Raw genomic sequence first — 71,213 nt, 5'->3', positions numbered from 1 at the left:
AATCAGAGGGAAACCTGGGCTGGGGTCAGCTGACTAGGCTCAGCCAATCAGGGGCTGCCCTAGCCTCCTGATTGGTGGGTGGTGTCACCTGACCAGGGCTGACCAATCAGAGCGAGGGATTCCTAGGCCGGCTGCTGATTGGTCGCTAGGGTCAGCTGACTAGGCTCAGCCAATCAGGGGCTGCCCCTCAGCCCTAGCCTCCTGATTGCTTTGTATTATTATTTATGAATTATGAATTATGATTTATGAATTATGATTAAATTGTTAAAGGAATCCTTAATAAATGCCGCTTGAATTTACGGGCATCACTGGTGTGGGAACGAGCCGGCAGTAGCCAGAATCAAACTCACGAGCAACGGGGTGGAAGTCGAACACCTTAACCACAACTCTAAGCCAGAGATACTGAGAGGCACCCGTCTCAGTAGCATATTGGTTTAGGTGTTACGTGATTTTAGTTTAGCTTTAGGTGATTCCCTGAGGCTTATTTTTTACGTCACCACGTATACCAAAATTTAAGCCATATTGTCTCTGCCCCTACAAGCTACCATTCTTTAGTTTATTTAGAAGTCAGGCCAGCTGGAGGACTGTATTGTATAAAGGACTGATTTTCCAAGCTTTGCCATCCAGTCTCTGTAGCCTAATGGCTAAGGTGTTGTGCTTGGTACCTTGACGCCCTGAGTTCAATTCCCCTAGGCTTCAACTGTGTCTGTTTTGGTTTTTAAGTAAGCACATAGACCAAAACATAAGCCATTTTGTCTTTGCCCTTGCAAGCCACCCTTCTTTAGTTTATTTAGTACATTTGTTTGGGAGTCAGGCTAGTTAAAGGGCTGTAAAAACTAAAAGATTGAAAACAGGGCCTTATACCTGTTCTCTGTGGTGCAATGGTAGAGATGTTGAATTTAGTTTTTGAGGTTTGGGGTTTAATTCACTCCAATTGATTTATTTGGTGTGTTTGTTTGGGAGGAAGGCACGCTACAAGATTGCAATGAGGTCAAAAACCAATGGATTGTTTGCAGGGGACAGATTTGCTAGTGTCTGTAGTGTATATGCTACCCTTCTTTCGTTTATTAATTGTGTTTGTGAGGGAGACAAGCTAGGTGCCTCTCCCATATGACTATGTAGAGTAATGGTTAAGGAGCTGAACCCCAGTGCTTAAGGTCCAGGGTTCAATTCCCTTGTGCTCCATCTGAACTTTCTCTGAGCTCTCTCCTGCATTTTTTTTGTTTGGTGAGGGAGAAAAAAGCTATTGTTAGCAACCAGGTAGACCAAAACACAAGCCACCCAGTTCATGCATTTAAATTGAATGATTTACTCAAAGGGATTTGGGTCACTCTGTCAGCATTAGCCATTTTCCCCACATTTGAATATTTATATCATCATTCACAGGCCGTACAAAATCATCAACTTAAAAATTACCCCTGCATTGTATAGTTATCCCACCATACATCCCCACATTGTGTATTGATTTATGTGATGACCCTCAGCCACCCCTACATGTAAATGAATGCCCCATTGCCCCCCACACCCTTGTGTATTGTCCTCATCCATTTTCTTTGAGAAATCCAGGTGCTGTGGTTGCAGTGGGATATGTCCGATTGGTTGAATCTGGTCAAGTGACTCCACCAGCCAACCAGGCATTGGGATTGAGACCCGGCGGGGGTTAAGCTTCACTTGCAGCCCTTGGTTCTTTTGATGTTCATTTTCTTTGAGAAATCCAGGTGCTGTGGTTGCAGTGGGATGTGTCCAGGCCAGGGCTTATCTTTGTACAGTATTTCCCCTGTCTCTGTTTTTGCATTGCCATTGTCCCTATTCTTTTGTGTTTTAGTTGTTTTTTTCCTGCTTCCACCTTTGCTGTTACTGAAGGCACAAGGCGTCACAGACCCTATCATCTCCAATAATACTAATGTATTTTCCTTCACTTATCATGAGTAGTTCTTCTTCTTTCCATAGCTTTAACATGTCCTGTTCAATCCCTTTTCTGTTGTGTTGTGTCTTTGAAGCTAACGTTCCCTCGCTTTTAGTCTCTACCGCTTCTGCTGGGAGACTGTTCCATTTCTCTACCACTCTAGGAGTAAAACTCCTTTACATTCCATCTAAGCCTCTAACTCACTAGTTTCAGATTATGACCTTGTTTAACCATATCTCCTCTTTTGAAACAAACATCCCTCCTGTGATTTGTTAAATGCCTTTAAGGATTTCCAGTATTTTCTCCAAGCTTATACATATCGAGATTCCCTAGTCTTTCCTGATCCTGAGCCTGCGTTATTCTTATCTACAATGGTAAATTGAACATTTCCTTTCACTGTAACTCATCTAGTACTCATAGTTTCCTCAGAGAATTCTGTTGCTTCTTTACATGTAGAGATGTAGAGATACTGAGCCAAGACAGGCTTATCTTAGTCAAGCAGCAGCTGCCCCTCAGCCCTAGCATCCTGATTGGTAGGTGGTGTCACCTGACCAGGGCTGACCAATCAGAGCGAGGTGGACCTGGGCCGGCTGCTGATTGGTTGCTGGAGTCAGCTGACTAGGCTCAGCCAATCAGGGGCTGCCTCTCAGCCCTAGCCTCCTGATTGGTAGGTGGTGTCACCTGACCAGGGCTGACCAATCAGAGCGAGGTGAACCTGGGCCGGCTGCTGATTGGTCGCTGGAGTCAGCTGACTAGGCTCAGCCAATCAGGGGCTACCCCTCAGCCCTAGCTTCCTGATTGGTGGGTGGTGTCACCTGACCAGGGCTGACCAATCAGAGCGAGGGAAACCTGGGCTGGCTGCTGATTGGTCGCTGGGGTCAGCTGACTAGGCTCAGCCAATCAGGGGCTGCCCCTCAGCCCTAGCCTCCTGATTGGTGGGTGGTGTCACCTGACCAGGGATGACCAATCAGAGCGAGGGATTCCTAGGCCGGCTGCTGATTGGTCGATGGGGTCAGCTGACTAGGCTCAGCCAATCAGGGGCTGCCCCTCAGCCCTAGCCTGCTGATTGGTGGGTGGTGTCACCTGACCAGGGCTGACCAATCAGAGCGAAGGATTCCTGGGCCGGCTGCTGATTGGTCGCTGGGATCAGCTGACTAGGCTCAGCCAATCAGGGGCTGCCCCTCAGCCCTAGCCTCCTGATTGGTGGGTGGTGTCACCTGACCAGGGCTGACCAATCAGAGCGAGGGATTTCTAGGCCGGCTGCTGATTGGTCGCTGGAGTCAGCTGACTAGGCTCAGCCAATCAGGGGCTGCCCCTCAGCCCTAGCGTCCTGATTGGTGGGTGTAGTCACCTGACCAGGGCTGACCAATCAGAGCGAGGGAAACCTGGGCCGGCTGCTGATTGGTCGCTGGGGTCAGCTGACTAGGCTCAGCCAATCAGGGGCTGCCCCTCAGCCCTAGCCTCCTGATTGGTGGGTGGTGTCACCTGACCAGGGCTGACCAATCAGAGCGAGGGAAACCTGTGCTGGCTGCTGATTGGTCGCTGGGGTCAGCTGACTAGGCTCAGCCAATCAGGGGCTGCCCCTCAGCCCTAGCCTCCTGATTGGTGGGTGGTGTCACCTGACCAGGGCTGACCAATCAGAGCGAGGGATTCCTAGGCCGGCTGCTGATTGGTCGCTGGAGTCAGCTGACTAGGCTCAGCCAATCAGGGGCTGCCCCTCAGCCCTAGCCTCCTGATTGGTGGGTGGTGTCACCTGACCAGGGCTGACCAATCAGAGCGAGGGAAACCTAGGCCGGCTGCTGATTGGTCGCTGGAGTCAGCTGACTAGGCTCAGCCAATCAGGGGCTGCCCCTCAGCCCTAGCCTCCTGATTGGTGGGTGGTGTCACCTGACCAGGGCTGACCAATCAGAGCGAAGGATTCCTGGGCCGGCTGCTGATTGGTCGCTAGGGTCAGCTGACTAGGCTCAGCCAATCAGGGGCTGCCCCTCAGCCCTAGCCTCCTGATTGGTGGGTGGTGTCACCTGACCAGGGCTGACCAATCAGAGCGAGGGATTCCTAGGCCGGCTGCTGATTGGTCGCTGGAGTCAGCTGACTAGGCTCAGCCAATCAGGGGCTGCCCCTCAGCCCTAGCCTCCTGATTGGTGGGTGGTGTCACCTGACCAGGGCTGACCAATCAGAGGGAAACCTGGGCTGGGGTCAGCTGACTAGGCTCAGCCAATCAGGGGCTGCCCTAGCCTCCTGATTGGTGGGTGGTGTCACCTGACCAGGGCTGACCAATCAGAGCGAGGGATTCCTAGGCCGGCTGCTGATTGGTCGCTAGGGTCAGCTGACTAGGCTCAGCCAATCAGGGGCTGCCCCTCAGCCCTAGCCTCCTGATTGCTTTGTATTATTATTTATGAATTATGAATTATGATTTATGAATTATGATTAAATTGTTAAAGGAATCCTTAATAAATGCCGCTTGAATTTACGGGCATCACTGGTGTGGGAACGAGCCGGCAGTAGCCAGAATCAAACTCACGAGCAACGGGGTGGAAGTCGAACACCTTAACCACAACTCTAAGCCAGAGATACTGAGAGGCACCCGTCTCAGTAGCATATTGGTTTAGGTGTTACGTGATTTTAGTTTAGCTTTAGGTGATTCCCTGAGGCTTATTTTTTACGTCACCACGTATACCAAAATTTAAGCCATATTGTCTCTGCCCCTACAAGCTACCATTCTTTAGTTTATTTAGAAGTCAGGCCAGCTGGAGGACTGTATTGTATAAAGGACTGATTTTCCAAGCTGTGCCATCCAGTCTCTGTAGCCTAATGGCTAAGGTGTTGTGCTTGGTACCTTGACGCCCTGAGTTCAATTCCCCTAGGCTTCAACTGTGTCTGTTTTGGTTTTTAAGTAAGCACATAGACCAAAACATAAGCCATTTTGTCTTTGCCCTTGCAAGCCACCCTTCTTTAGTTTATTTAGTACATTTGTTTGGGAGTCAGGCTAGTTAAAGGGCTGTAAAAACTAAAAGATTGAAAACAGGGCCTTATACCTGTTCTCTGTGGTGCAATGGTAGAGATGTTGAATTTAGTTTTTGAGGTTTTGGGTTTAATTCACTCCAATTGATTTATTTGGTGTGTTTGTTTGGGAGGAAGGCACGCTACAAGATTGCAATGAGGTCAAAAACCAATGGATTGTTTGCAGGGGACAGATTTGCTAGTGTCTGTAGTGTATATGCTACCCTTCTTTCGTTTATTAATTGTGTTTGTGAGGGAGACAAGCTAGGTGCCTCTCCCATATGACTATGTAGAGTAATGGTTAAGGAGCTGAACCCCAGTGCTTAAGGTCCAGGGTTCGATTCCCTTGTGCTCCATCTGAACTTTCTCTGAGCTCTCTCCTGCATTTTTTTTGTTTGGTGAGGGAGAAAAAAGCTATTGTTAGCAACCAGGTAGACCAAAACACAAGCCACCCAGTTCATGCATTTAAATTGAATGATTTACTCAAAGGGATTTGGGTCACTCTGTCAGCATTAGCCATTTTCCCCACATTTGAATATTTATATCATCATTCACAGGCCGTACAAAATCATCAACTTAAAAATTACCCCTGCATTGTATAGTTATCCCACCATACATCCCCACATTGTGTATTGATTTATGTGATGACCCTCAGCCACCCCTACATGTAAATGAATGCCCCATTGCCCCCCACACCCTTGTGTATTGTCCTCATCCATTTTCTTTGAGAAATCCAGGTGCTGTGGTTGCAGTGGGATATGTCCGATTGGTTGAATCTGGTCAAGTGACTCCACCAGCCAACCAGGCATTGGGATTGAGACCCGGCGGGGGTTAAGCTTCACTTGCAGCCCTTGGTTCTTTTGATGTTCATTTTCTTTGAGAAATCCAGGTGCTGTGGTTGCAGTGGGATGTGTCCAGGCCAGGGCTTATCTTTGTACAGTATTTCCCCTGTCTCTGTTTTTGCATTGCCATTGTCCCTATTCTTTTGTGTTTTAGTTGTTTTTTTCCTGCTTCCACCTTTGCTGTTACTGAAGGCACAAGGCGTCACAGACCCTATCATCTCCAATAATACTAATGTATTTTCCTTCACTTATCATGAGTAGTTCTTCTTCTTTCCATAGCTTTAACATGTCCTGTTCAATCCCTTTTCTGTTGTGTTGTGTCTTTGAAGCTAACGTTCCCTCGCTTTTAGTCTCTACCGCTTCTGCTGGGAGACTGTTCCATTTCTCTACCACTCTAGGAGTAAAACTCCTTTACATTCCATCTAAGCCTCTAACTCACTAGTTTCAGATTATGACCTTGTTTAACCATATCTCCTCTTTTGAAACAAACATCCCTCCTGTGATTTGTTAAATGCCTTTAAGGATTTCCAGTATTTTCTCCAAGCTTATACATATCGAGATTCCCTAGTCTTTCCTGATCCTGAGCCTGCGTTATTCTTATCTACAATGGTAAATTGAACATTTCCTTTCACTGTAACTCATCTAGTACTCATAGTTTCCTCAGAGAATTCTGTTGCTTCTTTACATGTAGAGATGTAGAGATACTGAGCCAAGACAGGCTTATCTTAGTCAAGCAGCAGCTGCCCCTCAGCCCTAGCATCCTGATTGGTAGGTGGTGTCACCTGACCAGGGCTGACCAATCAGAGCGAGGTGGACCTGGGCCGGCTGCTGATTGGTTGCTGGAGTCAGCTGACTAGGCTCAGCCAATCAGGGGCTGCCTCTCAGCCCTAGCCTCCTGATTGGTAGGTGGTGTCACCTGACCAGGGCTGACCAATCAGAGCGAGGTGAACCTGGGCCGGCTGCTGATTGGTCGCTGGAGTCAGCTGACTAGGCTCAGCCAATCAGGGGCTACCCCTCAGCCCTAGCTTCCTGATTGGTGGGTGGTGTCACCTGACCAGGGCTGACCAATCAGAGCGAGGGAAACCTGGGCTGGCTGCTGATTGGTCGCTGGGGTCAGCTGACTAGGCTCAGCCAATCAGGGGCTGCCCCTCAGCCCTAGCCTCCTGATTGGTGGGTGGTGTCACCTGACCAGGGCTGACCAATCAGAGCGAGGGATTCCTAGGCCGGCTGCTGATTGGTCGATGGGGTCAGCTGACTAGGCTCAGCCAATCAGGGGCTGCCCCTCAGCCCTAGCCTGCTGATTGGTGGGTGGTGTCACCTGACCAGGGCTGACCAATCAGAGCGAAGGATTCCTGGGCCGGCTGCTGATTGGTCGCTGGGATCAGCTGACTAGGCTCAGCCAATCAGGGGCTGCCCCTCAGCCCTAGCCTCCTGATTGGTGGGTGGTGTCACCTGACCAGGGCTGACCAATCAGAGCGAGGGATTTCTAGGCCGGCTGCTGATTGGTCGCTGGAGTCAGCTGACTAGGCTCAGCCAATCAGGGGCTGCCCCTCAGCCCTAGCGTCCTGATTGGTGGGTGTAGTCACCTGACCAGGGCTGACCAATCAGAGCGAGGGAAACCTGGGCCGGCTGCTGATTGGTCGCTGGGGTCAGCTGACTAGGCTCAGCCAATCAGGGGCTGCCCCTCAGCCCTAGCCTCCTGATTGGTGGGTGGTGTCACCTGACCAGGGCTGACCAATCAGAGCGAGGGAAACCTGTGCTGGCTGCTGATTGGTCGCTGGGGTCAGCTGACTAGGCTCAGCCAATCAGGGGCTGCCCCTCAGCCCTAGCCTCCTGATTGGTGGGTGGTGTCACCTGACCAGGGCTGACCAATCAGAGCGAGGGATTCCTAGGCCGGCTGCTGATTGGTCGCTGGAGTCAGCTGACTAGGCTCAGCCAATCAGGGGCTGCCCCTCAGCCCTAGCCTCCTGATTGGTGGGTGGTGTCACCTGACCAGGGCTGACCAATCAGAGCGAGGGAAACCTAGGCCGGCTGCTGATTGGTCGCTGGAGTCAGCTGACTAGGCTCAGCCAATCAGGGGCTGCCCCTCAGCCCTAGCCTCCTGATTGGTGGGTGGTGTCACCTGACCAGGGCTGACCAATCAGAGCGAAGGATTCCTGGGCCGGCTGCTGATTGGTCGCTAGGGTCAGCTGACTAGGCTCAGCCAATCAGGGGCTGCCCCTCAGCCCTAGCCTCCTGATTGGTGGGTGGTGTCACCTGACCAGGGCTGACCAATCAGAGCGAGGGATTCCTAGGCCGGCTGCTGATTGGTCGCTGGAGTCAGCTGACTAGGCTCAGCCAATCAGGGGCTGCCCCTCAGCCCTAGCCTCCTGATTGGTGGGTGGTGTCACCTGACCAGGGCTGACCAATCAGAGGGAAACCTGGGCTGGGGTCAGCTGACTAGGCTCAGCCAATCAGGGGCTGCCCTAGCCTCCTGATTGGTGGGTGGTGTCACCTGACCAGGGCTGACCAATCAGAGCGAGGGATTCCTAGGCCGGCTGCTGATTGGTCGCTAGGGTCAGCTGACTAGGCTCAGCCAATCAGGGGCTGCCCCTCAGCCCTAGCCTCCTGATTGCTTTGTATTATTATTTATGAATTATGAATTATGATTTATGAATTATGATTAAATTGTTAAAGGAATCCTTAATAAATGCCGCTTGAATTTACGGGCATCACTGGTGTGGGAACGAGCCGGCAGTAGCCAGAATCAAACTCACGAGCAACGGGGTGGAAGTCGAACACCTTAACCACAACTCTAAGCCAGAGATACTGAGAGGCACCCGTCTCAGTAGCATATTGGTTTAGGTGTTACGTGATTTTAGTTTAGCTTTAGGTGATTCCCTGAGGCTTATTTTTTACGTCACCACGTATACCAAAATTTAAGCCATATTGTCTCTGCCCCTACAAGCTACCATTCTTTAGTTTATTTAGAAGTCAGGCCAGCTGGAGGACTGTATTGTATAAAGGACTGATTTTCCAAGCTGTGCCATCCAGTCTCTGTAGCCTAATGGCTAAGGTGTTGTGCTTGGTACCTTGACGCCCTGAGTTCAATTCCCCTAGGCTTCAACTGTGTCTGTTTTGGTTTTTAAGTAAGCACATAGACCAAAACATAAGCCATTTTGTCTTTGCCCTTGCAAGCCACCCTTCTTTAGTTTATTTAGTACATTTGTTTGGGAGTCAGGCTAGTTAAAGGGCTGTAAAAACTAAAAGATTGAAAACAGGGCCTTATACCTGTTCTCTGTGGTGCAATGGTAGAGATGTTGAATTTAGTTTTTGAGGTTTTGGGTTTAATTCACTCCAATTGATTTATTTGGTGTGTTTGTTTGGGAGGAAGGCACGCTACAAGATTGCAATGAGGTCAAAAACCAATGGATTGTTTGCAGGGGACAGATTTGCTAGTGTCTGTAGTGTATATGCTACCCTTCTTTCGTTTATTAATTGTGTTTGTGAGGGAGACAAGCTAGGTGCCTCTCCCATATGACTATGTAGAGTAATGGTTAAGGAGCTGAACCCCAGTGCTTAAGGTCCAGGGTTCGATTCCCTTGTGCTCCATCTGAACTTTCTCTGAGCTCTCTCCTGCATTTTTTTTGTTTGGTGAGGGAGAAAAAAGCTATTGTTAGCAACCAGGTAGACCAAAACACAAGCCACCCAGTTCATGCATTTAAATTGAATGATTTACTCAAAGGGATTTGGGTCACTCTGTCAGCATTAGCCATTTTCCCCACATTTGAATATTTATATCATCATTCACAGGCCGTACAAAATCATCAACTTAAAAATTACCCCTGCATTGTATAGTTATCCCACCATACATCCCCACATTGTGTATTGATTTATGTGATGACCCTCAGCCACCCCTACATGTAAATGAATGCCCCATTGCCCCCCACACCCTTGTGTATTGTCCTCATCCATTTTCTTTGAGAAATCCAGGTGCTGTGGTTGCAGTGGGATATGTCCGATTGGTTGAATCTGGTCAAGTGACTCCACCAGCCAACCAGGCATTGGGATTGAGACCCGGCGGGGGTTAAGCTTCACTTGCAGCCCTTGGTTCTTTTGATGTTCATTTTCTTTGAGAAATCCAGGTGCTGTGGTTGCAGTGGGATGTGTCCAGGCCAGGGCTTATCTTTGTACAGTATTTCCCCTGTCTCTGTTTTTGCATTGCCATTGTCCCTATTCTTTTGTGTTTTAGTTGTTTTTTTCCTGCTTCCACCTTTGCTGTTACTGAAGGCACAAGGCGTCACAGACCCTATCATCTCCAATAATACTAATGTATTTTCCTTCACTTATCATGAGTAGTTCTTCTTCTTTCCATAGCTTTAACATGTCCTGTTCAATCCCTTTTCTGTTGTGTTGTGTCTTTGAAGCTAACGTTCCCTCGCTTTTAGTCTCTACCGCTTCTGCTGGGAGACTGTTCCATTTCTCTACCACTCTAGGAGTAAAACTCCTTTACATTCCATCTAAGCCTCTAACTCACTAGTTTCAGATTATGACCTTGTTTAACCATATCTCCTCTTTTGAAACAAACATCCCTCCTGTGATTTGTTAAATGCCTTTAAGGATTTCCAGTATTTTCTCCAAGCTTATACATATCGAGATTCCCTAGTCTTTCCTGATCCTGAGCCTGCGTTATTCTTATCTACAATGGTAAATTGAACATTTCCTTTCACTGTAACTCATCTAGTACTCATAGTTTCCTCAGAGAATTCTGTTGCTTCTTTACATGTAGAGATGTAGAGATACTGAGCCAAGACAGGCTTATCTTAGTCAAGCAGCAGCTGCCCCTCAGCCCTAGCATCCTGATTGGTAGGTGGTGTCACCTGACCAGGGCTGACCAATCAGAGCGAGGTGGACCTGGGCCGGCTGCTGATTGGTTGCTGGAGTCAGCTGACTAGGCTCAGCCAATCAGGGGCTGCCTCTCAGCCCTAGCCTCCTGATTGGTAGGTGGTGTCACCTGACCAGGGCTGACCAATCAGAGCGAGGTGAACCTGGGCCGGCTGCTGATTGGTCGCTGGAGTCAGCTGACTAGGCTCAGCCAATCAGGGGCTACCCCTCAGCCCTAGCTTCCTGATTGGTGGGTGGTGTCACCTGACCAGGGCTGACCAATCAGAGCGAGGGAAACCTGGGCTGGCTGCTGATTGGTCGCTGGGGTCAGCTGACTAGGCTCAGCCAATCAGGGGCTGCCCCTCAGCCCTAGCCTCCTGATTGGTGGGTGGTGTCACCTGACCAGGGCTGACCAATCAGAGCGAGGGATTCCTAGGCCGGCTGCTGATTGGTCGATGGGGTCAGCTGACTAGGCTCAGCCAATCAGGGGCTGCCCCTCAGCCCTAGCCTGCTGATTGGTGGGTGGTGTCACCTGACCAGGGCTGACCAATCAGAGCGAAGGATTCCTGGGCCGGCTGCTGATTGGTCGCTGGGATCAGCTGACTAGGCTCAGCCAATCAGGGGCTGCCCCTCAGCCCTAGCCTTCTGATTGGTGGGTGGTGTCACCTGACCAGGGCTGACCAATCAGAGCGAGGGATTTCTAGGCCGGCTGCTGATTGGTCGCTGGAGTCAGCTGACTAGGCTCAGCCAATCAGGGGCTGCCCCTCAGCCCTAGCGTCCTGATTGGTGGGTGTTGGTCACCTGACCAGGGCTGACCAATCAGAGAGAGGGAAACCTGGGCCGGCTGCTGATTGGTCGCTGGGGTCAGCTGACTAGGCTCAGCCAATCAGGGGCTGCCCCTCAGCCCTAGCCTCCTGATTGGTGGGTGGTGTCACCTGACCAGGGCTGACCAATCAGAGCGAGGGAAACCTGTGCTGGCTGCTGATTGGTCGCTGGGGTCAGCTGACTAGGCTCAGCCAATCAGGGGCTGCCCCTCAGCCCTAGCCTCCTGATTGGTGGGTGGTGTCACCTGACCAGGGCTGACCAATCAGAGCGAGGGATTCCTAGGCCGGCTGCTGATTGGTCGCTGGAGTCAGCTGACTAGGCTCAGCCAATCAGGGGCTGCCCCTCAGCCCTAGCTTCCTGATTGGTGGGTGGTGTCACCTGACCAGGGCTGACCAATCAGAGCGAGGGATTCCTAGGCCGGCTGCTGATTGGTCGCTGGAGTCAGCTGACTAGGCTCAGCCAATCAGGGGCTGCCCCTCAGCCCTAGCCTCCTGATTGGTGGGTGGTGTCACCTGACCAGGGCTGACCAATCAGAGCGAGGGATTCCAAGGCCGGCTGCTGATTGGTCACTGGGGTCAGCTGACTAGGCTCAGCCAATCAGGGGCTGCCCCTCAGCCCTAGCCTCCTGATTGCTTTGTATTATTATTTATGAATTATGAATTATGATTTATGAATTATGATTAAATTGTTAAAGGAATCCTTAATAAATGCCGCTTGAATTTACGGGAATCACTGGTGTGGGAACGAGCCGGCAGTAGCCAGAATCAAACTCACGAGCAACGGGGTGGAAGTCGAACACCTTAAACACAACTCTAAGCCAGAGATACTGAGAGGCACCCGTCTCAGTAGCATATTGGTTTAGGTGTTACGTGATTTTAGTTTAGCTTTAGGTGATTCCCTGAGGCTTATTTTTTATGTCACCACGTAGACCAAAATTTAAGCCATATTGTCTCTGCCCCTACAAGCTACCATTCTTTAGTTTATTTAGAAGTCAGGCCAGCTGGAGGACTGTATTGTATAAAGGACTGATTTTCCAAGCTTTGCCATCCAGTCTCTGTAGCCTAATGGCTAAGGTGTTGTGCTTGGTACCTTGACGCCCTGAGTTCAATTCCCCTAGGTTTCAACTGTGTCTGTTTTGGTTTTTAAGTAAGCACATAGACCAAAACATAAGCCATTTTGTCTTTGCCCTTGCAAGCCACCCTTCTTTAGTTTATTTAGTACATTTGTTTGGGAGTCAGGCTAGTTAAAGGGCTGTAAAAACTAAAAGATTGAAAACAGGGCCTTATACCTGTTCTCTGTGGTGCAATGGTAGAGATGTTGAATTTAGTTTTTGAGGTTTTGGGTTTAATTCACTCCAATTGATTTATAATGGTGTGTTTGTTTGGGAGGAAGGCACGCTACAAGATTGCAATGAGGTCAAAAACCAATGGATTGTTTGCAGGGGACAGGTTTGCTAGTGTCTGTAGTGTATATGCTACCCTTCTTTCGTTTATTAATTGTGTTTGTGAGGGAGACAAGCTAGGTGCCACTCCCATATGACTATGTAGAGTAATGGTTAAGGAGCTGAACCCCAGTGCTTAAGGTCCAGGGTTCAATTCCCTTCTGCTCCATCTGAACTTTCTCTGAGCTCTCTTCTGCATTTTTTTTGTTTGGTGAGGGAGAAAAAAGCTATTGTTAGCAACCAGGTAGACCAAAACACAAGCCACCCAGTTCATGCATTTAAATTGAATGATTTACTCAAAGGGATTTGGGTCACTCTGTCAGCATTAGCCATTTTCCCCACATTTGAATATTTATATCATCATTCACAGGCCGTACAAAATCATCAACTTAAAAATTACCCCTGCATTGTATAGTTATCCCACCATACATCCCCACATTGTGTATTGATTTATGTGATGACCCTCAGCCACCCCTACATGTAAATGAATGCCCCATTGCCCCCCACACCCTTGTGTATTGTCCTCATCCATTTTCTTTGAGAAATCCAGGTGCTGTGGTTGCAGTGGGATGTGTCCGATTGGTTGAATCTGGTCAAGTGACTCCACCAGCCAACCAGGCATTGGGATTGAGACCCGGCGGGGGTTAAGCTTCACTTGCAGCCCTTGGTTCTTTTGATGTTCATTTTCTTTGAGAAATCCAGGTGCTGTGGTTGCAGTGGGATGTGTCCAGGCCAGGGCTTATCTTTGTACAGTATTTCCCCTGTCTCTGTTTTTGCATTGCCATTGTCCCTATTCTTTTGTGTTTTAGTTGTTTTTTTCCTGCTTCCACCTTTGCTGTTACTGAAGGCACAAGGCGTCACAGACCCTATCATCTCCAATAATACTAATGTATTTTCCTTCACTTATCATGAGTAGTTCTTCTTCTTTCCATAGCTTTAACATGTCCTGTTCAATCCCTTTTCTGTTGTGTTGTGTCTTTGAAGCTAACGTTCCCTCGCTTTTAGTCTCTACCGCTTCTGCTGGGAGACTGTTCCATTTCTCTACCACTCTAGGAGTAAAACTCCTTTACATTCCATCTAAGCCTCTAACTCACTAGTTTCAGATTATGACCTTGTTTAACCATATCTCCTCTTTTGAAACAAACATCCCTCCTGTGATTTGTTAAATGCCTTTAAGGATTTCCAGTATTTTCTCCAAGCTTATACATATCGAGATTCCCTAGTCTTTCCTGATCCTGAGCCTGCGTTATTCTTATCTACAATGGTAAATTGAACATTTCCTTTCACTGTAACTCATCTAGTACTCATAGTTTCCTCAGAGAATTCTGTTGCTTCTTTACATGAAGAGATGTAGAGATACTGAGCCAAGACAGGCTTATCTTAGTCAAGCAGCAGCTGCCCCTCAGCCCTAGCATCCTGATTGGTAGGTGGTGTCACCTGACCAGGGCTGACCAATCAGAGCGAGGTGGACCTGGGCCGGCTGCTGATTGGTTGCTGGAGTCAGCTGACTAGGCTCAGCCAATCAGGGGCTGCCTCTCAGCCCTAGCCTCCTGATTGGTAGGTGGTGTCACCTGACCAGGGCTGACCAATCAGAGCGAGGTGAACCTGGGCCGGCTGCTGATTGGTCGCTGGAGTCAGCTGACTAGGCTCAGCCAATCAGGGGCTACCCCTCAGCCCTAGCTTCCTGATTGGTGGGTGGTGTCACCTGACCAGGGCTGACCAATCAAAGCGAGGGAAACCTGGCGTGGCTGCTGATTGGTCGCTGGGGTCAGCTGACTAGGCTCAGCCAATCAGGGGCTGCCCCTCAGCCCTAGCCTCCTGATTGGTGGGTGGTGTCACCTGACCAGGGCTGACCAATCAGAGCGAGGGATTCCTAGGCCGGCTGCTGATTGGTCGATGGGGTCAGCTGACTAGGCTCAGCCAATCAGGGGCTGCCCCTCAGCCCTAGCCTGCTGATTGGTGGGTGGTGTCACCTGACCAGGGCTGACCAATCAGAGCGAAGGATTCCTGGGCCGGCTGCTGATTGGTCGCTGGGATCAGCTGACTAGGCTCAGCCAATCAGGGGCTGCCCCTCAGCCCTAGCCTCCTGATTGGTGGGTGGTGTCACCTGACCAGGGCTGACCAATCAGAGCGAGGGATTTCTAGGCCGGCTGCTGATTGGTCGCTGGAGTCAGCTGACTAGGCTCAGCCAATCAGGGGCTGCCCCTCAGCCCTAGCGTCCTGATTGGTGGGTGTAGTCACCTGACCAGGGCTGACCAATCAGAGCGAGGGAAACCTGGGCCGGCTGCTGATTGGTCGCTGGGGTCAGCTGACTAGGCTCAGCCAATCAGGGGCTGCCCCTCAGCCCTAGCCTCCTGATTGGTGGGTGGTGTCACCTGACCAGGGCTGACCAATCAGAGCGAGGGAAACCTGTGCTGGCTGCTGATTGGTCGCTGGGGTCAGCTGACTAGGCTCAGCCAATCAGGGGCTGCCCCTCAGCCCTAGCCTCCTGATTGGTGGGTGGTGTCACCTGACCAGGGCTGACCAATCAGAGCGAAGGATTCCTGGGCCGGCTGCTGATTGGTCGCTGGGGTCAGCTGACTAGGCTCAGCCAATCAGGGGCTGCCCCTCAGCCCTAGCCTCCTGATTGGTGGGTGGTGTCACCTGACCAGGGCTGACCAATCAGAGCGAGGGATTCCTAGGCCGGCTGCTGATTGGTCGCTGGAGTCAGCTGACTAGGCTCAGCCAATCAGGGGCTGCCCCTCAGCCCTAGCCTCCTGATTGGTGGGTGGTGTCACCTGACCAGGGCTGACCAATCAGAGCGAGGGAAACCTGGGCTGGCTGCTGATTGGTCGCTGGGGTCAGCTGACTAGGCTCAGCCAATCAGGGGCTGCCCCTCAGCCCTAGCCTCCTGATTGGTGGGTGGTGTCACCTGACCAGGGCTGACCAATCAGAGCAAAGGATTCCTGGGCCGGCTGCTGATTGGTCGCTGGGGTCAGCTGACTAGGCTCAGCCAATCAGGGGCTGCCCCTCAGCCCTAGCCTCCTGATTGGTGGGTGGTGTCACCTGACCAGGGCTGACCAATCAGAGCGAGGGATTCCTAGGCCGGCTGCTGATTGGTCGCTGGAGTCAGCTGACTAGGCTCAGCCAATCAGGGGCTGCCCCTCAGCCCTAGCCTCCTGATTGGTGGGTGGTGTCACCTGACCAGGGCTGACCAATCAGAGCGAGGGAAACCTGGGCTGGCTGCTGATTGGTCGCTGGGGTCAGCTGACTAGGCTCAGCCAATCAGGGGCTGCCCCTCAGCCCTAGCCTCCTGATTGGTGGGTGGTGTCACCTGACCAGGGCTGACCAATCAGAGCGAAGGATTCCTGGGCCGGCTGCTGATTGGTCGCTAGGGTCAGCTGACTAGGCTCAGCCAATCAGGGGCTGCCCCTCAGCCCTAGCCTCCTGATTGGTGGGTGGTGTCACCTGACCAGGGCTGACCAATCAGAGCGAGGGATTCCTAGGCCGGCTGCTGATTGGTCGCTGGAGTCAGCTGACTAGGCTCAGCCAATCAGGGGCTGCCCCTCAGCCCTAGCCTCCTGATTGGTGGGTGGTGTCACCTGACCAGGGCTGACCAATCAGAGCGAAGGATTCCTGGGCCGGCTGCTGATTGGTCGCTAGGGTCAGCTGACTAGGCTCAGCCAATCAGGGGCTGCCCCTCAGCCCTAGCCTCCTGATTGGTGGGTGGTGTCACCTGACCAGGGCTGACCAATCACAGCGAGGGATTCCTAGGCCGGCTGCTGATTGGTCGCTGGAGTCAGCTGACTAGGCTCAGCCAATCAGGGGCTGCCCCTCAGCCCTAGCCTCCTGATTGGTGGGTGGTGTCACCTGACCAGGGCTGACCAATCAGAGGGAAACCTGGGCTGGGGTCAGCTGACTAGGCTCAGCCAATCAGGGGCTGCCCTAGCCTCCTGATTGGTGGGTGGTGTCACCTGACCAGGGCTGACCAATCAGAGCGAGGGATTCCTAGGCCGGCTGCTGATTGGTCGCTAGGGTCAGCTGACTAGGCTCAGCCAATCAGGGGCTGCCCCTCAGCCCTAGCCTCCTGATTGCTTTGTATTATTATTTATGAATTATGAATTATGATTTATGAATTATGATTAAATTGTTAAAGGAATCCTTAATAAATGCCGCTTGAATTTACGGGCATCACTGGTGTGGGAACGAGCCGGCAGTAGCCAGAATCAAACTCACGAGCAACGGGGTGGAAGTCGAACACCTTAACCACAACTCTAAGCCAGAGATACTGAGAGGCACCCGTCTCAGTAGCATATTGGTTTAGGTGTTACGTGATTTTAGTTTAGCTTTAGGTGATTCCCTGAGGCTTATTTTTTACGTCACCACGTATACCAAAATTTAAGCCATATTGTCTCTGCCCCTACAAGCTACCATTCTTTAGTTTATTTAGAAGTCAGGCCAGCTGGAGGACTGTATTGTATAAAGGACTGATTTTCCAAGCTTTGCCATCCAGTCTCTGTAGCCTAATGGCTAAGGTGTTGTGCTTGGTACCTTGACGCCCTGAGTTCAATTCCCCTAGGCTTCAACTGTGTCTGTTTTGGTTTTTAAGTAAGCACATAGACCAAAACATAAGCCATTTTGTCTTTGCCCTTGCAAGCCACCCTTCTTTAGTTTATTTAGTACATTTGTTTGGGAGTCAGGCTAGTTAAAGGGCTGTAAAAACTAAAAGATTGAAAACAGGGCCTTATACCTGTTCTCTGTGGTGCAATGGTAGAGATGTTGAATTTAGTTTTTGAGGTTTTGGGTTTAATTCACTCCAATTGATTTATTTGGTGTGTTTGTTTGGGAGGAAGGCACGCTACAAGATTGCAATGAGGTCAAAAACCAATGGATTGTTTGCAGGGGACAGATTTGCTAGTGTCTGTAGTGTATATGCTACCCTTCTTTCGTTTATTAATTGTGTTTGTGAGGGAGACAAGCTAGGTGCCTCTCCCATATGACTATGTAGAGTAATGGTTAAGGAGCTGAACCCCAGTGCTTAAGGTCCAGGGTTCAATTCCCTTGTGCTCCATCTGAACTTTCTCTGAGCTCTCTCCTGCATTTTTTTTGTTTGGTGAGGGAGAAAAAAGCTATTGTTAGCAACCAGGTAGACCAAAACACAAGCCACCCAGTTCATGCATTTAAATTGAATGATTTACTCAAAGGGATTTGGGTCACTCTGTCAGCATTAGCCATTTTCCCCACATTTGAATATTTATATCATCATTCACAGGCCGTACAAAATCATCAACTTAAAAATTACCCCTGCATTGTATAGTTATCCCACCATACATCCCCACATTGTGTATTGATTTATGTGATGACCCTCAGCCACCCCTACATGTAAATGAATGCCCCATTGCCCCCCACACCCTTGTGTATTGTCCTCATCCATTTTCTTTGAGAAATCCAGGTGCTGTGGTTGCAGTGGGATATGTCCGATTGGTTGAATCTGGTCAAGTGACTCCACCAGCCAACCAGGCATTGGGATTGAGACCCGGCGGGGGTTAAGCTTCACTTGCAGCCCTTGGTTCTTTTGATGTTCATTTTCTTTGAGAAATCCAGGTGCTGTGGTTGCAGTGGGATGTGTCCAGGCCAGGGCTTATCTTTGTACAGTATTTCCCCTGTCTCTGTTTTTGCATTGCCATTGTCCCTATTCTTTTGTGTTTTAGTTGTTTTTTTCCTGCTTCCACCTTTGCTGTTACTGAAGGCACAAGGCGTCACAGACCCTATCATCTCCAATAATACTAATGTATTTTCCTTCACTTATCATGAGTAGTTCTTCTTCTTTCCATAGCTTTAACATGTCCTGTTCAATCCCTTTTCTGTTGTGTTGTGTCTTTGAAGCTAACGTTCCCTCGCTTTTAGTCTCTACCGCTTCTGCTGGGAGACTGTTCCATTTCTCTACCACTCTAGGAGTAAAACTCCTTTACATTCCATCTAAGCCTCTAACTCACTAGTTTCAGATTATGACCTTGTTTAACCATATCTCCTCTTTTGAAACAAACATCCCTCCTGTGATTTGTTAAATGCCTTTAAGGATTTCCAGTATTTTCTCCAAGCTTATACATATCGAGATTCCCTAGTCTTTCCTGATCCTGAGCCTGCGTTATTCTTATCTACAATGGTAAATTGAACATTTCCTTTCACTGTAACTCATCTAGTACTCATAGTTTCCTCAGAGAATTCTGTTGCTTCTTTACATGTAGAGATGTAGAGATACTGAGCCAAGACAGGCTTATCTTAGTCAAGCAGCAGCTGCCCCTCAGCCCTAGCATCCTGATTGGTAGGTGGTGTCACCTGACCAGGGCTGACCAATCAGAGCGAGGTGGACCTGGGCCGGCTGCTGATTGGTTGCTGGAGTCAGCTGACTAGGCTCAGCCAATCAGGGGCTGCCTCTCAGCCCTAGCCTCCTGATTGGTAGGTGGTGTCACCTGACCAGGGCTGACCAATCAGAGCGAGGTGAACCTGGGCCGGCTGCTGATTGGTCGCTGGAGTCAGCTGACTAGGCTCAGCCAATCAGGGGCTACCCCTCAGCCCTAGCTTCCTGATTGGTGGGTGGTGTCACCTGACCAGGGCTGACCAATCAGAGCGAGGGAAACCTGGGCTGGCTGCTGATTGGTCGCTGGGGTCAGCTGACTAGGCTCAGCCAATCAGGGGCTGCCCCTCAGCCCTAGCCTCCTGATTGGTGGGTGGTGTCACCTGACCAGGGCTGACCAATCAGAGCGAGGGATTCCTAGGCCGGCTGCTGATTGGTCGATGGGGTCAGCTGACTAGGCTCAGCCAATCAGGGGCTGCCCCTCAGCCCTAGCCTGCTGATTGGTGGGTGGTGTCACCTGACCAGGGCTGACCAATCAGAGCGAAGGATTCCTGGGCCGGCTGCTGATTGGTCGCTGGGATCAGCTGACTAGGCTCAGCCAATCAGGGGCTGCCCCTCAGCCCTAGCCTTCTGATTGGTGGGTGGTGTCACCTGACCAGGGCTGACCAATCAGAGCGAGGGATTTCTAGGCCCGCTGCTGATTGGTCGCTGGAGTCAGCTGACTAGGCTCAGCCAATCAGGGGCTGCCCCTCAGCCCTAGCGTCCTGATTGGTGGGTGTTGGTCACCTGACCAGGGCTGACCAATCAGAGCGAGGGAAACCTGGGCCGGCTGCTGATTGGTCGCTGGGGTCAGCTGACTAGGCTCAGCCAATCAGGGGCTGCCCCTCAGCCCTAGCCTCCTGATTGGTGGGTGGTGTCACCTGACCAGGGCTGACCAATCAGAGCGAGGGAAACCTGTGCTGGCTGCTGATTGGTCGCTGGGGTCAGCTGACTAGGCTCAGCCAATCAGGGGCTGCCCCTCAGCCCTAGCCTCCTGATTGGTGGGTGGTGTCACCTGACCAGGGCTGACCAATCAGAGCGAGGGATTCCTAGGCCGGCTGCTGATTGGTCGCTGGAGTCAGCTGACTAGGCTCAGCCAATCAGGGGCTGCCCCTCAGCCCTAGCTTCCTGATTGGTGGGTGGTGTCACCTGACCAGGGCTGACCAATCAGAGCGAGGGATTCCTAGGCCGGCTGCTGATTGGTCGCTGGAGTCAGCTGACTAGGCTCAGTCAATCAGGGGCTGCCCCTCAGCCCTAGCCTCCTGATTGGTGGGTGGTGTCACCTGACCAGGGCTGACCAATCAGAGCGAGGGATTCCAAGGCCGGCTGCTGATTGGTCACTGGGGTCAGCTGACTAGGCTCAGCCAATCAGGGGCTGCCCCTCAGCCCTAGCCTCCTGATTGCTTTGTATTATTATTTATGAATTATGAATTATGATTTATGATTAAATTGTTAAAGGAATCCTTAATAAATGCCGCTTGAATTTACGGGAATCACTGGTGTGGGAACGAGCCGGCAGTAGCCAGAATCAAACTCACGAGCAACGGGGTGGAAGTCGAACACCTTAAACACAACTCTAAGCCAGAGATACTGAGAGGCACCCGTCTCAGTAGCATATTGGTTTAGGTGTTACGTGATTTTAGTTTAGCTTTAGGTGATTCCCTGAGGCTTATTTTTTATGTCACCACGTAGACCAAAATTTAAGCCATATTGTCTCTGCCCCTACAAGCTACCATTCTTTAGTTTATTTAGAAGTCAGGCCAGCTGGAGGACTGTATTGTATAAAGGACTGATTTTCCAAGCTTTGCCATCCAGTCTCTGTAGCCTAATGGCTAAGGTGTTGTGCTTGGTACCTTGACGCCCTGAGTTCAATTCCCCTAGGCTTCAACTGTGTCTGTTTTGGTTTTTAAGTAAGCACATAGACCAAAACATAAGCCATTTTGTCTTTGCCCTTGCAAGCCACCCTTCTTTAGTTTATTTAGTACATTTGTTTGGGAGTCAGGCTAGTTAAAGGGCTGTAAAAACTAAAAGATTGAAAACAGGGCCTTATACCTGTTCTCTGTGGTGCAATGGTAGAGATGTTGAATTTAGTTTTTGAGGTTTTGGGTTTAATTCACTCCAATTGATTTATAATGGTGTGTTTGTTTGGGAGGAAGGCACGCTACAAGATTGCAATGAGGTCAAAAACCAATGGATTGTTTGCAGGGGACAGGTTTGCTAGTGTCTGTAGTGTATATGCTACCCTTCTTTCGTTTATTAATTGTGTTTGTGAGGGAGACAAGCTAGGTGCCACTCCCATATGACTATGTAGAGTAATGGTTAAGGAGCTGAACCCCAGTGCTTAAGGTCCAGGGTTCAATTCCCTTCTGCTCCATCTGAACTTTCTCTGAGCTCTCTTCTGCATTTTTTTTGTTTGGTGAGGGAGAAAAAAGCTATTGTTAGCAACCAGGTAGACCAAAACACAAGCCACCCAGTTCATGCATTTAAATTGAATGATTTACTCAAAGGGATTTGGGTCACTCTGTCAGCATTAGCCATTTTCCCCACATTTGAATATTTATATCATCATTCACAGGCCGTACAAAATCATCAACTTAAAAATTACCCCTGCATTGTATAGTTATCCCACCATACATCCCCACATTGTGTATTGATTTATGTGATGACCCTCAGCCACCCCTACATGTAAATGAATGCCCCATTGCCCCCCCCCACCCTTGTGTATTGTCCTCATCCATTTTCTTTGAGAAATCCAGGTGCTGTGGTTGCAGTGGGATGTGTCCGATTGGTTGAATCTGGTCAAGTGACTCCACCAGCCAACCAGGCATTGGGATTGAGACCCGGCGGGGGTTAAGCTTCACTTGCAGCCCTTGGTTCTTTTGATGTTCATTTTCTTTGAGAAATCCAGGTGCTGTGGTTGCAGTGGGATGTGTCCAGGCCAGGGCTTATCTTTGTACAGTATTTCCCCTGTCTCTGTTTTTGCATTGCCATTGTCCCTATTCTTTTGTGTTTTAGTTGTTTTTTTCCTGCTTCCACCTTTGCTGTTACTGAAGGCACAAGGCGTCACAGACCCTATCATCTCCAATAATACTAATGTATTTTCCTTCACTTATCATGAGTAGTTCTTCTTCTTTCCATAGCTTTAACATGTCCTGTTCAATCCCTTTTCTGTTGTGTTGTGTCTTTGAAGCTAACGTTCCCTCGCTTTTAGTCTCTACCGCTTCTGCTGGGAGACTGTTCCATTTCTCTACCACTCTAGGAGTAAAACTCCTTTACATTCCATCTAAGCCTCTAACTCACTAGTTTCAGATTATGACCTTGTTTAACCATATCTCCTCTTTTGAAACAAACATCCCTCCTGTGATTTGTTAAATGCCTTTAAGGATTTCCAGTATTTTCTCCAAGCTTATACATATCGAGATTCCCTAGTCTTTCCTGATCCTGAGCCTGCGTTATTCTTATCTACAATGGTAAATTGAACATTTCCTTTCACTGTAACTCATCTAGTACTCATAGTTTCCTCAGAGAATTCTGTTGCTTCTTTACATGTAGAGATGTAGAGATACTGAGCCAAGACAGGCTTATCTTAGTCAAGCAGCAGCTGCCCCTCAGCCCTAGCATCCTGATTGGTAGGTGGTGTCACCTGACCAGGGCTGACCAATCAGAGCGAGGTGGACCTGGGCCGGCTGCTGATTGGTTGCTGGAGTCAGCTGACTAGGCTCAGCCAATCAGGGGCTGCCTCTCAGCCCTAGCCTCCTGATTGGTAGGTGGTGTCACCTGACCAGGGCTGACCAATCAGAGCGAGGTGAACCTGGGCCGGCTGCTGATTGGTCGCTGGAGTCAGCTGACTAGGCTCAGCCAATCAGGGGCTACCCCTCAGCCCTAGCTTCCTGATTGGTGGGTGGTGTCACCTGACCAGGGCTGACCAATCAAAGCGAGGGAAACCTGGCGTGGCTGCTGATTGGTCGCTGGGGTCAGCTGACTAGGCTCAGCCAATCAGGGGCTGCCCCTCAGCCCTAGCCTCCTGATTGGTGGGTGGTGTCACCTGACCAGGGCTGACCAATCAGAGCGAGGGATTCCTAGGCCGGCTGCTGATTGGTCGATGGGGTCAGCTGACTAGGCTCAGCCAATCAGGGGCTGCCCCTCAGCCCTAGCCTGCTGATTGGTGGGTGGTGTCACCTGACCAGGGCTGACCAATCAGAGCGAAGGATTCCTGGGCCGGCTGCTGATTGGTCGCTGGGATCAGCTGACTAGGCTCAGCCAATCAGGGGCTGCCCCTCAGCCCTAGCCTCCTGATTGGTGGGTGGTGTCACCTGACCAGGGCTGACCAATCAGAGCGAGGGATTTCTAGGCCGGCTGCTGATTGGTCGCTGGAGTCAGCTGACTAGGCTCAGCCAATCAGGGGCTGCCCCTCAGCCCTAGCGTCCTGATTGGTGGGTGTAGTCACCTGACCAGGGCTGACCAATCAGAGCGAGGGAAACCTGGGCCGGCTGCTGATTGGTCGCTGGGGTCAGCTGACTAGGCTCAGCCAATCAGGGGCTGCCCCTCAGCCCTAGCCTCCTGATTGGTGGGTGGTGTCACCTGACCAGGGCTGACCAATCAGAGCGAGGGAAACCTGTGCTGGCTGCTGATTGGTCGCTGGGGTCAGCTGACTAGGCTCAGCCAATCAGGGGCTGCCCCTCAGCCCTAGCCTCCTGATTGGTGGGTGGTGTCACCTGACCAGGGCTGACCAATCAGAGCGAAGGATTCCTGGGCCGGCTGCTGATTGGTCGCTGGGGTCAGCTGACTAGGCTCAGCCAATCAGGGGCTGCCCCTCAGCCCTAGCCTCCTGATTGGTGGGTGGTGTCACCTGACCAGGGCTGACCAATCAGAGCGAGGGATTCCTAGGCCCGCTGCTGATTGGTCGCTGGAGTCAGCTGACTAGGCTCAGCCAATCAGGGGCTGCCCCTCAGCCCTAGCCTCCTGATTGGTGGGTGGTGTCACCTGACCAGGGCTGACCAATCAGAGCGAGGGAAACCTGGGCTGGCTGCTGATTGGTCGCTGGGGTCAGCTGACTAGGCTCAGCCAATCAGGGGCTGCCCCTCAGCCCTAGCCTCCTGATTGGTGGGTGGTGTCACCTGACCAGGGCTGACCAATCAGAGCGAAGGATTCCTGGGCCGGCTGCTGATTGGTCGCTGGGGTCAGCTGACTAGGCTCAGCCAATCAGGGGCTGCCCCTCAGCCCTAGCCTCCTGATTGGTGGGTGGTGTCACCTGACCAGGGCTGACCAATCAGAGCGAGGGATTCCTAGGCCGGCTGCTGATTGGTCGCTGGAGTCAGCTGACTAGGCTCAGCCAATCAGGGGCTGCCCCTCAGCCCTAGCCTCCTGATTGGTGGGTGGTGTCACCTGACCAGGGCTGACCAATCAGAGCGAAGGATTCCTGGGCCGGCTGCTGATTGGTCGCTAGGGTCAGCTGACTAGGCTCAGCCAATCAGGGGCTGCCCCTCAGCCCTAGCCTCCTGATTGGTGGGTGGTGTCACCTGACCAGGGCTGACCAATCAGAGCGAGGGATTCCTAGGCCGGCTGCTGATTGGTCGCTGGAGTCAGCTGACTAGGCTCAGCCAATCAGGGGCTGCCCCTCAGCCCTAGCCTCCTGATTGGTGGGTGGTGTCACCTGACCAGGGCTGACCAATCAGAGGGAAACCTGGGCTGGGGTCAGCTGACTAGGCTCAGCCAATCAGGGGCTGCCCTAGCCTCCTGATTGGTGGGTGGTGTCACCTGACCAGGGCTGACCAATCAGAGCGAGGGATTCCTAGGCCGGCTGCTGATTGGTCGCTAGGGTCAGCTGACTAGGCTCAGCCAATCAGGGGCTGCCCCTCAGCCCTAGCCTCCTGATTGCTTTGTATTATTATTTATGAATTATGAATTATGATTTATGAATTATGATTAAATTGTTAAAGGAATCCTTAATAAATGCCGCTTGAATTTACGGGCATCACTGGTGTGGGAACGAGCCGGCAGTAGCCAGAATCAAACTCACGAGCAACGGGGTGGAAGTCGAACACCTTAACCACAACTCTAAGCCAGAGATACTGAGAGGCACCCGTCTCAGTAGCATATTGGTTTAGGTGTTACGTGATTTTAGTTTAGCTTTAGGTGATTCCCTGAGGCTTATTTTTTACGTCACCACGTATACCAAAATTTAAGCCATATTGTCTCTGCCCCTACAAGCTACCATTCTTTAGTTTATTTAGAAGTCAGGCCAGCTGGAGGACTGTATTGTATAAAGGACTGATTTTCCAAGCTTTGCCATCCAGTCTCTGTAGCCTAATGGCTAAGGTGTTGTGCTTGGTACCTTGACGCCCTGAGTTCAATTCCCCTAGGCTTCAACTGTGTCTGTTTTGGTTTTTAAGTAAGCACATAGACCAAAACATAAGCCATTTTGTCTTTGCCCTTGCAAGCCACCCTTCTTTAGTTTATTTAGTACATTTGTTTGGGAGTCAGGCTAGTTAAAGGGCTGTAAAAACTAAAAGATTGAAAACAGGGCCTTATACCTGTTCTCTGTGGTGCAATGGTAGAGATGTTGAATTTAGTTTTTGAGGTTTGGGGTTTAATTCACTCCAATTGATTTATTTGGTGTGTTTGTTTGGGAGGAAGGCACGCTACAAGATTGCAATGAGGTCAAAAACCAATGGATTGTTTGCAGGGGACAGATTTGCTAGTGTCTGTAGTGTATATGCTACCCTTCTTTCGTTTATTAATTGTGTTTGTGAGGGAGACAAGCTAGGTGCCTCTCCCATATGACTATGTAGAGTAATGGTTAAGGAGCTGAACCCCAGTGCTTAAGGTCCAGGGTTCAATTCCCTTGTGCTCCATCTGAACTTTCTCTGAGCTCTCTCCTGCATTTTTTTTGTTTGGTGAGGGAGAAAAAAGCTATTGTTAGCAACCAGGTAGACCAAAACACAAGCCACCCAGTTCATGCATTTAAATTGAATGATTTACTCAAAGGGATTTGGGTCACTCTGTCAGCATTAGCCATTTTCCCCACATTTGAATATTTATATCATCATTCACAGGCCGTACAAAATCATCAACTTAAAAATTACCCCTGCATTGTATAGTTATCCCACCATACATCCCCACATTGTGTATTGATTTATGTGATGACCCTCAGCCACCCCTACATGTAAATGAATGCCCCATTGCCCCCCACACCCTTGTGTATTGTCCTCATCCATTTTCTTTGAGAAATCCAGGTGCTGTGGTTGCAGTGGGATATGTCCGATTGGTTGAATCTGGTCAAGTGACTCCACCAGCCAACCAGGCATTGGGATTGAGACCCGGCGGGGGTTAAGCTTCACTTGCAGCCCTTGGTTCTTTTGATGTTCATTTTCTTTGAGAAATCCAGGTGCTGTGGTTGCAGTGGGATGTGTCCAGGCCAGGGCTTATCTTTGTACAGTATTTCCCCTGTCTCTGTTTTTGCATTGCCATTGTCCCTATTCTTTTGTGTTTTAGTTGTTTTTTTCCTGCTTCCACCTTTGCTGTTACTGAAGGCACAAGGCGTCACAGACCCTATCATCTCCAATAATACTAATGTATTTTCCTTCACTTATCATGAGTAGTTCTTCTTCTTTCCATAGCTTTAACATGTCCTGTTCAATCCCTTTTCTGTTGTGTTGTGTCTTTGAAGCTAACGTTCCCTCGCTTTTAGTCTCTACCGCTTCTGCTGGGAGACTGTTCCATTTCTCTACCACTCTAGGAGTAAAACTCCTTTACATTCCATCTAAGCCTCTAACTCACTAGTTTCAGATTATGACCTTGTTTAACCATATCTCCTCTTTTGAAACAAACATCCCTCCTGTGATTTGTTAAATGCCTTTAAGGATTTCCAGTATTTTCTCCAAGCTTATACATATCGAGATTCCCTAGTCTTTCCTGATCCTGAGCCTGCGTTATTCTTATCTACAATGGTAAATTGAACATTTCCTTTCACTGTAACTCATCTAGTACTCATAGTTTCCTCAGAGAATTCTGTTGCTTCTTTACATGTAGAGATGTAGAGATACTGAGCCAAGACAGGCTTATCTTAGTCAAGCAGCAGCTGCCCCTCAGCCCTAGCATCCTGATTGGTAGGTGGTGTCACCTGACCAGGGCTGACCAATCAGAGCGAGGTGGACCTGGGCCGGCTGCTGATTGGTTGCTGGAGTCAGCTGACTAGGCTCAGCCAATCAGGGGCTGCCTCTCAGCCCTAGCCTCCTGATTGGTAGGTGGTGTCACCTGACCAGGGCTGACCAATCAGAGCGAGGTGAACCTGGGCCGGCTGCTGATTGGTCGCTGGAGTCAGCTGACTAGGCTCAGCCAATCAGGGGCTACCCCTCAGCCCTAGCTTCCTGATTGGTGGGTGGTGTCACCTGACCAGGGCTGACCAATCAGAGCGAGGGAAACCTGGGCTGGCTGCTGATTGGTCGCTGGGGTCAGCTGACTAGGCTCAGCCAATCAGGGGCTGCCCCTCAGCCCTAGCCTCCTGATTGGTGGGTGGTGTCACCTGACCAGGGCTGACCAATCAGAGCGAGGGATTCCTAGGCCGGCTGCTGATTGGTCGATGGGGTCAGCTGACTAGGCTCAGCCAATCAGGGGCTGCCCCTCAGCCCTAGCCTGCTGATTGGTGGGTGGTGTCACCTGACCAGGGCTGACCAATCAGAGCGAAGGATTCCTGGGCCGGCTGCTGATTGGTCGCTGGGATCAGCTGACTAGGCTCAGCCAATCAGGGGCTGCCCCTCAGCCCTAGCCTTCTGATTGGTGGGTGGTGTCACCTGACCAGGGCTGACCAATCAGAGCGAGGGATTTCTAGGCCCGCTGCTGATTGGTCGCTGGAGTCAGCTGACTAGGCTCAGCCAATCAGGGGCTGCCCCTCAGCCCTAGCGTCCTGATTGGTGGGTGTTGGTCACCTGACCAGGGCTGACCAATCAGAGCGAGGGAAACCTGGGCCGGCTGCTGATTGGTCGCTGGGGTCAGCTGACTAGGCTCAGCCAATCAGGGGCTGCCCCTCAGCCCTATCCTCCTGATTGGTGGGTGGTGTCACCTGACCAGGGCTGACCAATCAGAGCGAGGGAAACCTGTGCTGGCTGCTGATTGGTCGCTGGGGTCAGCTGACTAGGCTCAGCCAATCAGGGGCTGCCCCTCAGCCCTAGCCTCCTGATTGGTGGGTGGTGTCACCTGACCAGGGCTGACCAATCAGAGCGAGGGATTCCTAGGCCGGCTGCTGATTGGTCGCTGGAGTCAGCTGACTAGGCTCAGCCAATCAGGGGCTGCCCCTCAGCCCTAGCTTCCTGATTGGTGGGTGGTGTCACCTGACCAGGGCTGACCAATCAGAGCGAGGGATTCCTAGGCCGGCTGCTGATTGGTCGCTGGAGTCAGCTGACTAGGCTCAGCCAATCAGGGGCTGCCCCTCAGCCCTAGCCTCCTGATTGGTGGGTGGTGTCACCTGACCAGGGCTGACCAATCAGAGCGAGGGATTCCAAGGCCGGCTGCTGATTGGTCACTGGGGTCAGCTGACTAGGCTCAGCCAATCAGGGGCTGCCCCTCAGCCCTAGCCTCCTGATTGCTTTGTATTATTATTTATGAATTATGAATTATGATTTATGATTAAATTGTTAAAGGAATCCTTAATAAATGCCGCTTGAATTTACGGGAATCACTGGTGTGGGAACGAGCCGGCAGTAGCCAGAATCAAACTCACGAGCAACGGGGTGGAAGTCGAACACCTTAAACACAACTCTAAGCCAGAGATACTGAGAGGCACCCGTCTCAGTAGCATATTGGTTTAGGTGTTACGTGATTTTAGTTTAGCTTTAGGTGATTCCCTGAGGCTTATTTTTTATGTCACCACGTAGACCAAAATTTAAGCCATATTGTCTCTGCCCCTACAAGCTACCATTCTTTAGTTTATTTAGAAGTCAGGCCAGCTGGAGGACTGTATTGTATAAAGGACTGATTTTCCAAGCTTTGCCATCCAGTCTCTGTAGCCTAATGGCTAAGGTGTTGTACTTGGTACCTTGACGCCCTGAGTTCAATTCCCCTAGGCTTCAACTGTGTCTGTTTTGGTTTTTAAGTAAGCACATAGACCAAAACATAAGCCATTTTGTCTTTGCCCTTGCAAGCCACCCTTCTTTAGTTTATTTAGTACATTTGTTTGGGAGTCAGGCTAGTTAAAGGGCTGTAAAAACTAAAAGATTGAAAACAGGGCCTTATACCTGTTCTCTGTGGTGCAATGGTAGAGATGTTGAATTTAGTTTTTGAGGTTTTGGGTTTAATTCACTCCAATTGATTTATAATGGTGTGTTTGTTTGGGAGGAAGGCACGCTACAAGATTGCAATGAGGTCAAAAACCAATGGATTGTTTGCAGGGGACAGGTTTGCTAGTGTCTGTAGTGTATATGCTACCCTTCTTTCGTTTATTAATTGTGTTTGTGAGGGAGACAAGCTAGGTGCCACTCCCATATGACTATGTAGAGTAATGGTTAAGGAGCTGAACCCCAGTGCTTAAGGTCCAGGGTTCAATTCCCTTCTGCTCCATCTGAACTTTCTCTGAGCTCTCTTCTGCATTTTTTTTGTTTGGTGAGGGAGAAAAAAGCTATTGTTAGCAACCAGGTAGACCAAAACACAAGCCACCCAGTTCATGCATTTAAATTGAATGATTTACTCAAAGGGATTTGGGTCACTCTGTCAGCATTAGCCATTTTCCCCACATTTGAATATTTATATCATCATTCACAGGCCGTACAAAATCATCAACTTAAAAATTACCCCTGCATTGTATAGTTATCCCACCATACATCCCCACATTGTGTATTGATTTATGTGATGACCCTCAGCCACCCCTACATGTAAATGAATGCCCCATTGCCCCCCCCCCACCCTTGTGTATTGTCCTCATCCATTTTCTTTGAGAAATCCAGGTGCTGTGGTTGCAGTGGGATGTGTCCGATTGGTTGAATCTGGTCAAGTGACTCCACCAGCCAACCAGGCATTGGGATTGAGACCCGGCGGGGGTTAAGCTTCACTTGCAGCCCTTGGTTCTTTTGATGTTCATTTTCTTTGAGAAATCCAGGTGCTGTGGTTGCAGTGGGATGTGTCCAGGCCAGGGCTTATCTTTGTACAGTATTTCCCCTGTCTCTGTTTTTGCATTGCCATTGTCCCTATTCTTTTGTGTTTTAGTTGTTTTTTTCCTGCTTCCACCTTTGCTGTTACTGAAGGCACAAGGCGTCACAGACCCTATCATCTCCAATAATACTAATGTATTTTCCTTCACTTATCATGAGTAGTTCTTCTTCTTTCCATAGCTTTAACATGTCCTGTTCAATCCCTTTTCTGTTGTGTTGTGTCTTTGAAGCTAACGTTCCCTCGCTTTTAGTCTCTACCGCTTCTGCTGGGAGACTGTTCCATTTCTCTACCACTCTAGGAGTAAAACTCCTTTACATTCCATCTAAGCCTCTAACTCACTAGTTTCAGATTATGACCTTGTTTAACCATATCTCCTCTTTTGAAACAAACATCCCTCCTGTGATTTGTTAAATGCCTTTAAGGATTTCCAGTATTTTCTCCAAGCTTATACATATCGAGATTCCCTAGTCTTTCCTGATCCTGAGCCTGCGTTATTCTTATCTACAATGGTAAATTGAACATTTCCTTTCACTGTAACTCATCTAGTACTCATAGTTTCCTCAGAGAATTCTGTTGCTTCTTTACATGTAGAGATGTAGAGATACTGAGCCAAGACAGGCTTATCTTAGTCAAGCAGCAGCTGCCCCTCAGCCCTAGCATCCTGATTGGTAGGTGGTGTCACCTGACCAGGGCTGACCAATCAGAGCGAGGTGGACCTGGGCCGGCTGCTGATTGGTTGCTGGAGTCAGCTGACTAGGCTCAGCCAATCAGGGGCTGCCTCTCAGCCCTAGCCTCCTGATTGGTAGGTGGTGTCACCTGACCAGGGCTGACCAATCAGAGCGAGGTGAACCTGGGCCGGCTGCTGATTGGTCGCTGGAGTCAGCTGACTAGGCTCAGCCAATCAGGGGCTACCCCTCAGCCCTAGCTTCCTGATTGGTGGGTGGTGTCACCTGACCAGGGCTGACCAATCAAAGCGAGGGAAACCTGGCGTGGCTGCTGATTGGTCGCTGGGGTCAGCTGACTAGGCTCAGCCAATCAGGGGCTGCCCCTCAGCCCTAGCCTCCTGATTGGTGGGTGGTGTCACCTGACCAGGGCTGACCAATCAGAGCGAGGGATTCCTAGGCCGGCTGCTGATTGGTCGATGGGGTCAGCTGACTAGGCTCAGCCAATCAGGGGCTGCCCCTCAGCCCTAGCCTGCTGATTGGTGGGTGGTGTCACCTGACCAGGGCTGACCAATCAGAGCGAAGGATTCCTGGGCCGGCTGCTGATTGGTCGCTGGGATCAGCTGACTAGGCTCAGCCAATCAGGGGCTGCCCCTCAGCCCTAGCCTCCTGATTGGTGGGTGGTGTCACCTGACCAGGGCTGACCAATCAGAGCGAGGGATTTCTAGGCCGGCTGCTGATTGGTCGCTGGAGTCAGCTGACTAGGCTCAGCCAATCAGGGGCTGCCCCTCAGCCCTAGCGTCCTGATTGGTGGGTGTAGTCACCTGACCAGGGCTGACCAATCAGAGCGAGGGAAACCTGGGCCGGCTGCTGATTGGTCGCTGGGGTCAGCTGACTAGGCTCAGCCAATCAGGGGCTGCCCCTCAGCCCTAGCCTCCTGATTGGTGGGTGGTGTCACCTGACCAGGGCTGACCAATCAGAGCGAGGGAAACCTGTGCTGGCTGCTGATTGGTCGCTGGGGTCAGCTGACTAGGCTCAGCCAATCAGGGGCTGCCCCTCAGCCCTAGCCTCCTGATTGGTGGGTGGTGTCACCTGACCAGGGCTGACCAATCAGAGCGAAGGATTCCTGGGCCGGCTGCTGATTGGTCGCTGGGGTCAGCTGACTAGGCTCAGCCAATCAGGGGCTGCCCCTCAGCCCTAGCCTCCTGATTGGTGGGTGGTGTCACCTGACCAGGGCTGACCAATCAGAGCGAGGGATTCCTAGGCCGGCTGCTGATTGGTCGCTGGAGTCAGCTGACTAGGCTCAGCCAATCAGGGGCTGCCCCTCAGCCCTAGCCTCCTGATTGGTGGGTGGTGTCACCTGACCAGGGCTGACCAATCAGAGCGAGGGAAACCTGGGCTGGCTGCTGATTGGTCGCTGGGGTCAGCTGACTAGGCTCAGCCAATCAGGGGCTGCCCCTCAGCCCTAGCCTCCTGATTGGTGGGTGGTGTCACCTGACCAGGGCTGACCAATCAGAGCGAAGGATTCCTGGGCCGGCTGCTGATTGGTCGCTGGGGTCAGCTGACTAGGCTCAGCCAATCAGGGGCTGCCCCTCAGCCCTAGCCTCCTGATTGGTGGGTGGTGTCACCTGACCAGGGCTGACCAATCAGAGCGAGGGATTCCTAGGCCGGCTGCTGATTGGTCGCTGGAGTCAGCTGACTAGGCTCAGCCAATCAGGGGCTGCCCCTCAGCCCTAGCCTCCTGATTGGTGGGTGGTGTCACCTGACCAGGGCTGACCAATCAGAGCGAAGGATTCCTGGGCCGGCTGCTGATTGGTCGCTAGGGTCAGCTGACTAGGCTCAGCCAATCAGGGGCTGCCCCTCAGCCCTAGCCTCCTGATTGGTGGGTGGTGTCACCTGACCAGGGCTGACCAATCAGAGCGAGGGATTCCTAGGCCGGCTGCTGATTGGTCGCTGGAGTCAGCTGACTAGGCTCAGCCAATCAGGGGCTGCCCCTCAGCCCTAGCCTCCTGATTGGTGGGTGGTGTCACCTGACCAGGGCTGACCAATCAGAGGGAAACCTGGGCTGGGGTCAGCTGACTAGGCTCAGCCAATCAGGGGCTGCCCTAGCCTCCTGATTGGTGGGTGGTGTCACCTGACCAGGGCTGACCAATCAGAGCGAGGGATTCCTAGGCCGGCTGCTGATTGGTCGCTAGGGTCAGCTGACTAGGCTCAGCCAATCAGGGGCTGCCCCTCAGCCCTAGCCTCCTGATTGCTTTGTATTATTATTTATGAATTATGAATTATGATTTATGATTAAATTGTTAAAGGAATCCTTAATAAATGCCGCTTGAATTTACGGGCATCACTGGTGTGGGAACGAGCCGGCAGTAGCCAGAATCAAACTCACGAGCAACGGGGTGGAAGTCGAACACCTTAACCACAACTCTAAGCCAGAGATACTGAGAGGCACCCGTCTCAGTAGCATATTGGTTTAGGTGTTACGTGATTTTAGTTTAGCTTTAGGTGATTCCCTGAGGCTTATTTTTTACGTCACCACGTATACCAAAATTTAAGCCATATTGTCTCTGCCCCTACAAGCTACCATTCTTTAGTTTATTTAGAAGTCAGGCCAGCTGGAGGACTGTATTGTATAAAGGACTGATTTTCCAAGCTTTGCCATCCAGTCTCTGTAGCCTAATGGCTAAGGTGTTGTGCTTGGTACCTTGACGCCCTGAGTTCAATTCCCCTAGGCTTCAACTGTGTCTGTTTTGGTTTTTAAGTAAGCACATAGACCAAAACATAAGCCATTTTGTCTTTGCCCTTGCAAGCCACCCTTCTTTAGTTTATTTAGTACATTTGTTTGGGAGTCAGGCTAGTTAAAGGGCTGTAAAAACTAAAAGATTGAAAACAGGGCCTTATACCTGTTCTCTGTGGTGCAATGGTAGAGATGTTGAATTTAGTTTTTGAGGTTTTGGGTTTAATTCACTCCAATTGATTTATTTGGTGTGTTTGTTTGGGAGGAAGGCACGCTACAAGATTGCAATGAGGTCAAAAACCAATGGATTGTTTGCAGGGGACAGATTTGCTAGTGTCTGTAGTGTATATGCTACCCTTCTTTCGTTTATTAATTGTGTTTGTGAGGGAGACAAGCTAGGTGCCTCTCCCATATGACTATGTAGAGTAATGGTTAAGGAGCTGAACCCCAGTGCTTAAGGTCCAGGGTTCAATTCCCTTGTGCTCCATCTGAACTTTCTCTGAGCTCTTTCCTGAATTTTTTTTGTTTGGTGAGGGAGAAAAAAGCTATTGTTAGCAACCAGGTAGACCAAAACACAAGCCACCCAGTTCATGCATTTAAATTGAATGATTTACTCAAAGGGATTTGGGTCACTCTGTCAGCATTAGCCATTTTCCCCACATTTGAATATTTATATCATCATTCACAGGCCGTACAAAATCATCAACTTAAAAATTACCCCTGCATTGTATAGTTATCCCACCATACATCCCCACATTGTGTATTGATTTATGTGATGACCCTCAGCCACCCCTACATGTAAATGAATGCCCCATTGCCCCCCACACCCTTGTGTATTGTCCTCATCCATTTTCTTTGAGAAATCCAGGTGCTGTGGTTGCAGTGGGATATGTCCGATTGGTTGAATCTGGTCAAGTGACTCCACCAGCCAACCAGGCATTGGGATTGAGACCCGGCGGGGGTTAAGCTTCACTTGCAGCCCTTGGTTCTTTTGATGTTCATTTTCTTTGAGAAATCCAGGTGCTGTGGTTGCAGTGGGATGTGTCCAGGCCAGGGCTTATCTTTGTACAGTATTTCCCCTGTCTCTGTTTTTGCATTGCCATTGTCCCTATTCTTTTGTGTTTTAGTTGTTTTTTTCCTGCTTCCACCTTTGCTGTTACTGAAGGCACAAGGCGTCACAGACCCTATCATCTCCAATAATACTAATGTATTTTCCTTCACTTATCATGAGTAGTTCTTCTTCTTTCCATAGCTTTAACATGTCCTGTTCAATCCCTTTTCTGTTGTGTTGTGTCTTTGAAGCTAACGTTCCCTCGCTTTTAGTCTCTACCGCTTCTGCTGGGAGACTGTTCCATTTCTCTACCACTCTAGGAGTAAAACTCCTTTACATTCCATCTAAGCCTCTAACTCACTAGTTTCAGATTATGACCTTGTTTAACCATATCTCCTCTTTTGAAACAAACATCCCTCCTGTGATTTGTTAAATGCCTTTAAGGATTTCCAGTATTTTCTCCAAGCTTATACATATCGAGATTCCCTAGTCTTTCCTGATCCTGAGCCTGCGTTATTCTTATCTACAATGGTAAATTGAACATTTCCTTTCACTGTAACTCATCTAGTACTCATAGTTTCCTCAGAGAATTCTGTTGCTTCTTTACATGTAGAGATGTAGAGATACTGAGCCAAGACAGGCTTATCTTAGTCAAGCAGCAGCTGCCCCTCAGCCCTAGCATCCTGATTGGTAGGTGGTGTCACCTGACCAGGGCTGACCAATCAGAGCGAGGTGGACCTGGGCCGGCTGCTGATTGGTTGCTGGAGTCAGCTGACTAGGCTCAGCCAATCAGGGGCTGCCTCTCAGCCCTAGCCTCCTGATTGGTAGGTGGTGTCACCTGACCAGGGCTGACCAATCAGAGCGAGGTGAACCTGGGCCGGCTGCTGATTGGTCGCTGGAGTCAGCTGACTAGGCTCAGCCAATCAGGGGCTACCCCTCAGCCCTAGCTTCCTGATTGGTGGGTGGTGTCACCTGACCAGGGCTGACCAATCAGAGCGAGGGAAACCTGGGCTGGCTGCTGATTGGTCGCTGGGGTCAGCTGACTAGGCTCAGCCAATCAGGGGCTGCCCCTCAGCCCTAGCCTCCTGATTGGTGGGTGGTGTCACCTGACCAGGGCTGACCAATCAGAGCGAGGGATTCCTAGGCCGGCTGCTGATTGGTCGATGGGGTCAGCTGACTAGGCTCAGCCAATCAGGGGCTGCCCCTCAGCCCTAGCCTGCTGATTGGTGGGTGGTGTCACCTGACCAGGGCTGACCAATCAGAGCGAAGGATTCCTGGGCCGGCTGCTGATTGGTCGCTGGGATCAGCTGACTAGGCTCAGCCAATCAGGGGCTGCCCCTCAGCCCTAGCCTCCTGATTGGTGGGTGGTGTCACCTGACCAGGGCTGACCAATCAGAGCGAGGGATTTCTAGGCCGGCTGCTGATTGGTCGCTGGAGTCAGCTGACTAGGCTCAGCCAATCAGGGGCTGCCCCTCAGCCCTAGCGTCCTGATTGGTGGGTGTAGTCACCTGACCAGGGCTGACCAATCAGAGCGAGGGAAACCTGGGCCGGCTGCTGATTGGTCGCTGGGGTCAGCTGACTAGGCTCAGCCAATCAGGGGCTGCCCCTCAGCCCTAGCCTCCTGATTGGTGGGTGGTGTCACCTGACCAGGGCTGACCAATCAGAGCGAAGGATTCCTGGGCCGGCTGCTGATTGGTCGCTGGGGTCAGCTGACTAGGCTCAGCCAATCAGGGGCTGCCCCTCAGCCCTAGCCTCCTGATTGGTGGGTGGTGTCACCTGACCAGGGCTGACCAATCAGAACGAGGGATTCCTAGGCCGGCTGCTGATTGGTCGCTGGAGTCAGCTGACTAGGCTCAGCCAATCAGGGGCTGCCCCTCAGCCCTAGCCTCCTGATTGGTGGGTGGTGTCACCTGACCAGGGCTGACCAATCAGAGCGAGGGAAACCTGGGCTGGCTGCTGATTGGTCGCTGGGGTCAGCTGACTAGGCTCAGCCAATCAGGGGCTGCCCCTCAGCCCTAGCCTCCTGATTGGTGGGTGGTGTCACCTGACCAGGGCTGACCAATCAGAGCGAAGGATTCCTGGGCCGGCTGCTGATTGGTCGCTGGGGTCAGCTGACTAGGCTCAGCCAATCAGGGGCTGCCCCTCAGCCCTAGCCTCCTGATTGGTGGGTGGTGTCACCTGACCAGGGCTGACCAATCAGAGCGAGGGATTCCTAGGCCGGCTGCTGATTGGTCGCTGGAGTCAGCTGACTAGGCTCAGCCAATCAGGGGCTGCCCCTCAGCCCTAGCCTCCTGATTGGTGGGTGGTGTCACCTGACCAGGGCTGACCAATCAGAGCGAAGGATTCCTGGGCCGGCTGCTGATTGGTCGCTAGGGTCAGCTGACTAGGCTCAGCCAATCAGGGGCTGCCCCTCAGCCCTAGCCTCCTGATTGGTGGGTGGTGTCACCTGACCAGGGCTGACCAATCAGAGCGAGGGATTCCTAGGCCGGCTGCTGATTGGTCGCTGGAGTCAGCTGACTAGGCTCAGCCAATCAGGGGCTGCCCCTCAGCCCTAGCCTCCTGATTGGTGGGTGGTGTCACCTGACCAGGGCTGACCAATCAGAGGGAAACCTGGGCTGGGGTCAGCTGACTAGGCTCAGCCAATCAGGGGCTGCCCTAGCCTCCTGATTGGTGGGTGGTGTCACCTGACCAGGGCTGACCAATCAGAGCGAGGGATTCCTAGGCCGGCTGCTGATTGGTCGCTAGGGTCAGCTGACTAGGCTCAGCCAATCAGGGGCTGCCCCTCAGCCCTAGCCTCCTGATTGCTTTGTATTATTATTTATGAATTATGAATTATGATTTATGAATTATGATTAAATTGTTAAAGGAATCCTTAATAAATGCCGCTTGAATTTACGGGCATCACTGGTGTGGGAACGAGCCGGCAGTAGCCAGAATCAAACTCACGAGCAACGGGGTGGAAGTCGAACACCTTAACCACAACTCTAAGCCAGAGATACTGAGAGGCACCCGTCTCAGTAGCATATTGGTTTAGGTGTTACGTGATTTTAGTTTAGCTTTAGGTGATTCCCTGAGGCTTATTTTTTACGTCACCACGTATACCAAAATTTAAGCCATATTGTCTCTGCCCCTACAAGCTACCATTCTTTAGTTTATTTAGAAGTCAGGCCAGCTGGAGGACTGTATTGTATAAAGGACTGATTTTCCAAGCTTTGCCATCCAGTCTCTGTAGCCTAATGGCTAAGGTGTTGTGCTTGGTACCTTGACGCCCTGAGTTCAATTCCCCTAGGCTTCAACTGTGTCTGTTTTGGTTTTTAAGTAAGCACATAGACCAAAACATAAGCCATTTTGTCTTTGCCCTTGCAAGCCACCCTTCTTTAGTTTATTTAGTACATTTGTTTGGGAGTCAGGCTAGTTAAAGGGCTGTAAAAACTAAAAGATTGAAAACAGGGCCTTATACCTGTTCTCTGTGGTGCAATGGTAGAGATGTTGAATTTAGTTTTTGAGGTTTTGGGTTTAATTCACTCCAATTGATTTATTTGGTGTGTTTGTTTGGGAGGAAGGCACGCTACAAGATTGCAATGAGGTCAAAAACCAATGGATTGTTTGCAGGGGACAGATTTGCTAGTGTCTGTAGTGTATATGCTACCCTTCTTTCGTTTATTAATTGTGTTTGTGAGGGAGACAAGCTAGGTGCCTCTCCCATATGACTATGTAGAGTAATGGTTAAGGAGCTGAACCCCAGTGCTTAAGGTCCAGGGTTCAATTCCCTTGTGCTCCATCTGAACTTTCTCTGAGCTCTCTCCTGAATTTTTTTTGTTTGGTGAGGGAGAAAAAAGCTATTGTTAGCAACCAGGTAGACCAAAACACAAGCCACCCAGTTCATGCATTTAAATTGAATGATTTACTCAAAGGGATTTGGGTCACTCTGTCAGCATTAGCCATTTTCCCCACATTTGAATATTTATATCATCATTCACAGGCCGTACAAAATCATCAACTTAAAAATTACCCCTGCATTGTATAGTTATCCCACCATACATCCCCACATTGTGTATTGATTTATGTGATGACCCTCAGCCACCCCTACATGTAAATGAATGCCCCATTGCCCCCCACACCCTTGTGTATTGTCCTCATCCATTTTCTTTGAGAAATCCAGGTGCTGTGGTTGCAGTGGGATATGTCCGATTGGTTGAATCTGGTCAAGTGACTCCACCAGCCAACCAGGCATTGGGATTGAGACCCGGCGGGGGTTAAGCTTCACTTGCAGCCCTTGGTTCTTTTGATGTTCATTTTCTTTGAGAAATCCAGGTGCTGTGGTTGCAGTGGGATGTGTCCAGGCCAGGGCTTATCTTTGTACAGTATTTCCCCTGTCTCTGTTTTTGCATTGCCATTGTCCCTATTCTTTTGTGTTTTAGTTGTTTTTTTCCTGCTTCCACCTTTGCTGTTACTGAAGGCACAAGGCGTCACAGACCCTATCATCTCCAATAATACTAATGTATTTTCCTTCACTTATCATGAGTAGTTCTTCTTCTTTCCATAGCTTTAACATGTCCTGTTCAATCCCTTTTCTGTTGTGTTGTGTCTTTGAAGCTAACGTTCCCTCGCTTTTAGTCTCTACCGCTTCTGCTGGGAGACTGTTCCATTTCTCTACCACTCTAGGAGTAAAACTCCTTTACATTCCATCTAAGCCTCTAACTCACTAGTTTCAGATTATGACCTTGTTTAACCATATCTCCTCTTTTGAAACAAACATCCCTCCTGTGATTTGTTAAATGCCTTTAAGGATTTCCAGTATTTTCTCCAAGCTTATACATATCGAGATTCCCTAGTCTTTCCTGATCCTGAGCCTGCGTTATTCTTATCTACAATGGTAAATTGAACATTTCCTTTCACTGTAACTCATCTAGTACTCATAGTTTCCTCAGAGAATTCTGTTGCTTCTTTACATGTAGAGATGTAGAGATACTGAGCCAAGACAGGCTTATCTTAGTCAAGCAGCAGCTGCCCCTCAGCCCTAGCATCCTGATTGGTAGGTGGTGTCACCTGACCAGGGCTGACCAATCAGAGCGAGGTGGACCTGGGCCGGCTGCTGATTGGTTGCTGGAGTCAGCTGACTAGGCTCAGCCAATCAGGGGCTGCCTCTCAGCCCTAGCCTCCTGATTGGTAGGTGGTGTCACCTGACCAGGGCTGACCAATCAGAGCGAGGTGAACCTGGGCCGGCTGCTGATTGGTCGCTGGAGTCAGCTGACTAGGCTCAGCCAATCAGGGGCTACCCCTCAGCCCTAGCTTCCTGATTGGTGGGTGGTGTCACCTGACCAGGGCTGACCAATCAGAGCGAGGGAAACCTGGGCTGGCTGCTGATTGGTCGCTGGGGTCAGCTGACTAGGCTCAGCCAATCAGGGGCTGCCCCTCAGCCCTAGCCTCCTGATTGGTGGGTGGTGTCACCTGACCAGGGCTGACCAATCAGAGCGAGGGATTCCTAGGCCGGCTGCTGATTGGTCGATGGGGTCAGCTGACTAGGCTCAGCCAATCAGGGGCTGCCCCTCAGCCCTAGCCTGCTGATTGGTGGGTGGTGTCACCTGACCAGGGCTGACCAATCAGAGCGAAGGATTCCTGGGCCGGCTGCTGATTGGTCGCTGGGATCAGCTGACTAGGCTCAGCCAATCAGGGGCTGCCCCTCAGCCCTAGCCTTCTGATTGGTGGGTGGTGTCACCTGACCAGGGCTGACCAATCAGAGCGAGGGATTTCTAGGCCCGCTGCTGATTGGTCGCTGGAGTCAGCTGACTAGGCTCAGCCAATCAGGGGCTGCCCCTCAGCCCTAGCGTCCTGATTGGTGGGTGTTGGTCACCTGACCAGGGCTGACCAATCAGAGAGAGGGAAACCTGGGCCGGCTGCTGATTGGTCGCTGGGGTCAGCTGACTAGGCTCAGCCAATCAGGGGCTGCCCCTCAGCCCTAGCCTCCTGATTGGTGGGTGGTGTCACCTGACCAGGGCTGACCAATCAGAGCGAGGGAAACCTGTGCTGGCTGCTGATTGGTCGCTGGGGTCAGCTGACTAGGCTCAGCCAATCAGGGGCTGCCCCTCAGCCCTAGCCTCCTGATTGGTGGGTGGTGTCACCTGACCAGGGCTGACCAATCAGAGCGAAGGATTCCTGGGCCGGCTGCTGATTGGTCGCTGGGGTCAGCTGACTAGGCTCAGCCAATCAGGGGCTGCCCCTCAGCCCTAGCCTCCTGATTGGTGGGTGGTGTCACCTGACCAGGGCTGACCAATCAGAGCGAGGGATTCCTAGGCCGGCTGCTGATTGGTCGCTGGAGTCAGCTGACTAGGCTCAGCCAATCAGGGGCTGCCCCTCAGCCCTAGCCTCCTGATTGGTGGGTGGTGTCACCTGACCAGGGCTGACCAATCAGAGCGAGGGAAACCTGGGCTGGCTGCTGATTTGGTCGCTGGGGTCAGCTGACTAGGCTCAGCCAATCAGGGGCTGCCCCTCAGCCCTAGCCTCCTGATTGGTGGGTGGTGTCACCTGACCAGGGCTGACCAATCAGAGCGAAGGATTCCTGGGCCGGCTGCTGATTGGTCGCTAGGGTCAGCTGACTAGGCTCAGCCAAACAGGGGCTGCCCCTCAGCCCTAGCCTCCTGATTGGTGGGTGGTGTCACCTGACCAGGGCTGACCAATCAGAGCGAGGGATTCCTAGGCCGGCTGCTGATTGGTCGCTGGAGTCAGCTGACTAGGCTCAGCCAATCAGGGGCTGCCCCTCAGCCCTAGCCTCCTGATTGGTGGGTGGTGTCACCTGACCAGGGCTGACCAATCAGAGCGAAGGATTCCTGGGCCGGCTGCTGATTGGTCGCTGGGATCAGCTGACTAGGCTCAGCCAAACAGGGGCTGCCCCTCAGCCCTAGCCTCCTGATTGGTGGGTGGTGTCACCTGACCAGGGCTGACCAATCAGAGCGAGGGATTCCTAGGCCGGCTGCTGATTGGTCGCTGGAGTCAGCTGACTAGGCTCAGCCAATCAGGGGCTGCCCCTCAGCCCTAGCCTCCTGATTGGTGGGTGGTGTCACCTGACCAGGGCTGACCAATCAGAGCGAGGGATTCCTAGGCCGGCTGCTGATTGGTCGCTGGAGTCAGCTGACTAGGCTCAGCCAATCAGGGGCTGCCCCTCAGCCCTAGCCTCCTGATTGGTGGGTGGTGTCACCTGACCAGGGCTGACCAATCAGAAGGAAACCTGGGCTGGGGTCAGCTGACTAGGCTCAGCCAATCAGGGGCTGCCCTAGCCTGCTGATTGGTGGGTGGTGTCACCTGACCAGGGCTGACCAATCAGAGCGAGGGATTCCTAGGCCGGCTGCTGATTGGTCGCTAGGGTCAGCTGACTAGGCTCAGCCAATCAGGGGCTGCCCCTCAGCCCTAGCCTCCTGATTGCTTTGTATTATTATTTATGAATTATGAATTATGATTTATGAATTATGATTAAATTGTTAAAGGAATCCTTAATAAGTGCTGCTTGAATTTACGGGCATCACTGGTGTGGGAACGAGCCGGCAGTAGCCAGAATCAAACTCACGAGCAACGGGGTGGAAGTCGAACACCTTAACCACAACTCTAAGCCAGAGATACTGAGAGGCACCCGTCTCAGTAGCATATTGGTTTAGGTGTTACGTGATTTTAGTTTAGCTTTAGGTGATTCCCTGAGGCTTATTTTTTACGTCACCACGTATACCAAAATTTAAGCCATATTGTCTCTGCCCCTACAAGCTACCATTCTTTAGTTTATTTAGAAGTCAGGCCAGCTGGAGGACTGTATTGTATAAAGGACTGATTTTCCAAGCTTTGCCATCCAGTCTCTGTAGCCTAATGGCTAAAGTGTTGTGCTTGGTACCTTGACGCCCTGAGTTCAATTCCCCTAGGCTTCAACTGTGTCTGTTTTGGTTTTTAAGTAAGCACATAGACCAAAACATAAGCCATTTTGTCTTTGCCCTTGCAAGCCACCCTTCTTTAGTTTATTTAGTACATTTGTTTGGGAGTCAGGCTAGTTAAAGGGCTGTAAAAACTAAAAGATTGAAAACAGGGCCTTATACCTGTTCTCTGTGGTGCAATGGTAGAGATGTTGAATTTAGTTTTTGAGGTTTTGGGTTTAATTCACTCCAATTGATTTATTTGGTGTGTTTGTTTGGGAGGAAGGCACGCTACAAGATTGCAATGAGGTCAAAAACCAATGGATTGTTTGCAGGGGACAGATTTGCTAGTGTCTGTAGTGTATATGCTACCCTTCTTTCGTTTATTAATTGTGTTTGTGAGGGAGACAAGCTAGGTGCCTCTCCCATATGACTATGTAGAGTAATGGTTAAGGAGCTGAACCCCAGTGCTTAAGGTCCAGGGTTCAATTCCCTTGTGCTCCATCTGAACTTTCTCTGAGCTCTCTCCTGCATTTTTTTTGTTTGGTGAGGGAGAAAAAAGCTATTGTTAGCAACCAGGTAGACCAAAACACAAGCCACCCAGTTCATGCATTTAAATTGAATGATTTACTCAAAGGGATTTGGGTCACTCTGTCAGCATTAGCCATTTTCCCCACATTTGAATATTTATATCATCATTCACAGGCCGTACAAAATCATCAACTTAAAAATTACCCCTGCATTGTATAGTTATCCCACCATACATCCCCACATTGTGTATTGATTTATGTGATGACCCTCAGCCACCCCTACATGTAAATGAATGCCCCATTGCCCCCCACACCCTTGTGTATTGTCCTCATCCATTTTCTTTGAGAAATCCAGGTGCTGTGGTTGCAGTGGGATATGTCCGATTGGTTGAATCTGGTCAAGTGACTCCACCAGCCAACCAGGCATTGGGATTGAGACCCGGCGGGAGTTAAGCTTCACTTGCAGCCCTTGGTTCTTTTGATGTTCATTTTCTTTGAGAAATCCAGGTGCTGTGGTTGCAGTGGGATGTGTCCAGGCCAGGGCTTATCTTTGTACAGTATTTCCCCTGTCTCTGTTTTTGCATTGCCATTGTCCCTATTCTTTTGTGTTTTAGTTGTTTTTTTCCTGCTTCCACCTTTGCTGTTACTGAAGGCACAAGGCGTCACAGACCCTATCATCTCCAATAATACTAATGTATTTTCCTTCACTTATCATGAGTAGTTCTTCTTCTTTCCATAGCTTTAACATGTCCTGTTCAATCCCTTTTCTGTTGTGTTGTGTCTTTGAAGCTAACGTTCCCTCGCTTTTAGTCTCTACCGCTTCTGCTGGGAGACTGTTCCATTTCTCTACCACTCTAGGAGTAAAACTCCTTTACATTCCATCTAAGCCTCTAACTCACTAGTTTCAGATTATGACCTTGTTTAACCATATCTCCTCTTTTGAAACAAACATCCCTCCTGTGATTTGTTAAATGCCTTTAAGGATTTCCAGTATTTTCTCCAAGCTTATACATATCGAGATTCCCTAGTCTTTCCTGATCCTGAGCCTGCGTTATTCTTATCTACAATGGTAAATTGAACATTTCCTTTCACTGTAACTCATCTAGTACTCATAGTTTCCTCAGAGAATTCTGTTGCTTCTTTACATGTAGAGATGTAGAGATACTGAGCCAAGACAGGCTTATCTTAGTCAAGCAGCAGCTGCCCCTCAGCCCTAGCATCCTGATTGGTAGGTGGTGTCACCTGACCAGGGCTGACCAATCAGAGCGAGGTGGACCTGGGCCGGCTGCTGATTGGTTGCTGGAGTCAGCTGACTAGGCTCAGCCAATCAGGGGCTGCCTCTCAGCCCTAGCCTCCTGATTGGTAGGTGGTGTCACCTGACCAGGGCTGACCAATCAGAGCGAGGTGAACCTGGGCCGGCTGCTGATTGGTCGCTGGAGTCAGCTGACTAGGCTCAGCCAATCAGGGGCTACCCCTCAGCCCTAGCTTCCTGATTGGTGGGTGGTGTCACCTGACCAGGGCTGACCAATCAGAGCGAGGGAAACCTGGGCTGGCTGCTGATTGGTCGCTGGGGTCAGCTGACTAGGCTCAGCCAATCAGGGGCTGCCCCTCAGCCCTAGCCTCCTGATTGGTGGGTGGTGTCACCTGACCAGGGCTGACCAATCAGAGCGAGGGATTCCTAGGCCGGCTGCTGATTGGTCGATGGGGTCAGCTGACTAGGCTCAGCCAATCAGGGGCTGCCCCTCAGCCCTAGCCTGCTGATTGGTGGGTGGTGTCACCTGACCAGGGCTGACCAATCAGAGCGAAGGATTCCTGGGCCGGCTGCTGATTGGTCGCTGGGATCAGCTGACTAGGCTCAGCCAATCAGGGGCTGCCCCTCAGCCCTAGCCTTCTGATTGGTGGGTGGTGTCACCTGACCAGGGCTGACCAATCAGAGCGAGGGATTTCTAGGCCCGCTGCTGATTGGTCGCTGGAGTCAGCTGACTAGGCTCAGCCAATCAGGGGCTGCCCCTCAGCCCTAGCGTCCTGATTGGTGGGTGTTGGTCACCTGACCAGGGCTGACCAATCAGAGAGAGGGAAACCTGGGCCGGCTGCTGATTGGTCGCTGGGGTCAGCTGACTAGGCTCAGCCAATCAGGGGCTGCCCCTCAGCCCTAGCCTCCTGATTGGTGGGTGGTGTCACCTGACCAGGGCTGACCAATCAGAGCGAGGGAAACCTGTGCTGGCTGCTGATTGGTCGCTGGGGTCAGCTGACTAGGCTCAGCCAATCAGGGGCTGCCCCTCAGCCCTAGCCTCCTGATTGGTGGGTGGTGTCACCTGACCAGGGCTGACCAATCAGAGCGAAGGATTCCTGGGCCGGCTGCTGATTGGTCGCTGGGGTCAGCTGACTAGGCTCAGCCAATCAGGGGCTGCCCCTCAGCCCTAGCCTCCTGATTGGTGGGTGGTGTCACCTGACCAGGGCTGACCAATCAGAGCGAGGGATTCCTAGGCCGGCTGCTGATTGGTCGCTGGAGTCAGCTGACTAGGCTCAGCCAATCAGGGGCTGCCCCTCAGCCCTAGCCTCCTGATTGGTGGGTGGTGTCACCTGACCAGGGCTGACCAATCAGAGCGAAGGATTCCTGGGCCGGCTGCTGATTGGTCGCTAGGGTCAGCTGACTAGGCTCAGCCAAACAGGGGCTGCCCCTCAGCCCTAGCCTCCTGATTGGTGGGTGGTGTCACCTGACCAGGGCTGACCAATCAGAGCGAAGGATTCCTGGGCCGGCTGCTGATTGGTCGCTAGGGTCAGCTGACTAGGCTCAGCCAAACAGGGGCTGCCCCTCAGCCCTAGCCTCCTGATTGGTGGGTGGTGTCACCTGACCAGGGCTGACCAATCAGAGCGAGGGATTCCTAGGCCGGCTGCTGATTGGTCGCTGGAGTCAGCTGACTAGGCTCAGCCAATCAGGGGCTGCCCCTCAGCCCTAGCCTCCTGATTGGTGGGTGGTGTCACCTGACCAGGGCTGACCAATCAGAGCGAAGGATTCCTGGGCCGGCTGCTGATTGGTCGCTGGGATCAGCTGACTAGGCTCAGCCAAACAGGGGCTGCCCCTCAGCCCTAGCCTCCTGATTGGTGGGTGGTGTCACCTGACCAGGGCTGACCAATCAGAGCGAGGGATTCCTAGGCCGGCTGCTGATTGGTCTCTGGAGTCAGCTGACTAGGCTCAGCCAATCAGGGGCTGCCCCTCAGCCCTAGCCTCCTGATTGGTGGGTGGTGTCACCTGACCAGGGCTGACCAATCAGAAGGAAACCTGGGCTGGGGTCAGCTGACTAGGCTCAGCCAATCAGGGGCTGCCCTAGCCTGCTGATTGGTGGGTGGTGTCACCTGACCAGGGCTGACCAATCAGAGCGAGGGATTCCTAGGCCGGCTGCTGATTGGTCGCTAGGGTCAGCTGACTAGGCTCAGCCAATCAGGGGCTGCCCCTCAGCCCTAGCCTCCTGATTGCTTTGTATTATTATTTATGAATTATGAATTATGATTTATGAATTATGATTAAATTGTTAAAGGAATCCTTAATAAGTGCCGCTTGAATTTACGGGCATCACTGGTGTGGGAACGAGCCGGCAGTAGCCAGAATCAAACTCACGAGCAACGGGGTGGAAGTCGAACACCTTAACCACAACTCTAAGCCAGAGATACTGAGAGGCACCCGTCTCAGTAGCATATTGGTTTAGGTGTTACGTGATTTTAGTTTAGCTTTAGGTGATTCCCTGAGGCTTATTTTTTACGTCACCACGTATACCAAAATTTAAGCCATATTGTCTCTGCCCCTACAAGCTACCATTCTTTAGTTTATTTAGAAGTCAGGCCAGCTGGAGGACTGTATTGTATAAAGGACTGATTTTCCAAGCTTTGCCATCCAGTCTCTGTAGCCTAATGGCTAAAGTGTTGTGCTTGGTACCTTGATGCCCTGAGTTCAATTCCCCTAGGCTTCAACTGTGTCTGTTTTGGTTTTTAAGTAAGCACATAGACCAAAACATAAGCCATTTTGTCTTTGCCCTTGCAAGCCACCCTTCTTTAGTTTATTTAGTACATTTGTTTGGGAGTCAGGCTAGTTAAAGGGCTGTAAAAACTAAAAGATTGAAAACAGGGCCTTATACCTGTTCTCTGTGGTGCAATGGTAGAGATGTTGAATTTAGTTTTTGAGGTTTTGGGTTTAATTCACTCCAATTGATTTATTTGGTGTGTTTGTTTGGGAGGAAGGCACGCTACAAGATTGCAATGAGGTCAAAAACCAATGGATTGTTTGCAGGGGACAGATTTGCTAGTGTCTGTAGTGTATATGCTACCCTTCTTTCGTTTATTAATTGTGTTTGTGAGGGAGACAAGCTAGGTGCCTCTCCCATATGACTATGTAGAGTAATGGTTAAGGAGCTGAACCCCAGTGCTTAAGGTCCAGGGTTCAATTCCCTTGTGCTCCATCTGAACTTTCTCTGAGCTCTCTCCTGCATTTTTTTTGTTTGGTGAGGGAGAAAAAAGCTATTGTTAGCAACCAGGTAGACCAAAACACAAGCCACCCAGTTCATGCATTTAAATTGAATGATTTACTCAAAGGGATTTGGGTCACTCTGTCAGCATTAGCCATTTTCCCCACATTTGAATATTTATATCATCATTCACAGGCCGTACAAAATCATCAACTTAAAAATTACCCCTGCATTGTATAGTTATCCCACCATACATCCCCACATTGTGTATTGATTTATGTGATGACCCTCAGCCACCCCTACATGTAAATGAATGCCCCATTGCCCCCCACACCCTTGTGTATTGTCCTCATCCATTTTCTTTGAGAAATCCAGGTGCTGTGGTTGCAGTGGGATATGTCCGATTGGTTGAATCTGGTCAAGTGACTCCACCAGCCAACCAGGCATTGGGATTGAGACCCGGCGGGGGTTAAGCTTCACTTGCAGCCCTTGGTTCTTTTGATGTTCATTTTCTTTGAGAAATCCAGGTGCTGTGGTTGCAGTGGGATGTGTCCAGGCCAGGGCTTATCTTTGTACAGTATTTCCCCTGTCTCTGTTTTTGCATTGCCATTGTCCCTATTCTTTTGTGTTTTAGTTGTTTTTTTCCTGCTTCCACCTTTGCTGTTACTGAAGGCACAAGGCGTCACAGACCCTATCATCTCCAATAATACTAATGTATTTTCCTTCACTTATCATGAGTAGTTCTTCTTCTTTCCATAGCTTTAACATGTCCTGTTCAATCCCTTTTCTGTTGTGTTGTGTCTTTGAAGCTAACGTTCCCTCGCTTTTAGTCTCTACCGCTTCTGCTGGGAGACTGTTCCATTTCTCTACCACTCTAGGAGTAAAACTCCTTTACATTCCATCTAAGCCTCTAACTCACTAGTTTCAGATTATGACCTTGTTTAACCATATCTCCTCTTTTGAAACAAACATCCCTCCTGTGATTTGTTAAATGCCTTTAAGGATTTCCAGTATTTTCTCCAAGCTTATACATATCGAGATTCCCTAGTCTTTCCTGATCCTGAGCCTGCGTTATTCTTATCTACAATGGTAAATTGAACATTTCCTTTCACTGTAACTCATCTAGTACTCATAGTTTCCTCAGAGAATTCTGTTGCTTCTTTACATGTAGAGATGTAGAGATACTGAGCCAAGACAGGCTTATCTTAGTCAAGCAGCAGCTGCCCCTCAGCCCTAGCATCCTGATTGGTAGGTGGTGTCACCTGACCAGGGCTGACCAATCAGAGCGAGGTGGACCTGGGCCGGCTGCTGATTGGTTGCTGGAGTCAGCTGACTAGGCTCAGCCAATCAGGGGCTGCCTCTCAGCCCTAGCCTCCTGATTGGTAGGTGGTGTCACCTGACCAGGGCTGACCAATCAGAGCGAGGTGAACCTGGGCCGGCTGCTGATTGGTCGCTGGAGTCAGCTGACTAGGCTCAGCCAATCAGGGGCTACCCCTCAGCCCTAGCTTCCTGATTGGTGGGTGGTGTCACCTGACCAGGGCTGACCAATCAGAGCGAGGGAAACCTGGGCTGGCTGCTGATTGGTCGCTGGGGTCAGCTGACTAGGCTCAGCCAATCAGGGGCTGCCCCTCAGCCCTAGCCTCCTGATTGGTGGGTGGTGTCACCTGACCAGGGCTGACCAATCAGAGCGAGGGATTCCTAGGCCGGCTGCTGATTGGTCGATGGGGTCAGCTGACTAGGCTCAGCCAATCAGGGGCTGCCCCTCAGCCCTAGCGTCCTGATTGGTGGGTGTAGTCACCTGACCAGGGCTGACCAATCAGAGCGAGGGAAACCTGGGCCGGCTGCTGATTGGTCGCTGGGGTCAGCTGACTAGGCTCAGCCAATCAGGGGCTGCCCCTCAGCCCTAGCCTCCTGATTGGTGGGTGGTGTCACCTGACCAGGGCTGACCAATCAGAGCGAGGGAAACCTGTGCTGGCTGCTGATTGGTCGCTGGGGTCAGCTGACTAGGCTCAGCCAATCAGGGGCTGCCCCTCAGCCCTAGCCTCCTGATTGGTGGGTGGTGTCACCTGACCAGGGCTGACCAATCAGAGCGAAGGATTCCTGGGCCGGCTGCTGATTGGTCGCTGGGGTCAGCTGACTAGGCTCAGCCAATCAGGGGCTGCCCCTCAGCCCTAGCCTCCTGATTGGTGGGTGGTGTCACCTGACCAGGGCTGACCAATCAGAGCGAGGGATTCCTAGGCCGGCTGCTGATTGGTCGCTGGAGTCAGCTGACTAGGCTCAGCCAATCAGGGGCTGCCCCTCAGCCCTAGCCTCCTGATTGGTGGGTGGTGTCACCTGACCAGGGCTGACCAATCAGAGCGAGGGAAACTTGGGCTGGCTGCTGATTGGTCGCTGGGGTCAGCTGACTAGGCTCAGCCAATCAGGGGCTGCCCCTCAGCCCTAGCCTCCTGATTGGTGGGTGGTGTCACCTGACCAGGGCTGACCAATCAGAGCGAAGGATTCCTGGGCCGGCTGCTGATTGGTCGCTAGGGTCAGCTGACTAGGCTCAGCCAATCAGGGGCTGCCCCTCAGCCCTAGCCTCCTGATTGGTGGGTGGTGTCACCTGACCAGGGCTGACCAATCAGAGCGAGGGATTCCTAGGCCAGCTGCTGATTGGTCGCTGGAGTCAGCTGACTAGGCTCAGCCAATCAGGGGCTGCCCCTCAGCCCTAGCCTCCTGATTGGTGGGTGGTGTCACCTGACCAGGGCTGACCAATCAGAGCGAAGGATTCCTGGGCCGGCTGCTGATTGGTCGCTAGGGTCAGCTGACTAGGCTCAGCCAATCAGGGGCTGCCCCTCAGCCCTAGCCTCCTGATTGGTGGGTGGTGTCACCTGACCAGGGCTGACCAATCAGAGCGAGGGATTCCTAGGCCGGCTGCTGATTGGTCGCTGGAGTCAGCTGACTAGGCTCAGCCAATCAGGGGCTGCCCCTCAGCCCTAGCCTCCTGATTGGTGGGTGGTGTCACCTGACCAGGGCTGACCAATCAGAGGGAAACCTGGGCTGGGGTCAGCTGACTAGGCTCAGCCAATCAGGGGCTGCCCTAGCCTCCTGATTGGTGGGTGGTGTCACCTGACCAGGGCTGACCAATCAGAGCGAGGGATTCCTAGGCCGGCTGCTGATTGGTCGCTAGGGTCAGCTGACTAGGCTCAGCCAATCAGGGGCTGCCCCTCAGCCCTAGCTTCCTGATTGGTGGGTGGTGTCACCTGACCAGGGCTGACCAATCAGAGCGAGGGATTCCTAGGCCGGCTGCTGATTGGTCGCTGGAGTCAGCTGACTAGGCTCAGCCAATCAGGGGCTGCCCCTCAGCCCTAGCCTCCTGATTGGTGGGTGGTGTCACCTGACCAGGGCTGACCAATCAGAGCGAGGGATTCCAAGGCCGGCTGCTGATTGGTCACTGGGGTCAGCTGACTAGGCTCAGCCAATCAGGGGCTGCCCCTCAGCCCTAGCCTCCTGATTGCTTTGTATTATTATTTATGAATTATGAATTATGATTTATGAATTATGATTAAATTGTTAAAGGAATCCTTAATAAATGCCGCTTGAATTTACGGGAATCACTGGTGTGGGAACGAGCCGGCAGTAGCCAGAAACAAACTCACGAGCAACGGGGTGGAAGTCGAACACCTTAAACACAACTCTAAGCCAGAGATACTGAGAGGCACCCGTCTCAGTAGCATATTGGTTTAGGTGTTACGTGATTTTAGTTTAGCTTTAGGTGATTCCCTGAGGCTTATTTTTTATGTCACCACGTAGACCAAAATTTAAGCCATATTGTCTCTGCCCCTACAAGCTACCATTCTTTAGTTTATTTAGAAGTCAGGCCAGCTGGAGGACTGTATTGTATAAAGGACTGATTTTCCAAGCTTTGCCATCCAGTCTCTGTAGCCTAATGGCTAAGGTGTTGTGCTTGGTACCTTGACGCCCTGAGTTCAATTCCCCTAGGCTTCAACTGTGTCTGTTTTGGTTTTTAAGTAAGCACATAGACCAAAACATAAGCCATTTTGTCTTTGCCCTTGCAAGCCACCCTTCTTTAGTTTATTTAGTACATTTGTTTGGGAGTCAGGCTAGTTAAAGGGCTGTAAAAACTAAAAGATTGAAAACAGGGCCTTATACCTGTTCTCTGTGGTGCAATGGTAGAGATGTTGAATTTAGTTTTTGAGGTTTTGGGTTTAATTCACTCCAATTGATTTATTTGGTGTGTTTGTTTGGGAGGAAGGCACGCTACAAGATTGCAATGAGGTCAAAAACCAATGGATTGTTTGCAGGGGACAGATTTGCTAGTGTCTGTAGTGTATATGCTACCCTTCTTTCGTTTATTAATTGTGTTTGTGAGGGAGACAAGCTAGGTGCCTCTCCCATATGACTATGTAGAGTAATGGTTAAGGAGCTGAACCCCAGTGCTTAAGGTCCAGGGTTCAATTCCCTTGTGCTCCATCTGAACTTTCTCTGAGCTCTCTCCTGAATTTTTTTTGTTTGGTGAGGGAGAAAAAAGCTATTGTTAGCAACCAGGTAGACCAAAACACAAGCCACCCAGTTCATGCATTTAAATTGAATGATTTACTCAAAGGGATTTGGGTCACTCTGTCAGCATTAGCCATTTTCCCCACATTTGAATATTTATATCATCATTCACAGGCCGTACAAAATCATCAACTTAAAAATTACCCCTGCATTGTATAGTTATCCCACCATACATCCCCACATTGTGTATTGATTTATGTGATGACCCTCAGCCACCCCTACATGTAAATGAATGCCCCATTGCCCCCCACACCCTTGTGTATTGTCCTCATCCATTTTCTTTGAGAAATCCAGGTGCTGTGGTTGCAGTGGGATATGTCCGATTGGTTGAATCTGGTCAAGTGACTCCACCAGCCAACCAGGCATTGGGATTGAGACCCGGCGGGGGTTAAGCTTCACTTGCAGCCCTTGGTTCTTTTGATGTTCATTTTCTTTGAGAAATCCAGGTGCTGTGGTTGCAGTGGGATGTGTCCAGGCCAGGGCTTATCTTTGTACAGTATTTCCCCTGTCTCTGTTTTTGCATTGCCATTGTCCCTATTCTTTTGTGTTTTAGTTGTTTTTTTCCTGCTTCCACCTTTGCTGTTACTGAAGGCACAAGGCGTCACAGACCCTATCATCTCCAATAATACTAATGTATTTTCCTTCACTTATCATGAGTAGTTCTTCTTCTTTCCATAGCTTTAACATGTCCTGTTCAATCCCTTTTCTGTTGTGTTGTGTCTTTGAAGCTAACGTTCCCTCGCTTTTAGTCTCTACCGCTTCTGCTGGGAGACTGTTCCATTTCTCTACCACTCTAGGAGTAAAACTCCTTTACATTCCATCTAAGCCTCTAACTCACTAGTTTCAGATTATGACCTTGTTTAACCATATCTCCTCTTTTGAAACAAACATCCCTCCTGTGATTTGTTAAATGCCTTTAAGGATTTCCAGTATTTTCTCCAAGCTTATACATATCGAGATTCCCTAGTCTTTCCTGATCCTGAGCCTGCGTTATTCTTATCTACAATGGTAAATTGAACATTTCCTTTCACTGTAACTCATCTAGTACTCATAGTTTCCTCAGAGAATTCTGTTGCTTCTTTACATGTAGAGATGTAGAGATACTGAGCCAAGACAGGCTTATCTTAGTCAAGCAGCAGCTGCCCCTCAGCCCTAGCATCCTGATTGGTAGGTGGTGTCACCTGACCAGGGCTGACCAATCAGAGCGAGGTGGACCTGGGCCGGCTGCTGATTGGTTGCTGGAGTCAGCTGACTAGGCTCAGCCAATCAGGGGCTGCCTCTCAGCCCTAGCCTCCTGATTGGTAGGTGGTGTCACCTGACCAGGGCTGACCAATCAGAGCGAGGTGAACCTGGGCCGGCTGCTGATTGGTCGCTGGAGTCAGCTGACTAGGCTCAGCCAATCAGGGGCTACCCCTCAGCCCTAGCTTCCTGATTGGTGGGTGGTGTCACCTGACCAGGGCTGACCAATCAAAGCGAGGGAAACCTGGCGTGGCTGCTGATTGGTCGCTGGGGTCAGCTGACTAGGCTCAGCCAATCAGGGGCTGCCCCTCAGCCCTAGCCTCCTGATTGGTGGGTGGTGTCACCTGACCAGGGCTGACCAATCAGAGCGAGGGATTCCTAGGCCGGCTGCTGATTGGTCGATGGGGTCAGCTGACTAGGCTCAGCCAATCAGGGGCTGCCCCTCAGCCCTAGCCTGCTGATTGGTGGGTGGTGTCACCTGACCAGGGCTGACCAATCAGAGCGAAGGATTCCTGGGCCGGCTGCTGATTGGTCGCTGGGATCAGCTGACTAGGCTCAGCCAATCAGGGGCTGCCCCTCAGCCCTAGCCTCCTGATTGGTGGGTGGTGTCACCTGACCAGGGCTGACCAATCAGAGCGAGGGATTTCTAGGCCGGCTGCTGATTGGTCGCTGGAGTCAGCTGACTAGGCTCAGCCAATCAGGGGCTGCCCCTCAGCCCTAGCGTCCTGATTGGTGGGTGTAGTCACCTGACCAGGGCTGACCAATCAGAGCGAGGGAAACCTGGGCCGGCTGCTGATTGGTCGCTGGGGTCAGCTGACTAGGCTCAGCCAATCAGGGGCTGCCCCTCAGCCCTAGCCTCCTGATTGGTGGGTGGTGTCACCTGACCAGGGCTGACCAATCAGAGCGAAGGATTCCTGGGCCGGCTGCTGATTGGTCGCTGGGGTCAGCTGACTAGGCTCAGCCAATCAGGGGCTGCCCCTCAGCCCTAGCCTCCTGATTTGTGGGTGGTGTCACCTGACCAGGGCTGACCAATCAGAGCGAGGGATTCCTAGGCCGGCTGCTGATTGGTCGCTGGAGTCAGCTGACTAGGCTCAGCCAATCAGGGGCTGCCCCTCAGCCCTAGCCTCCTGATTGGTGGGTGGTGTCACCTGACCAGGGCTGACCAATCAGAGCGAGGGAAACCTGGGCTGGCTGCTGATTGGTCGCTGGGGTCAGCTGACTAGGCTCAGCCAATCAGGGGCTGCCCCTCAGCCCTAGCCTCCTGATTGGTGGGTGGTGTCACCTGACCAGGGCTGACCAATCAGAGCGAAGGATTCCTGGGCCGGCTGCTGATTGGTCGCTAGGGTCAGCTGACTAGGCTCAGCCAATCAGGGGCTGCCCCTCAGCCCTAGCCTCCTGATTGGTGGGTGGTGTCACCTGACCAGGGCTGACCAATCAGAGCGAGGGATTCCTAGGCCGGCTGCTGATTGGTCGCTGGAGTCAGCTGACTAGGCTCAGCCAATCAGGGGCTGCCCCTCAGCCCTAGCCTCCTGATTGGTGGGTGGTGTCACCTGACCAGGGCTGACCAATCAGAGCGAAGGATTCCTGGGCCGGCTGCTGATTGGTCGCTAGGGTCAGCTGACTAGGCTCAGCCAATCAGGGGCTGCCCCTCAGCCCTAGCCTCCTGATTGGTGGGTGGTGTCACCTGACCAGGGCTGACCAATCAGAGGGAAACCTGGGCTGGGGTCAGCTGACTAGGCTCAGCCAATCAGGGGCTGCCCTAGCCTCCTGATTGGTGGGTGGTGTCACCTGACCAGGGCTGACCAATCAGAGCGAGGGATTCCTAGGCCGGCTGCTGATTGGTCGCTAGGGTCAGCTGACTAGGCTCAGCCAATCAGGGGCTGCCCCTCAGCCCTAGCCTCCTGATTGCTTTGTATTATTATTTATGAATTATGAATTATGATTTATGAATTATGATTAAATTGTTAAAGGAATCCTTAATAAATGCCGCTTGAATTTACGGGCATCACTGGTGTGGGAACGAGCCGGCAGTAGCCAGAATCAAACTCACGAGCAACGGGGTGGAAGTCGAACACCTTAACCACAACTCTAAGCCAGAGATACTGAGAGGCACCCGTCTCAGTAGCATATTGGTTTAGGTGTTACGTGATTTTAGTTTAGCTTTAGGTGATTCCCTGAGGCTTATTTTTTACGTCACCACGTATACCAAAATTTAAGCCATATTGTCTCTGCCCCTACAAGCTACCATTCTTTAGTTTATTTAGAAGTCAGGCCAGCTGGAGGACTGTATTGTATAAAGGACTGATTTTATTTCAAGACACGGAGGCTCATATTGTGCATTTAACCCTTTCTTTACTCCAAACAGCAGCAAAGAAAAATGACATTGAAGAGAGTAAAAACCAATAAACATGGAGAGATACAAACCCCTCCCACATATTAATCATACTAATAACAATATAAAAGGACTAGCACAGCCCCAAATCTTCCTCTTTCTTTGCTGCTCCTGACAGCAGATAAGTATATTTTTTGCACTCATATCCTATTCATGTTTTATTGCCAGCTTTTCTGATTTTATTGTGATTTTACAGTGAATTTTATTCTCTGTCTGTTGCTTTGCCGATTTTTGTGTTGTGTGTGTTTTTCCTCCCCTTCGGGGGGGGATTTTTTGGGGCATCTTATTTGACTGTCTATTGTTGTATTTATTGCTTGTCTGTTTAGCGTTTCGTTTTTGTCCGTTAAATCGGATCCTGGTCCTTTTTTCCCCGGCCTTTTGACCTCTCTACCTCCCCTAACCCGGCTACCGTTCCTCCTTACCTCCCCTGACCCGGCTCCCGCTCCCGCGTTTGTCATTGGCGATCGCGGGAGTTTTCCTCTCTACGTCTTTTTCCTTTTTCTCGCGGCTTTCGCCGCGCCCTACCTTCCTTCTTCTTTTGGCTAGTTTTGTGCCGTTTTCGCTGCCGCGGTCCTCTTCTACCTACGCAGTTCTTTCGCCCCTCGCTCTCGTCGGACGTTGGTGTTCGCGGGCTTTTTCTTCTCGGCTCCTCCCCTCACATTGCGGGACGCCATTCTGTCCCTGTGGTGCGAGTGGAGTAGAGCCTTGGAAGTTGCAGGTGCCGTTCAGGGGGTTTCTTCTAGTGCCTTATTTTGGTCCTAGTTTATCTCCGGTTCCTTCCTCTTTGACCTTTCGGTCCCTATTGTTTTTTGGTTGCTTTAATCCGTGTTTGGAGTTATTTATTTTAATTTCTGGTGTGTGTTTTAGGGGCATATCCCTATCATACGTTTAGGTCCATGTCTGATCCTCAATCTCCCCCTATGGATCTTTCGGATCAGGAACCCTCAGCTAGGGGGGATAACAGAGCTCATTTTCAGGATATTGATCCTATTAAAGAATTGAATAACTCGGTTACTCAGGCTATTGCCTCAGCCATGAGTTCTATGACATCTGCATTATCAGTGTCACTAGCTCAGGCCCTCAATAAAACTATCCCTGCTGCTATGCCTGTTCATGACAACCCTTCTGGCTCTGTCCCTAGGACATCCGGGGGTAAAAAAGCCACTTGCAAAACGCGCCATACGCGCTTACCAGCCTCCAGAACCAATAAGATTGATGGTGATTTTCCCATCCATGATAGCGTCAAAATAAAACGCAAACGAGCCCTTACTCGCCGGGCAGAACGGGCGAGGAAATGGAAATCTGCCAGAACGCAATCTTCCAGTGCGTCTGAGTCTGAAGTGGGGTCCCCAGAGGAGGCTTGGGATTCGTCTATTTCGAACTCCCCTTTGTCAGAGCAGTCTGCCGACGATTCGGCTCACCCACCTGAGACCTCGGCACATGCGGAGGGCTCTCAGGCTGTCCCACCATCTAAGACCTCAGAACCTTTGGTCCTCGACCAATTTGGGGAGCCCTTCTTTGACCCTGAGGGGCTTCATCACCCCCGGTCGGCCGAGTGGCTGCCTTCTGACCCTGTGGCACGATATTTGCAGGCTAGGGTGCGTAAACCCCTTAGTAAAAGTTCACGCAGCAAACTGCGCGCTGAGTGTCCCCGGCCCATTATTCCGGGTAAAGTGTGCGAGACACCTACTGTGGACCCTAAAGTGACCCAATTTCTCGCCAAGTCGGGTTGGAATCCCCGCAAAGGTTTAGAATCTGCTTTACGAGCTACCCAGGATAAACATCTGGACATCTTTGGTCCTCTGACCAAGATGTTTCAATTAATAGAGGACTGGGTAGATTCTGGCTCTCCTCCGGATCCTATGGTTCTTCGAGGGTGGATCCAGAGAGCCATCTGCATTGCAGGGAACACCAATACGTCCCTCTCCATAGAGCGCCGCAAGGCTATTCTATTTAAAATTGAACCCAAGTTGGCTAATCTGGCCTTAACGGAGATGGGAAGTGACGCCCAGGGTCTTCTCTTTGGAGACTCGTTTATTAAAGATTTGGGACGTTACGTTGGAGCGTTTACCGCTCTTGACAAGGCGCAGACTTCCATGCGTAAAGTTTTCCATCAGCGGGTCTCTCCCAGGGCCGGCAGATTTAGGGGTCGTCTGTCCGGCCGTTCTTCCCAAGGCTCCTCCCGCACGCACAGAGGTTCTTTCTCCTACTACTCCTCTCAACGCCCTGCGTACCAGGACTCATACGCTGCGAGATCCCCGTTCTTCCCCCAACGCGGACGTCCCTGGAGAGCTAGAGGCTTACGCGGCTCACAGTTCACTCGCAGACCTACAGGTAAGCCAATTTTATGTTCCCCCTTCTTCCCCATGTCCTGTGGGGGGCAGACTCCTACACTTTTTCCAGGTTTGGCAGTCCATAACCTCGGACAGCTGGATTCTCCAGACGGTCCAGGGTTACGTAATAGAATTGATTGGGCGGCCTCCTCTAAGTTCTCCCCCGGTGCCATTCCGTTTCTCTCTACGGGACGTAAATCTGGTAAATCAAGAGCTTTCCGATTTGTTGGAGAAAAGGGCGATAGAACGCGTTCCACCGCACACTCAGGGTTTCATCAGCAACATTTTTCTAGTACACAAAAAGGGGGGCGGGCTCCGCCCGGTTATCAACCTTCGTCTTCTCAATTATCACGTACGCTACAGGCACTTCAAGATGGAGGGCATCCATCTCCTCAGAGACCTCCTTTTATTAGACGACTGGTTGATCAAAATAGACCTAAAAGATGCCTATCTCACGGTCCCTGTGGCAGAGGAATCCAGAAACCTACTTCACTTCCGTTGGCGCAATGTGACCTGGCGCTTTACTTGTCTGCCTTTCGGTCTTTCTTCGGCTCCTTGGTGTTTCACCAAGTTGCTCAAACCGGTGGTTGCCCTTCTTCGTTCCCGCGGTGTCCGTCTGATTATATACCTGGACGACATGTTGATCATGGCTCAGGACAGGGGTTTAATGCGCCTTCATGCTCAGTGGACACTGGATCTTCTTCAGAACCTCGGCTTTCTGATCAACGCGGAGAAGTCCCATCTCACCCCGACCAGACGATTGGAGTTCCTGGGATTTGTCATAGATTCCTCGAAGGGCGTTCTCCGTCTGCCGTCGTCCAAGCTCCATTCCATCAAGAAGGAGATTCGCCGTGTCCTACGCTTGCGTACAATCTCCATTCGTCATCTGGCCAGGATAATTGGATTGTTGGCAGCTTCCATCCAAGCGATTTTCCCGGCCCCGCTGCATTACAGGGCTCTTCAACGACTCAAGATCTGTCACCTTCGTCAGGGGGCATCTTATGCGGATCTCATCGAACTCGATTCGCAGACGATAGACGAGCTTCACTGGTGGTTAGCCAACATGAACGCGTGGAACGGCAGAGCTATCTTCGGCCTCCGACCCGAGCTGTCCATCGAGTCAGACGCCAGTTTGCATGGTTGGGGCGCGAGATGCGGAGAGACGTCAACAGGAGGTCCTTGGTCTCCGGCGGAGGCGCGACTTCACATCAACTGCCTGGAACTTCTCGCAGGGTCTTTCGCCATCAGGAGCTTTTCCACGACGTGCATCAACTCTTGCATTCGGTTACGTATGGACAATGTCTCGGCGGTCCGTTACATCAACCGCCTGGGGGGGACCCAGTCTGCGGTCCTGGCGGACCTGGCCAAGGAACTCTGGTCGTTTTGCCTAGACCGCAACATCATGGTCCAGGCGGAATACATCCCGGGTCTTTCCAACACGGTGGCGGATTGGAATTCTCGATATCTATCGGATTCCAGCGACTGGACGCTCACGGCTTCGGTTTTTTCGTCCATCATGGAGCTTTGGGGTCCGCTCCACATCGATTTGTTTGCCTCTCGTCTCAACTCCCGTCTCCCTATTTTTTACAGTTGGAGACCGGATCCAGACGCTCTCGCGGTGGACGCTTTTCTCCAGGACTGGTCCGACGGCCGTCATTACGCATTTCCACCCTTCGCAATGATCTCCAGGACGCTCCTTCAGATTCGTCGGCAGTGTGCGACTCTGGTGCTTGTGGTTCCCTTCTGGCCATCCCAGCCTTGGTTCCCCAGCCTTCTGGATCTGATTGTGGAGGTTCCTCGGTTGCTCCACTCTCATTCTCCTCTGCTTCTGGACCCCTTCGGCTTCCCTCACCCTCTGATTCAAGACGGCAGCCTTTCCCTCCTGGCATGTCTAGTTTCCGGGATCCCTGGCAGCTCTCTGGCATTTCGGAATCAGCTCGGCGACTCTTGGCAGGAGCTTGGGCACCAGGCACTCACAGATCTTACTGTGCAGCCTGGAAAGCTTGGGCTTCTTGGTGCTTGGAGCGGAGTTTGGATCCCTTTTCAGCCCCTGTGAACTCGGTCATTCTTTTTCTCTCTTCCCTTTTTGATAGGGGAAGAGCTTACAGGACTATCAATCTCTATCGTTCCGCCATTTCCGCTGCTCATTTCGGTTTTAGCGGTGTTCCTCTGGGTAAGCACCCACTGATTTGTCGCCTGCTTAAAGGTATCCGTCTCACAAGACCTCCTTCACCGCGTTATTCTTCCACGTGGGATGTTAACGTGGTGCTTAATCTGTTTCTCTCGTGGCCTCCTAACTGCGATCTCTCGTTGCGCCAGTTATCGGCGAAACTGGTCATGCTACTCTGTCTTATTTCCTGTAAGCGAGTCTCCGATGTTCGTGCTCTGGATTGGAACGCCAGATCTTTCGTACCGGAGGGAGTCAGATTTGACATTTCTCGTCGCACTAAGACGGCTCTTAAATCGGTCATCTATCCCGCTTTCCAGGCTCAGCCGGCATTATGCCCGGTTCTTTGTCTCAAGGAGTATGAGGCTCGCACTGTTCACTTTCGTCATGGGAATGCTCCAGAACTCTTCTTATCCTTCAGACACCCTCATCTCCCGGTTTCTTCAGCTACACTCTCCCGGTGGGTCAAATGGGTTATGGGTCTTGCTGGTCTCGACCTTTCTAGGTTCGGGGCTCATTCCACTAGAAGTGCGGCAGCGTCCAAGTCTATGGCCCTTGGGGGTCGTTTGGAAGATATCCTCCGTTCGGCGGATTGGTCCAGGGAGTCCACTTTTCGCAATTTCTATTTTAAGCCGATTGAACATGTTTTTTCTTCTGTGGTCTCTCAGCTTTGAACTTGCACAATATGAGCCTCCGTGTCTTGAAATAAAATTATAAGATTTTACTAAAACATGACGTAAAGTCATGATTTTATGAAAGACACGGAGGCGAATATTGTCCCACCTCTTTAAAAATTTTTTCTTCGTACTTACCTTTTCAATAATTTTTTCCCTCCCCTGGGTTATTTTGCGTTTTCTGTTATTCCAGGGGTGTCGCTGGGATCGGCTGCAATCAGGTTTGTGGTTAAGTTTTCCTATGTGGGTTTACCCTCCGGTTGTGTGTTGCGGTCCTATGAGGTCGTTGTTGTGCTCCTTTGTTATGGTTGTTATTCCTGCATGGCGTATTTTTTCCTGTACTTCCCTTGATGTTGGTTCATTTGGATTAACGGAGTCCATTTTCTATGTCTTTTCTGTTTTTTCCAGGATGAGCTTTCCGATGTGTTTCCCATCTTCGGTGTTCTCTCGGAGATGAGTTTTTCCTTCTTCCGGAGTTTGCGGTGTTGCAGTTTTCCGTGGATGTGTTCCGGATGGTTTTCCTTTGTTTTCTGAAGTTGGTCGGCTGTGTCGTGTTCCAGTCAAAGAAAGAGGAAGATTTGGGGCTGTGCTAGTCCTTTTATATTGTTATTAGTATGATTAATATGTGGGAGGGGTTTGTATCTCTCCATGTTTATTGGTTTTTACTCTCTTCAATGTCATTTTTCTTTGCTGCTGTTTGGAGTAAAGAAAGGGTTAAATGCACAATATTCGCCTCCGTGTCTTTCATAAAATCATGACTTTACGTCATGTTTTAGTAAAATCTTATAATTTTCCAAGCTTTGCCATCCAGTCTCTGTAGCCTAATGGCTAAGGTGTTGTGCTTGGTACCTTGACGCCCTGAGTTCAATTCCCCTAGGCTTCAACTGTGTCTGTTTTGGTTTTTAAGTAAGCACATAGACCAAAACATAAGCCATTTTGTCTTTGCCCTTGCAAGCCACCCTTCTTTAGTTTATTTAGTACATTTGTTTGGGAGTCAGGCTAGTTAAAGGGCTGTAAAAACTAAAAGATTGAAAACAGGGCCTTATACCTGTTCTCTGTGGTGCAATGGTAGAGATGTTGAATTTAGTTTTTGAGGTTTTGGGTTTAATTCACTCCAATTGATTTATTTGGTGTGTTTGTTTGGGAGGAAGGCACGCTACAAGATTGCAATGAGGTCAAAAACCAATGGATTGTTTGCAGGGGACAGATTTGCTAGTGTCTGTAGTGTATATGCTACCCTTCTTTCGTTTATTAATTGTGTTTGTGAGGGAGACAAGCTAGGTGCCTCTCCCATATGACTATGTAGAGTAATGGTTAAGGAGCTGAACCCCAGTGCTTAAGGTCCAGGGTTCAATTCCCTTGTGCTCCATCTGAACTTTCTCTGAGCTCTCTCCTGCATTTTTTTTGTTTGGTGAGGGAGAAAAAAGCTATTGTTAGCAACCAGGTAGACCAAAACACAAGCCACCCAGTTCATGCATTTAAATTGAATGATTTACTCAAAGGGATTTGGGTCACTCTGTCAGCATTAGCCATTTTCCCCACATTTGAATATTTATATCATCATTCACAGGCCGTACAAAATCATCAACTTAAAAATTACCCCTGCATTGTATAGTTATCCCACCATACATCCCCACATTGTGTATTGATTTATGTGATGACCCTCAGCCACCCCTACATGTAAATGAATGCCCCATTGCCCCCCACACCCTTGTGTATTGTCCTCATCCATTTTCTTTGAGAAATCCAGGTGCTGTGGTTGCAGTGGGATATGTCCGATTGGTTGAATCTGGTCAAGTGACTCCACCAGCCAACCAGGCATTGGGATTGAGACCCGGCGGGGGTTAAGCTTCACTTGCAGCCCTTGGTTCTTTTGATGTTCATTTTCTTTGAGAAATCCAGGTGCTGTGGTTGCAGTGGGATGTGTCCAGGCCAGGGCTTATCTTTGTACAGTATTTCCCCTGTCTCTGTTTTTGCATTGCCATTGTCCCTATTCTTTTGTGTTTTAGTTGTTTTTTTCCTGCTTCCACCTTTGCTGTTACTGAAGGCACAAGGCGTCACAGACCCTATCATCTCCAATAATACTAATGTATTTTCCTTCACTTATCATGAGTAGTTCTTCTTCTTTCCATAGCTTTAACATGTCCTGTTCAATCCCTTTTCTGTTGTGTTGTGTCTTTGAAGCTAACGTTCCCTCGCTTTTAGTCTCTACCGCTTCTGCTGGGAGACTGTTCCATTTCTCTACCACTCTAGGAGTAAAACTCCTTTACATTCCATCTAAGCCTCTAACTCACTAGTTTCAGATTATGACCTTGTTTAACCATATCTCCTCTTTTGAAACAAACATCCCTCCTGTGATTTGTTAAATGCCTTTAAGGATTTCCAGTATTTTCTCCAAGCTTATACATATCGAGATTCCCTAGTCTTTCCTGATCCTGAGCCTGCGTTATTCTTATCTACAATGGTAAATTGAACATTTCCTTTCACTGTAACTCATCTAGTACTCATAGTTTCCTCAGAGAATTCTGTTGCTTCTTTACATGTAGAGATGTAGAGATACTGAGCAAAGACAGGCTTATCTTAGTCAAGCAGCAGCTGCCCCTCAGCCCTAGCATCCTGATTGGTAGGTGGTGTCACCTGACCAGGGCTGACCAATCAGAGCGAGGTGGACCTGGGCCGGTTGCTGATTGGTTGCTGGAGTCAGCTGACTAGGCTCAGCCAATCAGGGGCTGCCTCTCAGCCCTAGCCTCCTGATTGGTAGGTGGTGTCACCTGACCAGGGCTGACCAATCAGAGCGAGGTGAACCTGGGCCGGCTGCTGATTGGTCGCTGGAGTCAGCTGACTAGGCTCAGCCAATCAGGGGCTACCCCTCAGCCCTAGCTTCCTGATTGGTGGGTGGTGTCACCTGACCAGGGCTGACCAATCAGAGCGAGGGAAACCTGGGCTGGCTGCTGATTGGTCGCTGGGGTCAGCTGACTAGGCTCAGCCAATCAGGGGCTGCCCCTCAGCCCTAGCCTCCTGATTGGTGGGTGGTGTCAACTGACCAGGGCTGACCAATCAGAGCGAGGGATTCCTAGGCCGGCTGCTGATTGGTCGATGGGGTCAGCTGACTAGGCTCAGCCAATCAGGGGCTGCCCCTCAGCCCTAGCCTGCTGATTGGTGGGTGGTGTCACCTGACCAGGGCTGACCAATCAGAGCGAAGGATTCCTGGGCCGGCTGCTGATTGGTCGCTGGGATCAGCTGACTAGGCTCAGCCAATCAGGGGCTGCCCCTCAGCCCTAGCCTTCTGATTGGTGGGTGGTGTCACCTGACCAGGGCTGACCAATCAGAGCGAGGGATTTCTAGGCCCGCTGCTGATTGGTCGCTGGAGTCAGCTGACTAGGCTCAGCCAATCAGGGGCTGCCCCTCAGCCCTAGCGTCCTGATTGGTGGGTGTTGGTCACCTGACCAGGGCTGACCAATCAGAGCGAGGGAAACCTGGGCCGGCTGCTGATTGGTCGCTGGGGTCAGCTGACTAGGCTCAGCCAATCAGGGGCTGCCCCTCAGCCCTAGCCTCCTGATTGGTGGGTGGTGTCACCTGACCAGGGCTGACCAATCAGAGCGAGGGAAACCTGTGCTGGCTGCTGATTGGTCGCTGGGGTCAGCTGACTAGGCTCAGCCAATCAGGGGCTGCCCCTCAGCCCTAGCCTCCTGATTGGTGGGTGGTGTCACCTGACCAGGGCTGACCAATCAGAGCGAGGGATTCCTAGGCCGGCTGCTGATTGGTCGCTGGAGTCAGCTGACTAGGCTCAGCCAATCAGGGGCTGCCCCTCAGCCCTAGCTTCCTGATTGGTGGGTGGTGTCACCTGACCAGGGCTGACCAATCAGAGCGAGGGATTCCTAGGCCGGCTGCTGATTGGTCGCTGGAGTCAGCTGACTAGGCTCAGCCAATCAGGGGCTGCCCCTCAGCCCTAGCCTCCTGATTGGTGGGTGGTGTCACCTGACCAGGGCTGACCAATCAGAGCGAGGGATTCCAAGGCCGGCTGCTGATTGGTCACTGGGGTCAGCTGACTAGGCTCAGCCAATCAGGGGCTGCCCCTCAGCCCTAGCCTCCTGATTGCTTTGTATTATTATTTATGAATTATGAATTATGATTTATGAATTATGATTAAATTGTTAAAGGAATCCTTAATAAATGCCGCTTGAATTTACGGGAATCACTGGTGTGGGAACGAGCCGGCAGTAGCCAGAAACAAACTCACGAGCAACGGGGTGGAAGTCGAACACCTTAAACACAACTCTAAGCCAGAGATACTGAGAGGCACCCGTCTCAGTAGCATATTGGTTTAGGTGTTACGTGATTTTAGTTTAGCTTTAGGTGATTCCCTGAGGCTTATTTTTTATGTCACCACGTAGACCAAAATTTAAGCCATATTGTCTCTGCCCCTACAAGCTACCATTCTTTAGTTTATTTAGAAGTCAGGCCAGCTGGAGGACTGTATTGTATAAAGGACTGATTTTCCAAGCTTTGCCATCCAGTCTCTGTAGCCTAATGGCTAAGGTGTTGTGCTTGGTACCTTGATGCCCTGAGTTCAATTCCCCTAGGCTTCAACTGTGTCTGTTTTGGTTTTTAAGTAAGCACATAGACCAAAACATAAGCCATTTTGTCTTTGCCCTTGCAAGCCACCCTTCTTTAGTTTATTTAGTACATTTGTTTGGGAGTCAGGCTAGTTAAAGGGCTGTAAAAACTAAAAGATTGAAAACAGGGCCTTATACCTGTTCTCTGTGGTGCAATGGTAGAGATGTTGAATTTAGTTTTTGAGGTTTTGGGTTTAATTCACTCCAATTGATTTATAATGGTGTGTTTGTTTGGGAGGAAGGCACGCTACAAGATTGCAATGAGGTCAAAAACCAATGGATTGTTTGCAGGGGACAGGTTTGCTAGTGTCTGTAGTGTATATGCTACCCTTCTTTCGTTTATTAATTGTGTTTGTGAGGGAGACAAGCTAGGTGCCACTCCCATATGACTATGTAGAGTAATGGTTAAGGAGCTGAACCCCAGTGCTTAAGGTCCAGGGTTCAATTCCCTTCTGCTCCATCTGAACTTTCTCTGAGCTCTCTTCTGCATTTTTTTTGTTTGGTGAGGGAGAAAAAAGCTATTGTTAGCAACCAGGTAGACCAAAACACAAGCCACCCAGTTCATGCATTTAAATTGAATGATTTACTCAAAGGGATTTGGGTCACTCTGTCAGCATTAGCCATTTTCCCCACATTTGAATATTTATATCATCATTCACAGGCCGTACAAAATCATCAACTTAAATTACCCCTGCATTGTATAGTTATCCCACCATACATCCCCACATTGTGTATTGATTTATGTGATGACCCTCAGCCACCCCTACATGTAAATGAATGCCCCATTGCCCCCCCCCCCACCCTTGTGTATTGTCCTCATCCATTTTCTTTGAGAAATCCAGGTGCTGTGGTTGCAGTGGGATGTGTCCGATTGGTTGAATCTGGTCAAGTGACTCCACCAGCCAACCAGGCATTGGGATTGAGACCCGGCGGGGGTTAAGCTTCACTTGCAGCCCTTGGTTCTTTTGATGTTCATTTTCTTTGAGAAATCCAGGTGCTGTGGTTGCAGTGGGATGTGTCCAGGCCAGGGCTTATCTTTGTACAGTATTTCCCCTGTCTCTGTTTTTGCATTGCCATTGTCCCTATTCTTTTGTGTTTTAGTTGTTTTTTTCCTGCTTCCACCTTTGCTGTTACTGAAGGCACAAGGCGTCACAGACCCTATCATCTCCAATAATACTAATGTATTTTCCTTCACTTATCATGAGTAGTTCTTCTTCTTTCCATAGCTTTAACATGTCCTGTTCAATCCCTTTTCTGTTGTGTTGTGTCTTTGAAGCTAACGTTCCCTCGCTTTTAGTCTCTACCGCTTCTGCTGGGAGACTGTTCCATTTCTCTACCACTCTAGGAGTAAAACTCCTTTACATTCCATCTAAGCCTCTAACTCACTAGTTTCAGATTATGACCTTGTTTAACCATATCTCCTCTTTTGAAACAAACATCCCTCCTGTGATTTGTTAAATGCCTTTAAGGATTTCCAGTATTTTCTCCAAGCTTATACATATCGAGATTCCCTAGTCTTTCCTGATCCTGAGCCTGCGTTATTCTTATCTACAATGGTAAATTGAACATTTCCTTTCACTGTAACTCATCTAGTACTCATAGTTTCCTCAGAGAATTCTGTTGCTTCTTTACATGTAGAGATGTAGAGATACTGAGCCAAGACAGGCTTATCTTAGTCAAGCAGCAGCTGCCCCTCAGCCCTAGCATCCTGATTGGTAGGTGGTGTCACCTGACCAGGGCTGACCAATCAGAGCGAGGTGGACCTGGGCCGGCTGCTGATTGGTTGCTGGAGTCAGCTGACTAGGCTCAGCCAATCAGGGGCTGCCTCTCAGCCCTAGCCTCCTGATTGGTAGGTGGTGTCACCTGACCAGGGCTGACCAATCAGAGCGAGGTGAACCTGGGCCGGCTGCTGATTGGTCGCTGGAGTCAGCTGACTAGGCTCAGCCAATCAGGGGCTACCCCTCAGCCCTAGCTTCCTGATTGGTGGGTGGTGTCACCTGACCAGGGCTGACCAATCAAAGCGAGGGAAACCTGGCGTGGCTGCTGATTGGTCGCTGGGGTCAGCTGACTAGGCTCAGCCAATCAGGGGCTGCCCCTCAGCCCTAGCCTCCTGATTGGTGGGTGGTGTCACCTGACCAGGGCTGACCAATCAGAGCGAGGGATTCCTAGGCCGGCTGCTGATTGGTCGATGGGGTCAGCTGACTAGGCTCAGCCAATCAGGGGCTGCCCCTCAGCCCTAGCCTGCTGATTGGTGGGTGGTGTCACCTGACCAGGGCTGACCAATCAGAGCGAAGGATTCCTGGGCCGGCTGCTGATTGGTCGCTGGGATCAGCTGACTAGGCTCAGCCAATCAGGGGCTGCCCCTCAGCCCTAGCCTCCTGATTGGTGGGTGGTGTCACCTGACCAGGGCTGACCAATCAGAGCGAGGGATTTCTAGGCCGGCTGCTGATTGGTCGCTGGAGTCAGCTGACTAGGCTCAGCCAATCAGGGGCTGCCCCTCAGCCCTAGCGTCCTGATTGGTGGGTGTAGTCACCTGACCAGGGCTGACCAATCAGAGCGAGGGAAACCTGGGCCGGCTGCTGATTGGTCGCTGGGGTCAGCTGACTAGGCTCAGCCAATCAGGGGCTGCCCCTCAGCCCTAGCCTCCTGATTGGTGGGTGGTGTCACCTGACCAGGGCTGACCAATCAGAGCGAGGGAAACCTGTGCTGGCTGCTGATTGGTCGCTGGGGTCAGCTGACTAGGCTCAGCCAATCAGGGGCTGCCCCTCAGCCCTAGCCTCCTGATTGGTGGGTGGTGTCACCTGACCAGGGCTGACCAATCAGAGCGAAGGATTCCTGGGCCGGCTGCTGATTGGTCGCTGGGGTCAGCTGACTAGGCTCAGCCAATCAGGGGCTGCCCCTCAGCCCTAGCCTCCTGATTGGTGGGTGGTGTCACCTGACCAGGGCTGACCAATCAGAGCGAGGGATTCCTAGGCCGGCTGCTGATTGGTCGCTGGAGTCAGCTGACTAGGCTCAGCCAATCAGGGGCTGCCCCTCAGCCCTAGCCTCCTGATTGGTGGGTGGTGTCACCTGACCAGGGCTGACCAATCAGAGCGAGGGAAACTTGGGCTGGCTGCTGATTGGTCGCTGGGGTCAGCTGACTAGGCTCAGCCAATCAGGGGCTGCCCCTCAGCCCTAGCCTCCTGATTGGTGGGTGGTGTCACCTGACCAGGGCTGACCAATCAGAGTGAAGGATTCCTGGGCCGGCTGCTGATTGGTCGCTAGGGTCAGCTGACTAGGCTCAGCCAATCAGGGGCTGCCCCTCAGCCCTAGCCTCCTGATTGGTGGGTGGTGTCACCTGACCAGGGCTGACCAATCAGAGCGAGGGATTCCTAGGCCGGCTGCTGATTGGTCGCTGGAGTCAGCTGACTAGGCTCAGCCAATCAGGGGCTGCCCCTCAGCCCTAGCCTCCTGATTGGTGGGTGGTGTCACCTGACCAGGGCTGACCAATCAGAGCGAAGGATTCCTGGGCCGGCTGCTGATTGGTCGCTAGGGTCAGCTGACTAGGCTCAGCCAATCAGGGGCTGCCCCTCAGCCCTAGCCTCCTGATTGGTGGGTGGTGTCACCTGACCAGGGCTGACCAATCAGAGCGAGGGATTCCTAGGCCGGCTGCTGATTGGTCGCTGGAGTCAGCTGACTAGGCTCAGCCAATCAGGGGCTGCCCCTCAGCCCTAGCCTCCTGATTGGTGGGTGGTGTCACCTGACCAGGGCTGACCAATCAGAGGGAAACCTGGGCTGGGGTCAGCTGACTAGGCTCAGCCAATCAGGGGCTGCCCTAGCCTCCTGATTGGTGGGTGGTGTCACCTGACCAGGGCTGACCAATCAGAGCGAGGGATTCCTAGGCCGGCTGCTGATTGGTCGCTAGGGTCAGCTGACTAGGCTCAGCCAATCAGGGGCTGCCCCTCAGCCCTAGCCTCCTGATTGCTTTGTATTATTATTTATGAATTATGAATTATGATTTATGAATTATGATTAAATTGTTAAAGGAATCCTTAATAAATGCCGCTTGAATTTACGGGCATCGCTGGTGTGGGAACGAGCTGGCAGTAGCCAGAATCAAACTCACGAGCAACGGGGTGGAAGTCGAACACCTTAACCACAACTCTAAGCCACAGATACTGAGAGGGTCCCGTCTCAGTAGCATATTGGTTTAGGTGTTACGTGATTTTAGTTTAGCTTTAGGTGATTCCCTGAGGCTTATTTTTTACGTCACCACGTATACCAAAATTTAAGCCATATTGTCTCTGCCCCTACAAGCTACCATTCTTTAGTTTATTTAGAAGTCAGGCCAGCTGGAGGACTGTATTGTATAAAGGACTGATTTTCCAAGCTTTGCCATCCAGTCTCTGTAGCCTAATGGCTAAGGTGTTGTGCTTGGTACCTTGACGCCCTGAGTTCAATTCCCCTAGGCTTCAACTGTGTCTGTTTTGGTTTTTAAGTAAGCACATAGACCAAAACATAAGCCATTTTGTCTTTGCCCTTGCAAGCCACCCTTCTTTAGTTTATTTAGTACATTTGTTTGGGAGTCAGGCTAGTTAAAGGGCTGTAAAAACTAAAAGATTGAAAACAGGGCCTTATACCTGTTCTCTGTGGTGCAATGGTAGAGATGTTGAATTTAGTTTTTGAGGTTTTGGGTTTAATTCACTCCAATTGATTTATTTGGTGTGTTTGTTTGGGAGGAAGGCACGCTACAAGATTGCAATGAGGTCAAAAACCAATGGATTGTTTGCAGGGGACAGATTTGCTAGTGTCTGTAGTGTATATGCTACCCTTCTTTCGTTTATTAATTGTGTTTGTGAGGGAGACAAGCTAGGTGCCTCTCCCATATGACTATGTAGAGTAATGGTTAAGGAGCTGAACCCCAGTGCTTAAGGTCCAGGGTTCAATTCCCTTGTGCTCCATCTGAACTTTCTCTGAGCTCTCTCCTGCATTTTTTTTGTTTGGTGAGGGAGAAAAAAGCTATTGTTAGCAACCAGGTAGACCAAAACACAAGCCACCCAGTTCATGCATTTAAATTGAATGATTTACTCAAAGGGATTTGGGTCACTCTGTCAGCATTAGCCATTTTCCCCACATTTGAATATTTATATCATCATTCACAGGCCGTACAAAATCATCAACTTAAAAATTACCCCTGCATTGTATAGTTATCCCACCATACATCCCCACATTGTGTATTGATTTATGTGATGACCCTCAGCCACCCCTACATGTAAATGAATGCCCCATTGCCCCCCACACCCTTGTGTATTGTCCTCATCCATTTTCTTTGAGAAATCCAGGTGCTGTGGTTGCAGTGGGATATGTCCGATTGGTTGAATCTGGTCAAGTGACTCCACCAGCCAACCAGGCATTGGGATTGAGACCCGGCGGGGGTTAAGCTTCACTTGCAGCCCTTGGTTCTTTTGATGTTCATTTTCTTTGAGAAATCCAGGTGCTGTGGTTGCAGTGGGATGTGTCCAGGCC

The sequence above is a fragment of the Spea bombifrons genome, chromosome 2 (genome assembly GCF_027358695.1).
Source record: "Spea bombifrons isolate aSpeBom1 chromosome 2, aSpeBom1.2.pri, whole genome shotgun sequence".
NCBI lineage: Eukaryota > Metazoa > Chordata > Amphibia > Anura > Pelobatidae > Spea > Spea bombifrons.
This window is presented reverse-complemented; position numbering follows the sequence as displayed.